This window comes from Lathyrus oleraceus, chromosome 1 (genome assembly GCF_024323335.1).
Source record: "Lathyrus oleraceus cultivar Zhongwan6 chromosome 1, CAAS_Psat_ZW6_1.0, whole genome shotgun sequence".
NCBI classification, from domain to species: domain Eukaryota; kingdom Viridiplantae; phylum Streptophyta; class Magnoliopsida; order Fabales; family Fabaceae; genus Lathyrus; species Lathyrus oleraceus.
This window is the reverse complement of record NC_066579.1, coordinates 280,301,428-280,373,516: the sequence shown is the minus strand read 5'-3', so window position 1 is coordinate 280,373,516 and position 72,089 is coordinate 280,301,428. Positions and strand designations below refer to the sequence as shown.

Sequence of the window (72,089 nt, the reverse complement as noted above, 5' to 3'; positions counted from 1 at the left end):
AGTGCGTTGGAGTGAAAAGCACATCTGGCGTTGACATCATAACCTCTAGGCAAATTATTAGGATCGATTGGTGGGGCCAGAGTTCTCAACGTAACCAGATTCATGTTAATCAGCTTGGGAAGTAATACTGAATAAGCCATTGGGATTGGCTCGATGACCCGGTCCGTCTGCCTTGGACGTTGTTGTTAATTGTTGTTCCTGGGTTGTTGTTGCGGATGATATTGCGGTTGAGGAACAGGTGTTAGAATAGTGACGGCAGCCACTTGATCTTGATAATAATTAGGGCGTCCTCTACCCCTGCCTCTGCTGGAATACACAACGCTTGCCTCGCCTTCTTTTCTTTGCTGACCGTTACCAGCAAACGGTCTCTTGGGACCTAATAAGTTCGAAGCACTATTGTCTTGAATTCGGCCCATCTTCAACAGACTCTCGATTCTTTCTCCAGCAATTACTATCTCTGCAAAGCTGATTGACGGGCAAGCAGCCAATCTCTCAATATAATTGCCTTGAAGAGTGTTCATGAACATGTCCGCCATCTCCCTTTCAGACATTGGGGGTTGGACGGATGCAACAATCTGTCTGCAATGCTGAGCATACTCTCTAAAGGTTTCCTTGGCAGTCTGAGACATACCTTGCAACAAGGTCCGATTTGGAGCCATGTCCAAGTTGTATTGATATTGCTTGACAAAAGCCTCTGCCAAGTCTTTCTAGCTCTTGATGGTAGTACGAGACAAATGAGAATACCATTCACGAGAAGCTCCAGTTAGACTGTCTTCAAAATAGTACATCCACAGCTTTTCATCTTCCGTGTGAGCTCCCAACCTTCCCAGATAAGATTGGAGATGAGTGCGTGGGCAAGAAGCCCCGTTGTATTTCTCAAAAGTAGGGGGTTTGAACGTGTGAGGAATCCTTACTCCCTGAACCAGACCAAGATTTGTGACATCAAAGCCTAAGGAATTTTGAGACTCCAAAGATTTGAGCTTCTCAGCAAGCTCATCCATACGGCGAGTGGTCTCGTGGGCCTTATCGTGCAAATAAAATTGATCATACTAATAATCTTCAGTAACGGGGCGCCCGTTAATCCGAATTCCTTGATTCACATTATACCTTCCGCCAATACCATTTCCAACATTCCCTGTGTTGCCAACATTACCCGGGTTTCCATCAGCATTTGCGTTACCCGCGTTACCAGTGTTCACAGGGTTATCAGCGTTCCCAGTGTTACCAGGGTTCCCAGGGTTACCAGGGTTCCCCTCAACACTTGGTATTTCCACCTCTGGATCGGGTCTCGGTTGCTCAACCAATTCCCTAGCCTTCTGCCATACCAGTCATCAATGTCATGAACTAATCCATCCTTTCACGCATATCAGCCAGCTCTTTCTGTACTTGGTCCATCGCTAGCTATGGACGATTTTCCTTTGTCGGGTACCTGTGGACTCGCTTGGGACCAATAACTGCCTGATACAGGGAACAAACATTAGACACTACGGTGACACCTGCAAAACAGACAAGGGTTAATATGCATGGTATGCGATGCACTGCTTGTTCAGTTTTAAGGCACCCCCGTTTTGAAAGGGAATACCCTGCAAATGAATAAGCATGAGATGTTGGATGCAAATATGCAGATGATGTTATGCAATGCAAAGGCATGTCAATCAGAATTGACGGATCCGCTTGAACATCTGTCAGGTTGCACTGCCTGGAGAGAAATTCACTGAGGAATATAATACAAGACCAAAACTCTGCTCCAGAAAACCGGGTTGGTTGGAGGTTAAGGTTTCCTGAATTTAGCCCGCCCCTCACTAGGAGGTTCTAAGAACAGAAGTTCGTCAGCTTCAGCCCTTCAGTCGCGAATAATACGTTTACCACTGAAGGTTTGGTATTATTACGGGACAAAAGACCTCCATTGAGTCCCCTCAACAGGACATCCTAATAGCAAGTTCCCAGTCTCGGGATCCTCGGATTGAGCAGCGAGAATGCGCCCACCAGAGCTAACATAATCACGTCTCGGAGGAGAGGCCTCGACTGAGTTCTCAGGAAATGGTCACCAGAGTCGACAATTTCTAGAGGAACATCCTGCCGTTACGGAACACCCGTAACACATAATATATCCAGAAGAAACCTCGTCTGGGTGTGGTTCTTCACGAACGACTTAACGTAGCAACACGCCACGCAAGCCTCATGATTATCCACTCTAAAACCTTTGTGTACACTCAAGCCTGGGTAATGGGCTTATCTCTCATAGAACACCCCATCCCAACAAACAAACAAACATATCCAACAGATACAACAGATGCATGCAAGCAGGGAAGCAAATAAATTTACAAAAGCATGAACACCCAATAAACAAGAAATTCACAAAATCTAGGAGGGACTCGCTTAGGGAAGATGGACCAGCAAGAGGTCAACAGCAGAGTCGCCAGCTATCGCAGCCTGAAAAAATACAGTGTGCGAAAAAACAACCGGCGAAAGAAAATGACAGAAGAGTCGCCACCGTGCAGTATTCATCCCAAAGGAGGGAAAGGAAACGCTCGAAGTAAACCTGAAAAAGGAAAGGACAAGACGGGGTCTCGCAACCAAATCTCGGGTTCGGGAGTCGATTATGTGAAGGGAAGGTATTAACACCCCTACGCATCCGTAGTACTCTACGGGATCCACTTTTGTAGTTCTTGTCTAAAGGGTGTGAGTTTATCTTGTGCTGTTTACCAAAAAAAAAAGGGTTAAATGAAAATGACTCGCGCGGATGTCGCATCCACTGCATACGTATCTCATCTGAATATGAGAATCAGAGTCTTCGTGGCTCGGCTGACCTATGGGTTGGGGGGATGTGTGCTCGCTAAGACATCGCGTCTTATGCCTACGTATCTCATCTGGAATGAGAATCAGAGCAAGCCGTAGTTCGGCTAACTACGGGGTTATGGAGTGGGTTTTGGACGAACGACGTCACTACGCAATCTACCGGATGCTCGACCTTTGGAGACTTACTCGCTTGTAGTAGAAGGAGTAAACGTGTTGCTTTGGGTTTTAGGGTTTGGGATGCTCAAGGGCAAAAAGGCAGTCCTTGACGAAGGAACCGCGCTACCTGCAGGGATACGAACACATACAAAACAAACATGTATAAAGTAAATGTGCCAACAAGGGGCTCAGAAGTAAATAAACAAAAGAAAACAAATGCCTCCTATCGAGGTCTTCCAACTAAGAAAGCGATAAAATGCGGAAAAGAGGTAAAAGTACCACACGGATGAAGATCCGAAGTAACAACAATTAAAGGAGTAAGAAACCCAGGGATCTCCCAAGCTAATGCCATCAAAGAAAGGTGAGTCAGTACAGGTAATCGGAATGAACCTCCAGGGGGTATCCCACAAATAAAGTGGGAAAACCACGCAAACCCTCTCTGCAAGAGTCTGTGAGCCCTCACAAAAACTCAACAAAAGGGTTAGTGAAACACGATAAGCATTTTTTTCATGGATAATAGTATGGTTTCAGAAACCTCAAACCCTGTGGCATACATTTCAGAAATCATGTGATTAAACATTCAAGGCATTGGTTTCACCCATTCATGCATAATTAAACCCGTGGGCAAAAACATAATGAAATTCATCCATCATACCTCATACATTCAGATGATCCAAATTAAGAGCATAAAATTATGGGAATGAGGCAAACCTGATGGGAGAGACCGGTTGAAATCAAATGGCACGGCTGGGTTTGCAAGGCAATATTAGGGTTTGCTTGAGATGAAAGTGTGTGAGTCAGATTGAATTTTTCAGAGCTGCCTGGGGGTTGCTCTTTGTCCAGGGTTTTGTTTCAAGGAAACCTCAGAGTATTTTGCTTCTCTTCTTTTTTCTGTCTGATCTCCCTCTTTTATAACCTGATTTTCATGGCTTTGTGGGCTCAAATGAGAGAGGTCCAAGTCCAAGTTTTTTCTATTATATTTTATTTTTTTATTATTATTTTTTTTTATTTTTTTATTATTATTTTTTTTTTTATTTTTTTTAATAAAGTTTCTTGGATGTAGTTCTGATTGACATGATGAAATGCAATATGAAATGCTAAATGAATGCATGAATGAGGACGGCAAATTTTGGGGTGTTACAGTGGTGTTGAGAATGTCCCAAGCATCTTTGGCCACTTCACAGTTGTTTACCAACCTGAAAATATTCTTGTGTACCCCATTGAATATTGCATTCAATGCTTTAGAGTTTCCAAGAGCTAGATCATCTTCCTCCTTGGACCATTGTTCTTCAGGCTTCTTCTCAGTAGTGGCTTCTCCTTCTTTAGTAATGACAGGATGCACCCATCCTGTTAACACAACTTTCCAAGCCTTGTTATCAAGAGATTCTAGAAAGGCTACCATTCGAGGTTTCCAATAGTCATAGTTTGAACCATCCAGGATTGGTGGTCTATGAACAGATCCTCCATCTCTCTCCTTTGTACCAGAAAGTATTGTCCCTAGATCTCACCCAGATCCAGAGCAGGATGCCTGCTCTGATACCAATTGAAATTCTGGTATCAGATATGAGATGTCGAAGGTAATGTCACGACACTAATATCTGAGTAATGCAAACAGAATAAAGATAGAGAATAGTAATGCAAGATACACAAGCAATTGTTAACCCAGTTCGGACCAACTCACCTACATCTGGGGGCTACCAAGCCAGGAAGGAAATTCACTAAAATAGAATCAGTTCAAAGACTCTCCGTACACTTCAACAAGTTACAATCTTTCTCACCTAATCTTTACCCGTGCAATTTCTACCTAAGCACTCTTAGATATGAGAACCCACTCACTTCCCTACAATCACACCTGTGATCTTAAACAACAATCCCTTGAGAAAAGAAAACACTTTTCAATAACACACTCTTGATTTTACATCATAGTTTCAATCAAGAAGACACACTCTTGATCTTGCTTCATAGCTTTGCTCAAGAAGACACACACTTGATCTTGCTTCATAACTTTGATCAAGTAGACACACACTCTTGCTTAACAGCTTTTGAGTGACAAATTACAACCACAAATCAGTCCAATTCAATATTCAAAAGATGACTTGAATGGCTTACAAGTCTTATAACTAAACAGACACAAACCCTAGCTCTCTCTCTATATTTCGCTCAGTATTGGTTGTGTTGTAAAACTGGTTTTCTAAGTCCCTTTTTATAGAAGCTTTCAGTTGGGCTTGGACATCTTGAAAACCCTAAATCTATTTTCCAATTAAATCTTTTTATAACAACTGGTTAGATCTCCTTGGAAAATAAGTAAATCAGGTTGTAATCCATGATTGAATGCGCCAGCTAATAAGATCTTCAATCATACATAGTTTGCCATTAATTGTGCAATCATAAAACATGAGACATTCATACTGAATGTTCTGTGTACAGGTGTCATGACATCGGGTCTGACATCCTGGAAAAATCCTGCATAATCCAATAATTCCTTTTATAACTTCCAGCAGGTACAACCATATCAGATGCCATGACCTTGTGTATGTCATCTGAAACAATCCTGCATGAACATGTCTTTCATTTAAGCTCCAGCAGGTTCATCCAATATCAGAAACCATGGTTTTGTATGTGGCATTCTGAAACAATACTGTATGAACATGTTCTTGAACTCCAGCAGGTACATAGGACATCTTATGTTAAGACATCACACATAACATCTTGTGAACACTCTTTGTTTTACCAAAATTGCTGCCAACACTTAGAATCAACATGTTGAATTTTCAATCAACTAGCCTTAGGACTTTGAGATATCATAGGCCAAATGAGATGAATGCATAAAGAATGGGAATGAGATGAAGAGGGAGGGGAATGGATCAAAACACAAATTGGTCAAAGGAGGACTTTTACCAAATTAATATCATCCATTCATTTTGGAGATGGAATGTACATTCCATCAATCCCCTAAATCCAATGATATTAACTTGAAAAAGTCAAATCAACCTTGACCAAGGCCCAACAATAAGAGTCAAACTCAAACAAGTCATCACAAATGCTCAACAGAATGATTTGGCATTTATTCAAATTTAAAATACTAAAATAATGCATTTAAATCAAATATGGTTTATCAAATTCCTAAAACCTCATTAAAACACCAAAGAAATAGCCATGAGATTTATCATATGTCAAATAAGGTCAAAGTACCTTGGAGAAAAAATTTCAGAATATTTGAAGACTTAAAAGTATTTTTAAACAATTAAAAATAATCACAAAATCAATTAAATCATGAAAAATAATAATAATGATCCAAAAAATAATTTTAATTCAAAATATGAAAGAGGAAATTAATTGAAAATTTTTGGTGAAACTCTCATATTTTTTGGATCAATATTAAAATTAATATGAATTAATGAAAATAAAAGGATTAAAATAAAAAATCAGAAAATAGCAAAAAACGTGGACAACTTGATCTGCCTCATTAATTGAGGTGGCAGATCAAGTGGTGGACAACACGCGTTCCATGGTACACGCTAGTCAACTCATCCATACGCCTGGTATTCACAATGAGCGCTCCAGATTAAAACGTTTTAAAACAAATCAATGGCTCTGAACACTTCTAGCTCATCGTCGGAGTCCAAAGGCCGGTCATCTTCTCTGATGACCCTGGTCGGACTGGTTCGATCATCACCACATCAAAAATTACAAAAGAGGACATGATGTGAAAGATAAAATAGCGTAGATCACGAATATCACCTCAATTTTAACTAATTCCACATAAATAGAAAGATATGTGGAGTTGAATTTTGAGGTGCATCAACTGAGTTGCTTTGATTTGACCTCTAAGCAATTCAATCTTCTTGCCTACGTTGGTAGGACTTCAGACAACCAAAGATCCAAGAGATATAAGTAGAATCGAGTGAGAATCGAAGAGATGAAGTTTTCTGAAAATTACCTTCAATGCTATGCAGTTCTTGATGTTGCTTGCTCCAAACACGATCTGATCACACTTGAGAAGCTAGCAGGATGTGATTAGAGAGGTTGCAAGGCTTTGGATCCTGGAGTTCTTGAATCTCCAAGAGTTGAGATTCAAACTCAAATTTCAAATTGAAATTTCTCAAGTTTTCCTTTAGAATGAGAGGGTTTCAATGGGGGGCAAAGCTGGCGCACAAAGTCTTATTCAAATGAGCTCAGAGGCCTTCTATTTATAGCCAAAGGGAATGATATTTGCACACTTCAAAAATCTGTCCAAAATTGGAAATGTGGATGGCACGAGTGCATGGGCATGTACAGGCCCATGATGTAATTCATTAAGGTCCAAAATGATTCCAATTGAAGCCTGAATGAAGCTTGAATGGCAAGGCAATGAGAACTGAAGTTTGTGCAATTCATTCATTCCAATGATGCAACCCTGTTAAAGCCATGTGCCGACCTTGCAATCTTTGTCCAAAATGCATGAGCTTGGGTTCTTTGTAAAGCTTGGATCAAGGGGAACAAATTTGAAGTGGAAGTTTGGAAATTTCAACATGTTGAAATTTTTTCTAAGTGTCAAGCTATATATCTCTATATTGCACCTTGCTTAACTTTTTATGTAAGCTTCAAATGAGAAATGTGTCTTCATCAAAGTTGTAGCTCTTTAAACGACCTTCAAAATGGTCACCAATATCTTGTTATTTGGACTTAGAATGATAGAGTTATGCATTTTTGAAGTTTGGAAAAATCACTTGTTCAATGGTATAGGTCAAAAATGACCTATAATGTAACCTCATATCACATGCTCATAAAAGGTGAATTAGCTCTCACTCCAAACATAAAAGTTGAAGTAGACATCTTGAATTTGATTGTGCAACTTGGAAATCTTTCATCTCATAAACAATGAGCAAGGTATGGCCTTGGGAAGTTGACTTTCAAATTAGGGTTTAGACAAAATGACCTATAATGTTTCAACATAGAAAATGATTTTCGTAGAAAAACTAGCTTTCGGTCTCAACATCAAAGTTGTTTGGAATGTCACTTAGAGTAGCATATGGTGAAAATTGTAGGAGATAGGGTCTAGGGAGACCCAATTTTGATCAGATGAATTCATCTGGCCAACCACCATCAACCAACTTGCTAACCTTCAATTATTTTGACTTTTTTGGCTCATGGTAGATCATATATCCATATGATGATGAATTTTGAAGTGTCCCTTGAGAAATTTGATCAATTGGTGAGATAGATTGTTGGAGAAGTTACTCAAGATACCCGGTCAAACTAGGGTTTCCAAGGTAAATCACCTTCAAACTCTTGAAGAAAACTTGATCAATATAACATGTAGGAATCAATGGAACTCATATCTGATGCTTATAACCATTCTTGGAATAATTCATGGTTGTGCTCTTTGTCATGAGGGTCTCAAACCCCAGATGTGAACTTGATAGATCAATGGAGATCATGCCTTACCTACAAAGGAGTTAGGCAAATGTAAAGATATATTTTTGGTATTTTGGTTAGTAAAATGATGATATACAAGTATGATACAATCACATAGTGCTTGGTGATATCTCCCAAAACAAACCCAATGAAAGAGGGGTAAGGAGGATGCCAAGGTATGATCCCAATGCTAATGCATATGATGAAATTGCATGAGGGATCTTAGGGTAAAAATTGGGGTCTTACAGGTAGCAAGCCATTACAATTAATACCAACACAGGATTAGGACTATCCAGCAAAACCATGAACTATCAAATGTAGCATTACGAATGCATTAACATAACTTATTAGTAACTGGACAAACTAAGCTAGGGTTAACTGTTTCATCTAAAAGAATGGATCAAACTATTAATCAAACCTTTGCAAGTTAGTTCCCTTTAGCTAACTGCTATGGCTTTTCAGCATGAGAACATTGACAATCCCAAACTCTTTGTAATAGGGTCATGGTAGGGAATATCATAACAGAGACTATGCAAGACATCCACCATGTGACTACCTCATGTTGCAACCTACGGATATGACCCTGATGCATAACATAACCCATCACCATGCAGAATTGATAACAGATATCATAGGAAAGGCAAAATAACATCAAAGCATAACATGAGAACATCCACATAGTAATTCACTAATCCATGCATGTGACATTAACAACAACTCTGTCACATGAAGCATAAGACATTCTCGGTATCCCAAGTGATAAGCCAGAAGTTTGTTTCCAGTACTCAGACTGAAGTTTGTTCATGACTTATCCTTTATTATTCCCAACAGGGGTCGTTGGCCCACACGCCGCCTCAATTATCATTTTCCCAATTTCTGCCGATGCTGACAGGCATGCAGTTTTTCGGTATTCAGACCGAAGTGGCATTCTGGTCAGTTTCCGGTATTTAGACCGAAGTGGCGTTCAGGCCAGTTTTCCGATGTTCAGATCGAAGAAGTTTCCGACGTTCAGGTCGACACAACTTGTGGCATTCAGGCCAGTTTCCAGTATTCATACCGAAGTGGCATTCAGGCCAGTTTTTCGATGTTCAGATCGAAGAAGTTTCTGACGTTTAGGTCGATGCAACTTGTAGCATTCAGGCCAGTTTCCGGTATCCAGACCGAAGTGGCATTCAGGCCAGTTTCCCGATGTTCAGATCGAATAAGTTTCTGATGTTCAGGTCGACGCAACTTGTGGCATTCAGGCCAGTTTCTGGTATTCAAACCGAAGTGGCATTCAGACCAGTTTTCCGATGTTCATATCGAAGAAGTTCCCGATGTTCAGGTCGATGCAACTTGTGGCATTCAAGCCAGTTTTCCGATATTCAGACCGAAGTGGCGCTCAGGCCAGTTTCCCGGTGTTCAGACCGATGTTTGATAATCCAGTATCTTCCGATGCTCAGATCGAAGTCATCTCCAGTATTCATATTGATGAGCGGCATTCAGGCCATGGTTATTTCTGTGTTACCAATTATTTTGGTATTCAGGCTAGCATTCTTTTTTCGGTGTTCAGACCGACCTTCACCATACCATACGGATTCTTTGTTGATGCTCAGATCAATTTCCCACTACTTGTCGATCCTGACAAGCATTATTACTTTATTTTTCACTTTCCTACTTCAGTGTAAATTTTCGGGCTTTTATCGTATTCAATCCCTTGATACCTCGAAAGTGCGAAAGTCGTTGCTATCTTCCTTTTGGGTTTCTAGTTAATTGAATAGGGGCAGCTGTAATACCCCAAAATTTTCCCTACATTTTTTCTGGAAGCATCGGATTATGTTTCACACTTCATTAACATCGTACTAGGTCATACTCATTGCATACTGCATTAGTGATTGGGAAATCAGGTTTTGATTGATCACTCCTAAACAGAAGGAGCCCACACAAAGCAAGATTGAGAATTGGACTTCATTCTTTAATTATACAAGTCTCAAGGGTCTCAAGGGGCTCCAGATATCTTATTATGGTCCTCAATTCATCATTGAAGGATTCAGAGCTATCAGAGTGTTCATCTAGATTTAATCAGGAAATTAGGGTTTCATGGCTACTTACAACAGGCATTGTTTGGTTGGAAGTAGAGGAACTCATCCATATCATAATTGGAGAGGCATCTTGGCCTAGGAAGATTCACAATTATCTCAGAAAGATTCATTGGCAAGCAGTGCAATCAGTTCCCGATCAATTTTACCCTAAAATTAGGGATTGGTATAAAATCAGTTTATTTCTGATTCTTTGGGTGAAACTCTTTTCTATGGCCCTCCATATGTCCACAAGGGTCTACATACAAAAAATCATATTTTTATTTGAGCCAGAAGTGCTTCAATTTATCACTGGAATCAAGAATCAGACAGTTTGGGAAAAGTCAACTGTGGGGCCAGAAAAGTCAACTCCTGACCTTTTGAGAGTGGAATCTCAAAATTCATGCCTAGGGGAGCCTACATTTGAAATTTGATCAAGGTTGGATCATGGATTCATCATTTAATTAGGAATTGGACAAGTTACTTAATTTGGAAATGGTTGACTTTCCATTTTGGGCAAGTTTTTAATGATTTTTGCACTCACTTTAGGCCCATTTTCCGTCAAGATAAAAGCTCCATTTGAAACTTTCTCCAACATGAAAGTTGTTCCTCTTGTTCCAAGCTTTCTATAAATATAAAGCTTGCTCCATTTGGATCAAAATTGAGAAAGTTATGCTTAGTCAAAGTGGGGCATATTTTTTAGGACACTTAGAAAAATTTCTAAGTCTTGAAATCTTCAAGTTTTGTCAAAACTTCTTGGCCAGTTTTCTTGCACTTCAAGGCACCAATTGAAAATATTTCCTTCACAACAATTATACCTTTTCATGTCCTCTTTCACCTCCCTTTGGAGTCATCTCATTTGGATCCATGGTTTGAGAGATACATTCACTTAAAGTTGGCACCATGACTTGAATTTTCTAGGCAGATTTTATGCCAAACTTGCCCAACCAATCTTGCAATGGTGTGACATGACTTTGAGGCCATTTTTCATCTTCTTCCATTCACTATTTCCACTCATGCTCAACATGAAACATGCCAAGATCCATGATATCTTGCTAGTGTTTGCATTATCTCATCAATTGGTGGTTTGTTCATCAAGTTATGTTGCCACAAAGTCACCACTTTGAAATGTTTCCTTGCTTGCCAAACCAGACCAAACTATGTTGTATAAACCCAGCCCATGTTTTGTTTCCTCATTTGGCCATGCACCATATTTCATTCACTTAAGAGTTTTGCCCAAAATAAGAAACTCACGTGCCCTTTCCCTTTTCCTATTACACCTCACCAAATTGCCATTAGCTTGCATCCTTGGCTCATGGACAAACAATTGATTTCATAGCCCATTAAGAGATGTTTGACCCACCATATTTAAGCTGAAAAACCTTAAACATGAGAGCAAGCCATTGGAATCTTCGAGAAAGCAAGGAAAGAGTTCATTGAAGTCAGCTTCTATTTCTCAGCAAAGGTCTCTAGTTGAAGCACCAAGGCAGCATCATTTCCTTCTATTCTCTCGCTTAGAGCCATCAAAAGCCCTCACAACTAAATTGCTTGGCTTCAGGATGATGTCATTGCAATCCAACTTCGTTAAGGCTTTCTTTGGAAGAACATTCAGAGAAGAGCCTGTATCAACCAAAACATGGGAAAGCACCGTCCCTTTGCATTCCATTGTGATATGCAAGGCTTTGTTGTAATTCCTGCTCTCAGATGTTAGGTCATAATCGGTGAAACCTAGCACATGGCTAGTGTGTACATTTGAAACTACCGACTCCAGCTGGTTAACAGTTATCTCTGGTGGAACATAGGCCCTATTCAGTACTTTCAACAAGGTTGCACTGTGTGCCTCAGAGCACATCAATAGTGAGAGAATGGAGATCTTTGAGGGTGTCTGATTTAGCTGGTCGACTACCTTGTAGTCATTTTTCTTGATAATCCTCATAAACTCATCCACTTCCTTCTCGAATGCGGTCTTAGGAGGAGCTTCCTCGGTAGTAGCCTCTTCGGTGGATACCTGTTTTCCTTTAGCCTTGGCAGCTTCCTCGGCTTCAGCATTCGTGCGCAATGTTGATGGTGCAAACAGGCGTCCACTGCGAGTGAAGCCACTAATTCCTCCAACATTGTCTACAGCGGAGCTACCAATGTCAATGTCTTCTTCGTTAACTTTCTGCCCCTGGCAGTAGATATCAGCCCCATAGTGCCACGGGATAGCCCTGTCTTTCTCATACGGAACAGGTCCTGGTACCGTGATGGTTACCGGACCAATCAAAGTCGGTTGAGGGTTGTCAGAGTAAATTGGTGCTGGACTTTCTGGGAAATATATTGTCACCGGAGCGGGTCTCTCGGGAACATATATTTCTTCAGGAGTGAAATAAAACGTTACTGTCGACACATCATTCTTCACTGGACGAGTCTGATCGAACTGAAGACAACCTTCATTTATCAGTTGCTGAATACCCTTTCTCAAACTGTCATATCCGTTCTCGGCAGCTTGACAATTTCCGCACTCTTCCCCACAGCTCGGGAAAATCTGTCCTTTTAAAAGTCGGTCTTTAACTACCGATAGCGAAGTCTTCACTTTAGCCACATCGGAAACCAAATTCAATGTTTCCCCACTATCAACAGCATTAATCCTCTGCCCGCCGTGAGTTGGCATCGGGTTTTGGATAACATTAGGCACCGGAGAAAAATTGATGGCCTGGGCATCTCTCAAATCTTGTACCTTTAGCTGGAGAGCCTTGCAATAATCTGTAGTATGGCCAGGTGCGTTGGAGTGAAAAGCACATCTGCCGTTGACATCATAACCTCTAGGCAGATTGTTGGGATTGACCGGTGGGGCCAGAGTTCTCAACGTAACCAGATTCATGTCAATCAGCTTGGGAAGTAATACAGAGTAAGGCATTGGGATTGGCCCAATGACCCGGTCCGCCTGCCTTGGACGTTGTTGATAGTGTCTCTGCTGACCCGGATTACCTCCTTGTTATTGATTGTTGTACCTGGGTTGCTGTTGCGGATGATACTGCGGTTGAGGAACAGGTGTTGGAATAGTGACTGCGGCCACTTGATCTTGATAATAATTAGGGCGTCCTCTGCCCCTGCCTCTGCCGGCATATACAACGCTCGTCTCACCTTCTCTTCTTCGCTGACCGTTACCAGTAAACGGTTTCTTGGGAACTGATGAGTTGGAAGCACTGTTTTCTTGAATTCGGCCCATCTTCAACAGGCTCTCAATCCTTTCTCCAGCATTCACTATCTCTGCAAAGCTGATTGACGGGCAAGCAGCCAATCTCTCGATATAATTGCCTTGAAGAGTGTTCATGAACATGTCCGCCATCTCCCTTTCAGACATAGGGGGTTGGACGGATGCAGCAATCTGTCTCCAACGCTGAGCATATTCTCTAAAGGTTTCTTTGGTAGTGTGAGACATTCCTTGCAACAAGGTCCGATTTGGAGCCATGTCCAAGTTGTATTGATATTGCTTGATAAAAGTCTCTGCCAAGTCTTTCCAGCTCTTTATGGTAGTGCGAGACAAATGAGAATACCATTCACGAGAAGCTCCAGTTAAACTGTCTTCAAAATAGTACATCCACAGTTTTTCATCTTCAGTGTGAGCTCCCAACCTTCCCATATAATATTGGAGATGAGTGCGTGGGCAAGAAGCCCCGTTGTATTTCTCAAAAGTAGGGGGTTTGAACTTGTGAGGGATCCTTACTCCCTGAACCAGACCAAGATTGGTGACATCAAAACCTAAGGAATTTTGAGACTCCAAAGATTTGAGCTTCTCAGCAAGCTCATCCATACGGCGAGTGGTCTCGAGGACCTTGTCGTGCAAAGAAAATTGATCATACTGAGAATCTTCAGTAACGGGGCGCCCGTTAATCTGAATCCCTTGATTCACATTGTACCTTCCGCCAATACCATTCCCAACATTTCCCGTGTTACCAACATTACTCGGGTTTCCATCAACATTTGCGTTACCCGCGTTTCTAGTGTTCACAGGGTTATCAACGTTCCCAGTGTTACTAGGGTTCCCCTCAGCACTTGGTATTCCCACCTCTGGATCGGGCCTCAGTTGCTCAACCAAAACCCTCAGCTTTTCCTGGCCTTCTGTCATACCAGTCATCAATGTCATGAACTGATCTATCCTTTCACGCATATCAGCCAGTTCTTTATGTATCTGGTCCATTGCTAGTCGTGGACGCTTTTCCTTTGTCGGGTACCTGTGAACTCGCTTGGGACCAATAACTGCCTGCAACAGGGAACAAACATTAGACACTGCGGTGACACCTGCAAAACAAACAAGGGTTAGTATGTATGGTATGTGATGCACTGCTTATTCGATTTTAAGGCCCCCCCTTAAAAAGGGAATACCCTGCAAATGAATAAGCATGAGATGTTGGATGCAAAGATGCAGATGATGTTATGCAATGCAATGGCATGTCAATCAGAATTGCTGGATCCGCTTGAACATTTGTCAGGTTGCACTGCCTGGAGAGAAATTAAGAGGATCAAGCAAAGCACACCAAACAAAGGTCATGGGATGGATCATGTTATCCTTAATATCAACCATCCATTTTTGGTGGATTATGGTTTACACCTTATCAACACCCAAGTTTCATTGATATTAAGGATACCTAAATGGATCAACCATGAATCAAGGGTTTGTTGCAAGTCACGAGCATGGAGTTTAGGTTAAGAACCACCCAAAGGGAGTGTACTAAGGTTTAAACCTGCCAAACATGTTCTACAAAAGGTTCCCATAGTCATAATCCCATCTTTCGGATATTATCGGAGGAACGATACTCGTATTCCAAAAATATTCTCAAGAGAGACTCTTATGAGTGTAGTATCGCGTAACAATCGTTTCAAATCTTACACTTATACGATTTTCGCACCACATCCTACGAATAGGCCAAGATGGGTTTGGTAAACTAAGGTCCTTGGCTTCTAAGGTCTATATTGGAAAAAGTAATGTCTAACCACAACTTACTTGTGTGACATTATTGATCCCAACATGACCTCCACCAAGTGAATGGGCTTGGAAATCAACTTGCTAAGGAATAACTCCACACAAGTCAACAAGACTATGCCATTCTCCTATCCTAAGTGCACTCGAGTTCGGGTATAGAACTCATCTCACAAACAGAACCAACAGATACGGCAGTCATATGTACACAATGCAACAAAGCAGGTAAATGCAGAAAGATAAATAATTGTACAAAAGAATAAACACCCAATAAACAAACAACCTACAAAAGCTAGGAGGGACTCGCTTAGGGAAACCGGGTCCCCAGCAGAGTCGCCAGCTGTCGCAACCTGAAAAATGGAATGCGAAAAAAACAACCGGCGAAGAAAGACAGGAGAGTCGCCACCGTGCGTTATTTATCCCAAAGGAGGGAAAGGAAATGCTCGAAGTAAACCTGGAAAAAGGAAAGGATAAGACAGGGTCTCGCAACCAAATCTTTGTAGTTCTTGTCTAAAGGGTGTGGGTTTATCTAATGTGTTATTTACTAAAAAAGAAGGGGTCAAAAGAAAATGACTCGCACGGATGTCGCATCCACTGCATATGTATCTCATATGAATATGAGAATCAGAGTCTTCGTAGCTCGGCTACCTAGGGTTTAAGGGTAATTGTGCTCGCTAAGACATCGCGTCGTATGCCTACGTATCTCATCTGGAATGAGAATCAGAGCAAGCCATAGTTCGGCTAACTACGGGGTTATGGATTGGGTTTTGGATGAACGACGTTACTACGCAATCTACCGGATGCTCGACCTTTGGAGACTTACTCGCCTGTAGTAGAAGGAGATAACGTGTTCTTAGGAGAAGAAAAATCAATGAATTGGTAGGGTTAGGGATGCTCATGCAAAAAGAGTCCTGGACAAAGGAACCTGTAAAAAAAAATAAACACACAAAAACATTGCCTCCTATCAAGGTCTTCCAGCTAGGAAAGCAGTAAAATGCGGGAAAAATATAAAAGTACCATGCGGATAAAGATCTGAAGTAACAGAAATTAGAGGAATGGGAAACCCAAGGATCCTTCCAAGCTAAACATCATCAAAGAAAGTGGGTCAGTACAGGTAATCGGAATGAACCTCCAGGGGGTATCCCACAAATAAAGTGGAATACCAGGCAAACCATCTCTACAAGAGTCATATGAGCCCTCACAAAAACTCAACAAAAGGGTTAGTGAAACACGATAAGCATTTTTTTCATGGATAACAGTTTGGTTTCAGAAACCTCAAACCCTGTGGCATACACTTCAGAAATTAAACGATTAAGCATTCAAGGCATTATTTATACATTCATACATAATTATGAACCCGTGGGCAAAAACCTAATGAAATTCATCCATCATACCTCAAATATTCAGAGTATTCAACTTCAAAGCACAAAGGTAATGGGAATAAGGGCAAACCTGATTGGAGAGCTTGATTGAAATTGAGTTGCACCCGTGAGGTTTACAAAACAATCTTTAGGGTTTATGTGAGGCAGAGGTGATTCTGTGCAGTTGAGTTCCCTTCAGGGTTTGGAGGCTGCTCTGAGTTCTCTGTCAGGTTTCTCTCCAGGTTTTGTCTAGGGTTTTGTTCCAAGGAAACCTCAGAGTGTTTTGCTTCTCTTCCTTTTTCTGTCTGTTCTCCCTCTTTTATAACCTGATTTTCATGGCTTTGTGGGCTCAAATGAGAGAGGTCCAAGTCTGAGATTTTTCTTTTATTTATTTATTTATTTTTTATTTATTTATTCATTTATTTATTTATTTATTTAAAAAAAATTTTTCGTTTTTCGTTTTTTTTTCTTTTTTCTTTTTTTTTTTGCATAACACGTGGGCTTCGCCTAGCGAGCAAGACAGCTCATGAACAAACCTTTTCTCCTTCAAGATTAACGTTTTGACTGACGAATAGACCCCTGTTGGAAGTAACTCAAGTCTTTCCCTTGTGTTGACTAATCATCTAAATAGAACCCACAAAGTGTCCTGGATGATGTTCAAGCTTCTTGGAGCTAATCCCGATTGACATGATGAAATGCAATGTATCTAATGTTAAATGACCTAAAAATGAATGCGTGAATAAGGAGGGCAAATTTTGGGGTGTTACACTCTTGTAGCCCAATGGGCAACTCATTGATATGTACTTGTATTCCGTTTTCTTGATATATGAATAAAAGTGTTTCTTGGCTATTGGCTTCATAAACTGTCTCTCTTTATGCTTTGTATTTACTTATGTTGATAAACAAACTCAAGGATTCCTTGGAAATGTCTTCCGTTACAAAAAATGAATATAACATAAATAAATATGCATATCGATATTTTTTGCATACATGCATGCATTCACACATTTATTTGTCATAAGCCTCCAGAAAATAAAATGCTTACTCTCGCCATCTTTCCAAAGCAAAAACGACGACTCGTCATCATTATTTCACTCGCGCAAACAAAACTAAGATCATGGCTGACTTTGAAGCTGACAACGTTGTTGTCCGTGAATCACTCGCCCAAGTCCAGGGCCGAATGGACCTGTTCCAAGGCAACATGGAGGCCATCTTGGAGCTCCTCTAGACTCCGAGGGCTCCTGCCTCTGCCAACACTACTGATGACAATGCCACCCGTGCTGCTGGGGTGGCCAATCCAGTAGTTATTGTTAGTACTACTATTGAAACCCCTATGGAGATTATAGTGCCAACTGTTAAAAACCGCCAATTGGTTCCTGCAGATATGAATAGGCTTACTGCTGCCTATCCTTGGCGAATGCCCCAGAACTTCGCTGCTCACTTCGCCAATGGAGGAGCCTTCTTCCCTCATCCAAGTCTCACCGCCACTGCTACTGCTGGAAACCCTACCTTCTCGTGGCGCATCCCAACTATTCAGACTCCTCCGGTTGATGCTGCCAACCCTGAGGACAATCAAGGTCAGGTTCCTCATTAAACTCCTGACGTTTAAGGTGAGTACAGAGGCCCGCACCTACATTTTCAGATTCCCGCCCAAGCAGCTCAACTTGCGAGCATAAATCAAGCCGCTCCCTTCAGTTATCCTGGGGAAAGCTTTGTGCCCATGCTGAACTGCGCACCCGCCAATCCTGCACTCCAGTATGTGCAGACAAGGGCACCTCAGGCCCCCAATGCTCAGGCTGGAGGACAATATCCTCACTTGGTGCATGCTTCTCAGACAGTTCCTCTGGGCTTCTCATACCCGCCTCAGATGTTGTTTGCTCCAAACATGCCTACTCAGATAGCTCCTGAAACCTCTCGACCAACCATTCAGGTCACTCCTCCCGTTTCTGATCCGACCAGACCTACGGATTATCAGCTCTTGGATGACAAAATAAGGGCCATCGAGGGTTTCTCAGCCTCTGGTATCGATGCTCGAGACCTCTACTTGGTCCCGAACGTTGTGCTCCCAAAAAAATTCAAGGTGCCAGACCTCCCAAAATACAAAGGCCTTAGCTGTCCTCGCAGTCACGTCACCATGTACTATAGGAAAATGGCGTCGTAGATCGACAATGTCAACCTGTTGATCCATTGCTTCCAGGATAGCCTATCTGGGGCCTCCCTAGATTGATATATGGGTTTGGAACGTACAAAGATCCGGTCATGGATGGACCTATCCAAGGCATTTTTGAAACAATACAAGTATAACCTTGACATGGCTCCGACAAGGCTTCAGCTACAAAATCAAGGGCAAAGACCTAATGAAACCTTCAAAGAGTATGCTCAACATTGGCGCGAAATAGCGTCTAGAGTCCGACCAACACTATCTTATAACAAACTGGTAGATATCTTCATGGGTACATTCCAAGGGATGTACTATGAGATGATTGGGAGTTCGTCCGTACATTTTGCTGATAGGGTAACTATTGGCGAGCGTGTCGAAAACGGGCTGAAATCAGGGAAGATCACAGATACAATCGCTCCACAAACAACGAACAAGAGGTCACATGGGGGCTTCACAAAGAGCCAGTGGATATTATTAACTTGGATTCTGAAACTGATAAAAAGGAAGTAAAGGTTGGGGAATCTCTTGTCAAACATGTACACTCCGAGTTGGTAGAGTTATTACGTGAATATGTTGATGTCTTCGCTTGGTCGTATCAAGATATGTCAGGGTTAGACACTAGCATCGTCGAACATGACTTGCCACTCAAGCCTGAATATCCTCCAGTCAAGCAAAAGCTCAGAAGGACTAGACCCCACATGGAACTCAAGATCAAGGAAGAGGTTAAAAAGCAGCTTGGCGATGGCTTCTTGGCCATTTCTGAGGATCCGCAGTGGGTCGCTAATATCGTTCTAGTTCCGAAGAAAGATGGTAAATTCAGAATGTGTGTAGATTATCGAGACCTCAAAAGAGCGAGTCCAAAGGATGACTTCCCTTTGCCTTATATTGATGTTTTGTTTGATAATACAACTCAGTTTTCCGTCTTTTCTTTTATGGATGGGTTCTTCGGGTATAATCAAATAAAGATGTCGCCAGAAGATATCGAGAAGACAACTTTCATCACACCCTGGGGAACTTACTTCTACAAAGTAATATCGTTCGGCCTGAAGAATGCAGGGGCAACATATCAGCGCGCCATGGTAACCCTCATTCACGACATGATTCATGAAGAGATTGAGGTTTATGTGGATGACATGATTACCAAATCCAAAACTGAAGAAGATCACTTGGTGAACCTGAGGAAATTGTTTATCAGACTCCGAAAGTTTAAACTGCGCCTGAATCCAGCTAAATGTACTTTTGGGGTCCGATCCGATAAACTCTTGGGTTTCATAGTCAGTCAGAAGGGCATTGAGGTTGATCCAAACAAAGTTCGAGCCATCCAAAAAATGCCAGCTCCCCGAACAGAAAAAGAAGTCTGAGGTTTCCTTGGTCGACTCAATTATATCTCCAAATTCATATCACACTTAACGGCTACCTGTGAAGCAATATTCAAACTGCTAGGAAAAAATTAATCGATTGTGTTGAACGACGATTGCCAAGCCACATTCGATAAAGTAAAAAAGTACTTACAAGAACCTCCAATCCTGATACCACTGGTTCCTGGTAGGCCTCTCATTATGTACCTCACAGTACTCGATGAATCTATGGGCTGCGTTTTGGGTTAACATGACGACACGGGCAAGAAGGAACATGATATTTACTATCTCAGCAAGAAATTCACTGAATGTGAGACCAGAGACTCACTTTTAGAGAAAACATGTTGTGCTTTGCTTTGGGTTGCTCGACGCCTGAGACAATATATGATTTGCCATACCACTTTATTGATATCCAAAATGGATCCGATAAAGTATATCTTCGAAAAGCCTGTTATTACTGGTAGAATTGCCCGGTGGAAAATGTTGTTGACCGAGTATGATATTCAGTATGTGGCCCATAAATAAATAAAAGGGAGTGTTCTATCTGACTACCTTTCTCACCTACCTGTCGAAGGTTATCAACCGTTGAGGTTTGAATTTCCAGACGAAGACATTATGTTTATCAGAGACTTCACTATCTCCGGCTTTGAGGCAGGCCCCGAGGAAGGCCCCGAACCAGGATTGCAATGGAAGCTCGTGTTCGACGGAGCTTCCAATGCTCGTGTTCGACGGAGCTTCCAATGCTCGAGGCCATGGCATAGGTGTTGTTATCACTTCTCCAACCAGTTTCCACCTTCCATTTACTGCTAGATTGTATTTTGACTACACCAATAATATGGAAGAATACGAAGCATGTATATACGGTTTGGAGGCGGCCATCAACTTAAGGATCAAGATACTGGAGGTATACGGTGATTCAGCTCTAGTAATCAGTCAGGTAAAGTGTGATTGGGAGACTCGGGATAGCAATCTGATACCTTACAAGGAGCATATCAGAAAACTGGTACCCTACTTTGATGAAATCTCTTTTAACCATATTTATAGGGAAGAGAATCAGTTAGCAGATGCTCTAGCCATGTTGGCATCTATGTTCAAAGTCAAATGGAAGAATGAAGCACCAGTTATCCATATTAACCACATAGATGAACCAGCACATTGTCTAGCAATTGAGGTTGATGTTGATGATAAGCCCTGGTTCTATGACATAAAAACATTTCTGGAAAAACAACAGTATCCCGAGGGTATCTCCATTCCCGATAAGAGGGATTTGAGAAGACTCTCTTCCAAGTTCTTCCTAAACGGTGATGTGTTATACAAGCGAAATTATGATTCTGTACTGCTCAGATGCATGGATAGACACGAAGCTAGTACGATCATAAAATACATACATGAAGGTTGCGAGGGTGTCCATGCGAAGGGTCCTGCTATGGCCAAGAAAATCCTTTGGGTTGGGTATTACTGGACGACAATGGAGGTTAACTGTTACAACTTTGTTAAAAGATGTCACAAATGTCAGATATATGGTGACAAGATCTTTGTGCCACCGACTTCGTTGAATGTTTTGACTTCTCCATGGCCTTTTTCTATGTGGGGTATCGATATGATTGGGATGATAGAAGCTAAAGCTTCCAATGGTTATCGATTCATCCATATCGCCATCGACTACTTTACGAAATGGGTCGAAGTTGCTTCATATGCTAATGTCACTCGACAAGTGGTTTCCCGATTTATCAAGAAAGAGATAATCTTCCGTTATGGGATACCTAGAGAGATCAACACTGACAACGCCAGCAACCTCAACAACAATATGATGAAGGAGTTGTGCGAAGAATTTAAGATCGACCACCACAACTCTTCACCATACCGGCCCAAGATGAACGACACCGTGGAAGCAGCCAATAAGAATATCAAGAGAATCGTCCAGAAAATGGTCAAGACATACAAGGACTGGCATGAGATGTTAGCCTTCCGCACATCTGTAAGACCCCAATTTTGACCCTAAGATCCCTCATGGCATCATAACATTACATTTGCATTGCCTCAAGGATCATAAGCATCTTGGTTCCCTTTGCCTTTGGGTGGGACCTCTTGTGAGTGGTTTGAGATCACCAAGCATGCTTGAATCGTATATCATTTCTTTTCTTATTTTGTTTACTAACCAAAAGCACAAAAATATGTCACTAACATCTTTTGTTTGTAGCTTAAGCAATCACAAGGTCAAGAGCTTCAAGGAGATCCTTTGTGCAGAGATATGGCCAAGAGAAGATGATAACAAGCATGGTAATGATTCCTAAATCTCTCATCCATCAAATATTCCTCCCTAGCATCTCAATTCATCATTTTGACCAAAACAAGTCAAAGGGTTTGAGGTTTGTTCCTAAAGAAACCCTAATTCATCTGTGCATCACAATGCCTTGCTCTTGAAGCAACCTCATCCCATGGTCAAATAATCAAGGGAAGTTCTTTAATTCTTCATTTTTTTGCATATTTGAACTTATTTGAGTATCCTCAATCATCAATTCATCAAGATATGAGTCATGGACTTGAGAAGTTGATCAGTCAATTCATCTGACTATTTTGAAATGCACTGAGACCTAACTTTTTATGTGTTGGTCAAATGGAGATGATTCCAAAGGCAAACATATTCTTAAGGACAATATGAACAACTTTCATGTTCATAAAAAATTTATTTGAAGCTTGGAAGGTCATCTCCCATTCTAATACATCATAGGTCATTTTGACTGAAACCCAAATTTTGGGTCAACTTCCCAAGGACATAACTCATTCATTGTTTATGATTATGAGGTGGGATCAAATGCATTGGAAAGCTTAAGATGTATACTTCATATGTTATGTTGGACAAAATTTCAAAATCTCAAAGTAAATACATGTGATAATGCAAATCATTATAGGTCATTTCGGGACAAATGCATTAAAAGGCAAAAAAGTCCAACTTCAAGTGCCCATAACGCTTTCACCAAAAATCCAAATGATGCAAAATTTAAGTCAATTTTGATTGTATTGAAAAGATCTACAACTTTTATGTAGGAGGTTTTTTCATTTGAGGCTTGCATCATCAAACACAAAAGGGCTTGAACATTGGCCAAATTTAGAAACTTTGCCTTTACATGTTTTGCACCTTGCACTTTAAACTCAAATTTCACCAATTTCCACACTTCAAATGTATTTTTGCCCACCATAACAATTGTTCCTTACATCAAAACCTTTCCAACCATTATTCACATGATCATGTTTGGATTTGGCAATTGGTATTTTCGAAGAGGAGAAGTTTTAGTTCAATTATGCATAACACCTCAATATTCCATGCACAAGCAAATTCAAAGCAAATTACACGTCCATTTCATTCCAGACTGAGCTCAGCTTGCATTTGGATTTGGTTTTAGGCCTTGTGCATGATCATGCAAGCCCATGCAAGGAATGTCCAACTTCATGCACACGGATTGAATCACCCTCTCCTTGCCATTTCCTCTATAAATAGAAGCTCTATTCCATTCAAAAATGATCCCTGATTCAATCTGAAATGCTGCAGAAATCAAAACCTAGCCATCACTAAAGGAATTTCAACATTCTTCTAAAAAATTCAGATCTGAATTTCAACTACCTTGGTTGATTTTCAGACCTATAATTCCTCAGCCTTGCTTCCTCTTCATCACTAGATCTTACTGCAAGCTTTGGTTGTGAAGAATAGTGCTCTCCATACCTACATTTCAAAGGTGGATATCAGAACTTTTTCTCTTCGAAATTCTTTGATCCTTGCTCATTTCTTGAGTTCCTTGGTTTGGCTGAAGTCCTCTCAATAGATGCATCTGATTTGTGCTTTCAATTTTGTAAAAACATGAAGTTCATGATGAACACCATCGAGCTCCCATCTCTGATTTCTTTCTTAATAGAAATCTAGAGTGTAAGTGAGTGGTATAGGAGTGATGTACATCACTTCCTCTTTCGATTGATGCCTAGATCATTCATTTTGGTTTTCTTTTTTCGTTCTGCAAATTTTTGAAGTGGCCGGAGAAGACGGTGGCGCTGGCCACCGTCTGGTCTCCAGATTGGATCTGAGTCATCCATCTCAGTTTCCAGATCTAATCTCATCCACACAATGTTATGACTTCCAATAATGCGCCATGTAATTCAGTTGAGTAAGGACCATGTGATTCTAGTTTCTATTTCTGATTTTTAATATTTTTTATTTTGTCATTTGATATTTTTTGTGAATTCTCTCTTTTCTGGTTATTTTTAATTCATTTTAAATAGTTTTTGATATTCAAAAAATACAAAAATATTTTCCTAACATATTTGAATGATGATGGATCTATGAAAAATATTCTCATTAATTTTTTAATTTATTTGAGATTTTAGTTCAATTAGGTTATTTTTATTCATTTTTAATTGATTAAAAATAGTTGCTGACTTTTAAAAATGCTGAAATTTTTTGTCAAACTTTGTTTGACCTTGTTGAACTTGGGATAAATCACTTGGACCTCTCAAGGTTGATTTGAAGTGATTTTGAAGTTTGACCTTTTCTATTATTTTAATTCAAGTTTATTTTAATATTAAAAAATGCCAAAAAATTATGCTTATTGTTTGATATCCAATCTTCATCTCACTTCTGATTTCTCATTGTTTGACTATGACTTTCAATGTCATTTGGTCAATACATATGGATTGGTACATCTTATTTCATCTTATGCATTTTGATCTTTCCATTTCCTTATCCATTCCTCATCTCCTTCTTCTTATTCTTCTTTTTCTTTGATCAATGAGTTGAAGGTTGATAAGTTAGCATTGATTAGGGAGACTTAATATTCCTTGATTCAAATATAATTCTTCTTGATCAATTGATCAAGTGAATGGCTTTGCATTAAGGATAGGTTGTTTTCTGAATCATGCAAAAGGCTTATCCATTTGCTTTTCCCTTTGCTCACTTGAGCACATGTTTATGTTAATGCTATTTGCCTTTTGCTCACTTGAGCACATAATTGTGTGTATACTATTGTGCTTGTGTTTTGTTTTGTTTGTTGTGGACAAAATGCAAAGAAATGGACAAATGGACTTAGTTTCTAGGACTTTCCCTATGCAAATTGGAGCAAAAGGACCTTAATGATGAAGATGGGTTAGAAGGACCAAACCTCTAAACTCAATCTTGTCCATTCTTGATTTACTTCATGGAACTTTTGATGTGTGTGTTCTTGTGCTAGGGAATCCTATGAGAGCTCAAATTGAAGAACCATTGCCATATTCATCCGAAGTGAAAGATACAAGATTCATTGAGGAACTTTCCAAGAGCTTGATTAATTGTTGATTGCTTGAGTTTATGCTTTGTGTGATTGCTTATTCCAAAGGATGGGAGCTACTTGGATCATCCATATGATCTCAAGAGAGGAACTTCATTGTGGTTTTGTTTCTTTATCCCTCACCTTTTGCTTTGCTTAGGACTTAGCCATTCTTCTTCTTCCCTCCACTCTAACCCAAGCCAAAACTTTTGTGCAAACATTTAACACTTGTTTTCAAACATTAGAAACCTAAGCCTTAGGCTTTTGATTTTCAAACCTTCTTTGCATAACACTTATTTTGAATTGAATCTTTAAGTCAACTTTGACCATTTTGTATATACTCCTAACTGGTAAATATAACCCATTCAAATGTCTTTTTGTGGTTCCAATGGCCACTTTCTTAATCAAATTTTCCATAACCTTTAGCTATTAGGTTTGAGTTATCCTTGAGGTAGATGTAATACTCACCTATATCCTTAGTGATGGACAATAAGTCTTCCATGCTTATTATAGGGTTAACCCCTCACTAGCATGTTGAAGTTATCCTCACATGGTGGATTTGTGGTTTTAGGTTGAGTTTTCTCCCTTGGATAACAAAAGACCTTAAGGCTTTTGGACCAATCAATCCACCAACTCATTTTGAGATTGTTACCCCGAACTACGAGGTTTTGATCCTAATCTTTTTTAAGATGGTACGTAGGCAATGGGTTTATCCATCCAAACACAAAATGTAAATAACTTGTATATTCTCTTCTCCCCTCTTCAATCATGTTTGCACAAACAAATTTTCACAAAAACAACAACCTTACAACAAGTATGAAAAGGGCTCCCTAGGAGTACCTAGGATGTTTTGGGTGCCTAACACCTTCCCATTGCATAACCAACCCCCTTACCCAGATCTCTGACTCTTTTTTACTAGTTTTTGATTCGATAAAACTTTTAGGTTTTTGTTCGCTTTCTAACCATTCCTTTGGATAAATAGAAGTGCGGTGGCGACTCGACTTGTATGATTTACCTTGGATTTAGTCAATATCGCTAATGGTAACGAATACCCCGCTACAGAAAAGTGGCGACTCTGCTGGGGATAAAATCTTTGCCTAGTGGGTTTTGCCTACTTTTCATACTTGTTGTATTGCATTGTATTGTTTTGTGACATATTTTTGTGCAATTTGGGATTACTGTATTGTATGTAATGATTGAATTGCTTGAATATTAATTCCTTATATGCTTGGTGATCTTTGTAAGATGAGTTCTATACCCGGACTCGAGTGCACTTAGGATAGGAGAATGGCGTAGTCTTGTTAACTTGTGTGGAGTTATTCCTTAGCAAGTTGACTTGCAAGTCCATTCACTTGGTGGAGGTCATGTTGGGATCAATAATGTCACACAAGTAAGTTGTGGTTAGACATTACTCTTTCCAATATAGACCTTAGAAGCCAAGGACCTTAGTTTACCAAGCCCATCTTGGCCTATTCTTAGGATGTAGTGCGAAAGTCGTTCAAATGTAAGATTTGATACGATTGTTACGCGATACTACACGCATAAGAGTCTCTCCTGAGAATATTTTTGGAAAACGAGTAGTCGTTTATCCGATAATATCTGAAAGATGGGATGATGACTATGGGAACCTCTTGTAGAACATGTTTGGCAGGTTTAAACCCTAGTACACTCCCTTTGGGTGGTTCTTAACCAAGACTCCATGCTCGTGACTTGCAACAAACCCTTGATTCATGGTTGATCCGTTCATGTATCCTTAATATCAATGTAACTTGGGTGTTGATAAGGTGTAAACCATAATCCACCAAAATGGATGATTGATATTAAGGATAATATGATCCATCCCATGATCTTTGTTTGGTGTGCTTTGCTTGATCCTTGAGTGTGATTGTTGCATTCATGCATTCATGCACTCATTTGCATCCATATCATCAATAATGAAGAAAACTTTCAAGGAACTTAAGGGGTTTATTTGCAAAATTTTCAGACATGGAAAGACAAAGAAAGAATACAAAGAAGTACAGTTTCAGACAACCAGATTTGAAAGAGTTAAGGAATCTGACATCTTATGTACTAGATCCCTTGGGTTTCAAGACTCGTTTTGGGAAGCTTCTTCCTCTTTTGACTACTCAAGTGGACGAAGGATTGATGAGTGTATTGGTGCAGTTTTATGATCCCTTGTACCGTTGCTTCACATTTCCGGATTTCCAGCTTTTGCCCACACTTGAGGAGTATGCCTACCTTGTGGGTATACCTATTCTAGACTAGTTGTCGTTCAGTGGCTTGGAGAGTATTCCTACTTCTCAAGAGATAGCTGACATATTACACATAGACGAATCTCTGGTTAGTGCTCATATGACTACCAAAGGTGGAATTCAAGGTCTCCCTTTTGAGTTCCTAATTACTCAAGCTATTGTGTACGGGAAGGCCATGAGTGAGGATGCCTTTGAGGCCCTATTTGTACTTCTCATCTATGGGTTGGTATTGTTCCCCAACATCGACAAGTTTGTGGATATGAACGCTATTAGGATTTTCTCTACTCTTAATCCCGTTCTGACTCTGTTGGGTGACACTTACTTTTCTTTGCATATGAGGAATGCAAAGGGTGGTGGTGCCATTGTGTGTTGTTTTCCTCTGTTGTATAAGTGGTTTATTTCTCACTTACCACAGACGATCGCCTTCAAGGAGAACAAGGGATGTCTACGGTGGTCCACGAGACTCATGTCTCTCACTAATGATGATATCTCTTGGTATAACCGTGTGTATGATGGTGTGCAGATTACCGACTCTTGTGGTGAATTCTCCAATGTACCTCTTATTGGTACATGTGGTGGGATTAACTACAACCCTGTTTTGGCACGTCGTCAGCTTGGGTTCCCCCTAAAGGATAAACCCAATAACATTCTGTTAGAAGGTGTGTTCTTTCAGGAGGGTAAAGATCCCCAAAACTTGAAGGGCAGAATGGTCCGCGCTTGGCGCAAGATTCATAGGAAAGGAAGGAAGGAGTTTGGTCCTAAGAATTGTGTTGCTATGGAGCCTTACACTGCTTGGGTTAGGAAGAGAGCGTCTGATTATCTCATGCCTTACGAGTATCCAAGACCTACACCTATGGTTATGGCTGGGCCTTCAACCCTCCCTGACCAAGGAGTAGAGGAGTTGAGAGACGAAGACCGATCACGTGCTTGGATCCGTGAAAGAGAGGAGTTGCTTCAGCAGATCAAGGAGAAGGATGCTTTGATAGAGTTCCTCGAACATCAGGTTATTGAATATCCTGATGATGCATGGACTTCTCTACTTCCTCAGTCTTCCAAGTTTTGGAAGAGGAAGTATGATCGACTCGCCAAGGAGAAGGCGGATATGGAGGCAGCCTACAAGAGGGAGGTGAAGAGACTTCGTGCATCTTATCTTCCTGTGTCCAGAGCTTTGGAAGATTGCTTCTAGGGATCCATAAGATGTTTATTTCCCTTCTCTCTTGTATTATATTTGGTTACCAAAACTGTACTTCTTTAGTGTAAAAATGTTTCCAGATATTATTTGATGAGATATTTCCATATGTGAGAAATGTTTAATACTTCCAAACTTTGCAAATAGAACCCTAAAGTTCCTTTGAAATAAAAGAAAAAAAATCACGTGCATAAGCAGGTTTTGTTCCCGGCTTCTTGTCCTGTGGTCTAACTCTGTGTTCTTCATTTATTTTGAAGACAGGCTGACTCACCGGTACTACACCAGAGCCAACATTTCAAGACTGATGGATCATCTAGAACAAGAGAACCGCGAGCTGAAAGAGGAAGTGGCCAGATTAAGTGCCCTGATGGAATCATTCATGGCTTCCTAGAGCCAGTCTTCTCCGACACCTTCAACTCCTCCCCAGAGGACAGTCATCTCTGAGATTGTCTCCTCGACTGTGCCTGCAGCCAGTGCACACTTTGTTCCAACGGCCATGCCAGCCGGATTCCCGTGGGGGATGCCTCCCAATTTCATCCTCGAGGGTCCTGCTCCCACCTTTGCTTCTATGCCGGCATCTAGCCCGGTCCTTGTTGTTCCTCCTCCTGTCATGCATACTTTTCCCAGAGTAGACGACACCATCTATCATTCTGAGCCGTCTGAGGGTCCAGATGTCTATGAGAAGATGGATGCTATGAACGATTAATTTCTTGAACTTTGCAAGGAATTGAAAACTCTCAGAGGAAAGGATCTTTTCGGCAAGTCTGCTGAATGTCAACTCAGACCGAAAATGACCAACTGCTCATCAACTACTTTCAGAACAGTCTGTCCGGTGCCGCTCTGCGTTGGTACATGGGTTTAGACAGTGCGAACATCCGATCCTTCAATGATCTTGGCGAAGCCTTCGTCAATCAATACAAGTACAATATGGATATGGCTCCCGATAGGGATCAATTAAGGGCCATGTCCCAGAAGGACAAGGAAACATTCAAAGAGTACGCCCAAAGGTGGCGAGAGTTAGCAGCACAGATCGTGCCTCCGCTAGAAGAGAAAGAGATGACTAAGATCTTTTTGAAGAACTTAAGTTCTTTTTATTATGAGCGGATGATTGTTAGCGCTCCTTCTGACTTCACCGAGATGGTGAATATGGGGATGCGTCTAGAAGAAGGGGTTAGAGAAGGACGTCTGACCAGAGAAGAAGGCTCTTCTGCCAAACGTTATGGGTCGTTTGCGAAGAAGAAAGATGGTGAGGCACATGCTGTGATTTCCCATGTGAAACCAAGAAGACCCTCTATGAGGAGAAAGACCGTGCGTCCCGCCGGTAACCAGCACCAGGTGGCTCATATAGCACCTATCTTTAGAGACAATCAACAGTACCAGCAACATAACAACAATCAGCAACCACATCCACAATATCAACATCAACAGCACCGTCCACAACAGTAGGCCTACCAGCCTCGAAATAGTAATCAAACCAGCACGAGTTACGAGAGGAAAAGGGTCACCTTGGATCCTATTCCGATGACGTATGCAGAGTTATATCCCTCTTTGATAGAGAGAAAGTTGATTACTCCGCGAGACCCACCGGCTATACCTACCAATCCCCAATGGTGGTATAAGCCCGAATTACACTGTGTTTACCATTCTGGTGCTCCCGGCCACGATGTGGAGAATTGTTACCCTTTGAAGACCAAGGTTCAAGACCTTGTGAGGTGTGGCATTTTGTGTTTCGAGGACGTAGGTCCTAACGTGAAGAAGAAGCCATTGCCCGAGCATGGGAAGTCTGTCAACATGGTCCAGGGCTTCCCTAGCAAGTACAAAGTTAAATATGTCAGTCATATTCAACAATCTCTGGTCGAGATGCATCGTTTGCTATGTGAGTATAGTCATTATGAGCATGACCACGATAGATGCCGAGTCTGTTCTGTCAATCAAAGAGGTTGTCGCCAGGTGCGCAAAGATGTTCAAGAAATGCTGGACGAAGGAGTTATTGAGATCCTTCAAAACAGAAATGTTGACGAAGATGCTGATGAGGTCAACGTAATTTCTCCAGTATTTCGGATCCCCGAGCCTGTTATCATCAAGTATAATGGTAGCAAGCAAAAGGTTTCTCCCACATTAACCATCAAGCCAGCCGAACCAATACCATACTCTTCTGAGAAAGCGGTCCCCTATCGCTACAATGTTATCGCAGTAGAAAATGGGAAAGAGGTGTCCTTGCTATCTTCATCTGTTGTTAACATTGCTGATGTTAGCGGTTTGACCCGTAGCGGTCGTGTATTTTCAGCACCCTCAAAGCCTCAAACTAATGCTGATTATGTTGAACGCTCGATTGGGAATGCTGCGAACACTCCGAATCTGACACTTGTTGTTAAGCCCTCCTCTACATTGATAACTCTTGCTTCTGGTGGCCCAAGCGGCAATATAAAAGAAAACTGCGATGAGATGCTGAAGCGAGTACAATGTTGTAGACCAGCTTCTACAAACGCCATCCAAGATATCTATGCTATCATTGCTTTTGAATTCAGAACCACACCGAGAGGCTCCGTAGAAGGTTTTGGATGTGGCATATGTGGATCACGATGTCACGATAGAAAAATTCGATAGCATTGTTGCAAACATTACTGCTTGTAACAACTTGAGTTTTTATGACTCTGATCTCCCCGAGGAGGGAAGAAACCACAACTTGGCATTACACATATCTATGGGTTGCAAAGACGATGCCATGTCCAATGTGTTGGTGGACATTGGGTCATCATTAAACGTATTGCCAAAATCCACTCTCTCAAAACTATCATATCAAGGGCCTCCCATGAGGCAGAGTGGAGTAGTTGTGAAGGCTTTCGATGGGTCTCGCAGAACTGTGATTGGGGAAGTTGATCTCCCAATCAAGACCGGACCAAGTGATTTCCAGATTACCTTCCAGGTTATGAACATTCACCCATCGTATAGCTGTCTCTTAGGCAGGCCATGGATTCACGAGGCGGGCGCCGTGACATCCACCCTACACCAGAAACTGAAATTTGTGAAGAATAAGAAGCTGGTGGTGGTAGGGGGAGAAAAGGCTCTCCTGGTTAGCCATTTGTCTTCCTTCTCATATATAGATGCTAAGGATGAAGTTGGAACTCCTTTCCAAGTTTTATCCATTGTTGAACCTATTGACAAGATAACTCCATCATTTGCTTCCTACAAAGATGCAAAATTGGCCATTGAGCGTGGTGCAACCGTTGGTTTAAGGAAGATGATTGAGCTAGAAGACTACAAGTCTCGGGCTGGCATAGGTTATTCATCTGGGGTCTTCAACACGCAAGGGCTGTTCAAGAGTGGAGGATTCATCCACACCAGTCAAGGCGAGGAGGCTGCTACCATCTTGGAAGAAGACGAAGAGGATTCCTGCAATAATTGGGTCGCTGTGGATATTCCAACAGTTATCCATAAGTCGAAGTAATGTTCATTGTGTTTAAAAACCCTCCTCCCATGCCAAAAGGAGGAGTGATGACATTGTCGGTGCATAAATACAATGATGTTTTCATTCAATAGATTCATGTTAAATGTTTGTTTTCCAATTATTTTCCCTTTTCGCTTTTTGCATGAAAATTGGTGATCACATAAAACCTAAAAATAGAATAAAACCAATCTTTTCATCTGCATAATGATTTTCCTTGTTTGAATTCTAAAGCTTTTCATATCCAAAATCATTATGCAGGTTGATTAAACCCATTGAACATAATGACCCAACACCATCTCCCAACTTTGAATTCCCTGTATTTGAGGCTGAAGAAGATGATGTTGAAGAGATTCATGACGAGATTACCCATCTACTTGAGCATGAAGAGAAGATCATTCAGCCGCATCTTGAGAGTCTGGAAACAGTCAACTTGGGCTCTGAAGATTGTGTGCGAGAAGTAAAGATTGGGGCACTCCTGGAAGAATCTGTTAAGAAGGGGTTGATTGAATTGCTACGAGAATATATTGACGTCTTCGCCTGGTCATATGAAGACATGCCGGGTCTAGATACAGATATTGTGCAACATTTTCTACCTTTAAAGCCTGAGTGCGTGCCTGTGAAGCAGAAGCTCAGAAGAACTCATCCTGATATGGCAGTGAAGATCATAGAGGAAGTCCAAAAGAAAATTGATGTAGGGTTTCTGGTGACTTCTACATATCCTCAATGGGTGGCCAATATTGTGCCCGTGCCTAAGAAAGACGGAAAAGTCCGAATGTGTGTTGACTATAGGAACTTGAATAAAGCTAGCCCAAAAGATGATTTCCCTCTACCACATATTGATATGTTGGTAGATAATACAGCTAAATTCAATGTCTTCTCGTTTATGGACGGATTTTCCGGATATAATCAGATTAAGATGGCACCTGAGGATATGGAGAAGACAACATTCATCACACCTTAGGGAACATTCTGTTATCGAGTGATGCCCTTCGGTTTGAAGAACGTCGGAGCCACGTATCAACGAGCTATGACCACCTTGTTTCATGATATGATGCACAAGGAAAACGAGGTATACGTTGACGATATGATTGCAAAGTCAAGAACGGAAGTTGAACATGTAGAGCACTTGTTGAAGCTTTTTCAGCGTTTGAGGAAGTATAAGCTCCGTCTGAATCCCAACAAGTGTACATTTGGAGTCTGTTCCAGCAAGTTATTGGGCTTAATTGTTAGCGAAAGAGGTATTGAGGTTGATCCTGCCAAGGTCAAAGCAATACAAGAAATGCCTGCGCCCAAAACTGAGAAGCAAGTCCGAGGTTTTCATGGCCGCTTGAATTATATTTCCAGATTCTTATCCCATATGACTGCCACATGTGCACCGATATTCAAGCTCCTCCGGAAAAAGCAGTCCCATGATTGGACCGAGGATTGCCAGAAGGCTTTCGACAGTATTAAAGAGTATTTGTCTGAGCCTTCGATTCTATCTCCGCCCGTGGAAGGCAGACCTTTGATTATGTATCTGACTGTTCTTGAAGACTCAATGGGTTGTGTCCTTGGTCAGCAAGACGAATCAGGAAAGAGAGAATATGCTATTTACTACTTGAGCAAGAAGTTCATCGATTCTGAGTCTCGATACTCAATGCTTGAAAAAACATGTTGTGCTTTGGCTTCGGCTGCTAAGTGCTTACGCCAGTATATGTTGAATCATACGACTTGGTTGATATCCAGAATGGATCCAATCAAGTATATCTTCGAGAAGCCTGCTTTAACAGGGAGGATTGCTCGTTGGAAAATGTTGTTATCTGAGTATGATATCGAGTATCGAGCTCAGAAGGCTATTAAAGGTAGTATCTTGGCTGACCACTTGGCACATCAGCCGATTGAAGATTATCAGTCAGTTCAGTATGACTTCCCAGATGAGGAGATTCTGTATTTGAAAATGAAAGATTGTGATGAGCCTACACTCGATGAAGGGACAAAGCCTGGTTCCAGATGGAGTATGGTGTTTGATGGCGCTGTAAATCAGTATGGAAATGGTATTGGGGCAGTGATTATTACTCCTCAGGGCACACATATTCCTTTTACAACAAGGCTAACTTTCAAATGCACGAATAATGTGGCTGAGTATGAGGCCTGTATTATGGGATTGGGGCTGCATATATAGTTTTTGTCCGTACGGACTTCATTTTCTCACTTTTTCATTACGTATTTTCTGCGTATTACTGTGGTTAAACTTTGGAATGAAGTCCCCAATAACACTGTGATGCGCTTGGACAAACTAGCTCATGTATTTGCAGTAGAAGAGGTGAAAAATGATAAGCCGTGGTATCATGATATCGAGTGTTTCCTTCAGAACCAAATTTACCTGCCTGGGGCATCTGTGAAAGATAGGAAGACTCTAAGGATATTATCAGGAAGTTTCTACCTCAATGGAAATGTGCTTTATAAGAGAAATTTTGACATGGTGCTGCTCAGATGCGTGGATAGACACGAAGCAGACCTGTTGATGACTGAGGTCCATGATCAATCACCATTTATGCTAGACAGTCCACTATTTAACCGTAAATAAGTCAGGTAAACTGTGTAAATTGAAGCATTTTTAGTTAGATATAAGCTCAATTCTATAATATTAAGTGTGTTGTTACTTATGAGTTTCTTGAGGATATTTTACGCTTTTTGGTATGTTAGCAGGTAAAAAGCTAGTTTGGAAGCTCGGGAAATCAAATGTAAGATGCCAAATCGAGCCCGAGCAAGAAAACGGAAGAAAAAGCCATTTTTTGGAGAACCTGCTGTCCATACGCGTATGGCCTTACATGATACGCGTATGGACCTTCACAGTACGCGTAGCATACGCAAATGACCAGAAGGGTGGAAAATTCAGCCAAAAGACCAGCTTCTGGTGATACGCGTACCAGTCTGGGCAATACGCGTACCAGTCTGGGCAATACGCGTACCAGACTGGGCAATACGCGTATCAGAGGCTGTGTTACGTGTGGTACGCGTTTGGGACCAGCCAATACGCGTATGGGACAGCTCAATACGCGTATGGAGCACAAAATCAGGAAAAATCCAACTGAAGAGCTATTAAGAGGCCAGACCACGATTTTCCGGGGGTTGGACAATTTTTGGAGAGAAAAGACGCGTTTTGAGAGCTGGAGACTCAACGAATATCCAAGGATTCATATGTTCAAGAGTTTTCCGACTATTGAAGATTGATTCCTCACGAAATTCTGTAATGACAACAATATTAATCTTTGTTTTTACTTTTATTATGAGTAGCTAAACCCCCCATTGCTAGGGGGGTGACCCTGATTCTGAATGTGACAGATTTGATGTTTATGAAAGTATTGCTTATTTCTTCTTTTCCATTAATTTGTTCTTATCGCCGTTCTTTGTGCTTTATTCGTCGGACCAACGAATGATGATTAATATGAATAGTGTAAGCTGGACAGCAATTATTCATTGACCTGGATAAGAACTTTGGATAGTAAAAATAACCTAGGACTAGGGATTTTCTATCTGACCGGTAATTCTTGATATGTGAATGCTTGAGTATGAACCTAATTGTTTATGGACATAGTAATTAGGTTACATAATCAAAGGTCTATTACTAAGGACTTAGGAATAGATACCCTTGAGGACCGGAATTAATTTGACAGGAATATTGTCTAAGTCTTCATAAATTATATCTGTTACAGGAAGATTCATTCACCGAACCCTAGCAATCTTCTCTCATTTGTATCTCGTTCAACCTTTTTACTTGTTTTCTTTATTTGAAATTGGTAGGATAATTATTCACCACACAAAAACCAAAGGCTTTTGTCTAATTGAAACAATCTATAAACTCTGTATTGTCAAGCAGTCCTTGAGATCGACAAACAGGGAAATTCCCTTTTATTACTACAGTGAGAAAAATAGTACACTTGCTATTTTCCCATCAAGTTTTTGGCGCCGTTGCCGGGGACTGCCAAAGATAGTAGAGTTTATTAATTTATTTTCAATTAGAATTTTGTTGCTCTGCATCTAAAATTTTATTTATTATTAATTGTATTTTTATTATTATTATAACTAACTTCTGTCTAATCTGTGTATGCGAGGTAATGCCTCAGCTGATTTTCATTTTGACGCAGAACCAGAGAGAACATTGCGCAAAAAGCTCAGAGAAGCTAGAAGAAAGAAACTGGCCAACTCTGACACCGAAGAACCGGTCACACCAGTTTCTGCTCACTCCGAAAAATCTGAGTCAGACACAGATTCACATCCAGACACTGCAAACATGGCTGCAGATCCACCTCCAGCGGAAAGACTTTTAGGTGATTATGGCAGACAGAATAACCCAGCAGTGCGGTTGACCATTGTTAACCAACCTGTTAATGTTGCTCACTTCCAGTTACATCCCTCAACTATCCGCCAGTTAGAAAGCAAACCTTTTGCAGGAAAGATCAATGAGGATGCAAACAAGCATCTGCAGAGGTTTCTGACTATGACTACATCATTAAAAATTGATGGGCATTCTGAAGAGGCAAAGAGATTGGTCATGTTCCCATTCACGTTATCTGAGGACGCTGAGGAATGGTTCTATTCCCTACCCGCAGGAAGCATTACTACTTGGCAACAAATGGAAACAACATTCTTGAATGAGTATTTTCCTGCTTCTGTGTATATCCGTAAGAGGTATGACATTGTGAATTTCAAACAGAAAGACGGAGAGACACTTGGAGATGCATACAAAAGATTCAAGAGATGTTTAGTTGCATGTCCTACACATAATCTGGATGAAACTGAACAAATGCAGAATTTTGTAAACGGGCTGAAAATGAAAACTAAGCAACTCATTGATACAGCTGCTGGTGGCTCATCAAATTTTTCAACAGCAACCGGTATCAAAAAGATCATCGAAGCTATTGCAGCAAATGAGCATTTGGAATTATATGACCGTACTGTGAATCAGCCAGAGGGAAAAATTGACTTGAAATTAGCAAATCAGGTAGTGAAAATGGAGGACCAGGTTGCTGCTGAGGTTGAAAGAAGATTGAAAGCTATGAATTTAGGTACCCAGACGGTTGCTCAAGTGCAACCGGTTCCGACCATGATTTGTGAGATTTTTAGTGGACCACACTTTACTATGCATTGTGTTGCAACCGCAGAACAAGTGCAAGCTATAAATTACTTGAGGCAGAATAATCCCTACTCCAATACTTATAATCCGGGGTGGAAAAATCATCCTAATTTCTCTTGGAAAGATCAGCAGGGTAATATTCAGAACCAAGGACCTCCACAACAACAACCACCGTACCAACAGCAACCTTATCAGCAACAAGTTCCAAAGAAAGCTGATTGGGAGATTGCTATAGAGAAGATGGCTACCCAGAGTATGCAATTTCAGGAAGAAACCAGAAATAATCAGAAGAGCACCAATGCATCCATTAAAAATCTGGAGATTCAATTGGGTCAGATAGCACAACAGATAACAAATTCCCAAACACCAGGCGCATTACCTAGTGCAACAGTGACAAATCCGAGGGAGCACAATAATGTGAGTGCGGTAACAACAAGAAGCGGGAAATCTGTTGAAGATCTTAAGAAGAAGGATGAAGAAGAAGATCAATTGCTTGAAGTGGACCTGGAAATCTTAGAAAACAAGACACCAACTGAGGAAGAAAGTGTGACACTGCCGGTGGTGCAAGAAAAGCTACCTGAACCAAAACCCATCATTAAGCTTCCATTCCCACAAAGAAACAAAAAGAAGAAGCAAGATGAGAAAAATTTTCAGAAATTCATGGAGTTGTTTAGGAAACTAGAAATCAATATTCCATTCTCTGAGGCACTCGAGCAGATGCCTATCTATGCGAAGTTCATGAAAGACATCATCTCCAAGAAGCGCACCACTGACACTGACCCTGTTATATTAACTGAAACTTGTAGTGCTATTTTGCAGGGTATGAAGATTCCAGTAAAGGAGCCAGATAGAGGTTCTGTAACCATCCCGTGTACCATTGGAGATAGGTCTTTTAAAAGGGCGCTGATTGATTTGGGGGCTAGTGTTAGCCTTATGCCTTTGTCTATTTACAGGAAGCTGGGAATTGGAAATGTTCAGGATACCAGAATGACACTTCAATTTGCTGACCACTTAGTGAAGAGACCTTTTGGGGTAGTTGAGGATGTTCTGGTCAAAGTTGATAAATTTGTTTTTCCTGTTGATTTTGTAATTTTGGAAATGCCAGAAGATGAAGAGATACCTCTGATTCTGGGAAGACCTTTCTTAGAAACAGGTAGATGCATGATAGACATTGAAGGAGGTACCTTGACCCTAAAGGTATATGATGAAGAACTCAGAATTGATGTCCGGGAAACTATGAAACATAAAGAGGAGATGTGTACAAACCACTCTGTTGAAGTAATTGATCAAATGGTAACTAGCACAATGCAAAGAAAGTTTCCGGAATTACCATTGGAAAGAGTTCTTAGTCTGTCGGTCAGAGAGATTGAAGAGAATGATGATGAAAAAGAAAAAGAAGTGCTTGCCATGCTGGATACACAACCTCTTTGGATGAAATCCAAACCACGTCGGTGGGAGGATCTGAGATCCTCACCAGAATTAGAAAATGAAAAGGTAACTAAACCAGGTATAAATTTTGAATTAAAACAATTGCCTGTAAATCTTAAATATGTCTTTCTAGGATCTGGAACAAATTATCCTGCTATTATCAGTTCTGAGCTAAATGCCATAGATGAGGAAAAGTTGATACAGGTACTAAAGAAGCATAAAAGTGCTATTGGGTGGACTATTGAGGATTTAAAAGGTATTAGCCCCACAGTATGCATGCATAAGATACTGATGGAGGATAATCAGAAACCAGTAGTGCAACCACAGAGGAGGTTAAACCCAGCAATGAAAGAAGTGGTAAGGAAAGAGGTTGTAAAGTTGTTAGATTCGGGAATGATTTACCCCATTTCTGACAGCTCGTGGGTGAGTCCAGTGCATGTGGTACCCAAGAAAGGAGGAACCACAGTAATTTTAAATGAAAAGAATGAACTGATTCCAACTCGCACAGTGACAGGGTGGCGAGTATGCATCGATTACAGGAGACTGAACACTGCAACAAGAAAGGACCATTTTCCTCTCCCGTTTATTGATCAAATGTTAGAAAGACTTGCAGGTCATGAGTATTATTGCTTTCTGGATGGATATTCGGGATACAACCAAATTGCGGTAGCCCCGGAAGATCAGGAAAAAACTGCATTTACATGTCCTTATGGTATTTTCGCTTACAGACGGATGCCATTTGGGTTGTGCAATGCCCCAGCTACTTTTCAGAGATGTATGACATCTATATTCTCCGACATGCTTGAGAAGTATATGGAGGTGTTTATGGATGATTTCTCTGTGTTTGGTTCTTCTTTTGATAATTGTTTAGCTAACTTGTCTCTTGTTTTGCAAAGATGTCAAGAAACTAACCTTATCCTCAATTGGGAGAAATGTCATTTCATGGTGCAGGAAGGAATTGTGCTAGGACACAAAATTTCCCACAAAGGAATTGAAGTGGATAAAGCCAAGGTGGAGGTGATAGCTAACCTCCCACCTCCTGTGAATGAAAAAGGGATAAGGAGTTTCTTGGGTCATGCAGGTTTTTATCGCAGGTTTATCAGAGACTTCTCAAAAGTCGCAAAACCGTTGACTGATTTGCTAGTCAAAGACAAGCAATTTAATTTTGATAAAAACTGCATGGTAGCTTTCGAAACTTTAAAGAGTATGTTGATCAGTGCACCTGTTGTAATCGCCCCCGATTGGTCCTTGCCTTTCGAAATAATGTGTGATGCAAGTGACCTTGCTGTGGGGGCTGTCCTAGGACAGAGAAAGGACAAATTATTGCATGTGATTTATTATGCTAGTCATGTCCTTAACCCGGCCCAGATGAATTATGCAACTACCGAAAAGGAGTTGTTGGCCGTGGTTTATGCTTTTGACAAATTTAGATCATATTTGCTTGGTTCAAAAGTCATTGTGTATACTGATCATGCTGCTTTAAAGTATTTGTTTGCTAAGCAGGAATCAAAGCCGAGACTTTTGAGATGGATCCTCCTCCTTCAGGAGTTTGATTTGGAAATCAAAGACAAAAAGGGGTGCGAGAATACGGTCGCGGATCACTTATCTCGCATGTCCCCAATCAAAGAAACTGAGGAGGATCATCCTATTCGGGACACATTCGTTGATGAGAAAATACTTGCTGTTCAGGAGATACCATGGTTTGCTGACTATGCGAACTATGTGGTAGGTGGGGTTATACCTGATGACTTTAATTCTCACCAAAAGAAAAGTTTCTTTATGATTGCAGGTTATACCTATGGGAGGATCCATTTCTCTACAAAAAGGGAGTGGATGGTTTGATCAGAAGATGTGTTCCAGAAAGAGAGCAAGCCGATATTCTGAAAGCTTGTCATAATTCAGAGTATGGTGGACATTTCAGTGGAGATAGAACTGCAGCAAAAGTCCTCCAATCAGGTTTGTATTGGCCGTCACTATTCAAGGATGCAAATTCTATAGTCCGAGAATGTGACAGGTGCCAACGAATGGGTAACATTACAAAACGGAATCAGATGCCACAAAACTCCATGCTAGAAGTGGAGCTGTTTGATGTTTGGGGAATTGATTTTATGGGACCCTTTCCGCCATCCTCTGGTAAGAATTACATATTGGTTGCGGTCGATTATGTGTCAAAGTGGGTAGAAGCTGTGGCATCACCAACAAATGATGCTAAAGTGGTGGTGAATTTCTTGAGGCATAACATCTTCTCTAGGTTTGGGGTACCACGGGCTTTAATTAGTGACCAAGGTACGCATTTTATAAATAAACTCTTGGAGAATCTGTTGAAGAAGTATAATGTCAAACATAAGATAGCCACACCATATCACCCCCAGACGAGTGGGCAAGTGGAAGTATCCAACCGTCAAATAAAGCAAATCTTAGAATAGACGGTAAGTGCTTCTCGGAAAGATTGGTCAGTAAAGCTGGATGATGCATTGTGGGCATACAGGACTGCATTTAAAACACCAATAGGTATGTCCCCCTATCAATTAGTTTACGGTAAGGCTTGTCATTTACCACTCGAACTCGAGCACAGAGCTTTCTGGGCCTCCAAATTCCTAAACTGTGATCTTTTTAAAGCTGGTGAATCCCGAATTCTTCAACTTCATGAGTTGGAAGAATTCAGGAATCAAGCTTATGAAAATGCCAAAATTTACAAAGAACAAACAAAAAAATGGCATGATCAAAAGATACAGAAGAGGGAATTTCGGGAGGGACAACTTGTACTGCTATTTAATTCCAGGTTGAAGCTGTTCCAAGGGAAATTGAGGTCAAGATGGTCAGGACCATTCGTCATTAACAAAGTACTTCCTTATGGAGCAATAGAGCTTAAAAATGAGAAGAATGGCGACACCTTCAAAGTCAATGGTCAGAGGTTGAAACCATACAATCCCGGTGAAGGGGGACCGATTGAAACTGTTAAACTCATCTGATGTTGAGGTGTCCCGTCGAGCCATGCGACGTTAAACGAAGCGCTGCTTGGGAGGCAACCCAAGGGAGGTTTGATTGTTAGTGTCATTTTATTTTCGCCGAGTCAGTTTTTTTTAGAAAATCAAAGAAATGAAAACAAAAAGAAAATTTTTGAAAATGAATCTGCCAATACGCGTATGGGTCTTATGATACGCGTATTGGACACCAAAAATGCACGCCTCTGGTGAAACGCGTATGATACGCGTATAGACGAAGCATACGCGTATGATACGCGTAAGGGACCAGACCATACGCGTATTACCCTATGATACGTGATCTGTTACGCAGATCATGTTTTACACTTGTTTCAGCAGCGTATGATACGCGTATGGAAGAGTGATACGCGTAAGGTACGCGTAAGGGAGCCTGATACGCGTATTGGCAGCGTATCATACGCGTATCAGTTTTATGGGGCTGCATATATAGTTTTTGTCCGTACGGACTTCATTTTCTCACTTTTTCATTACGTATTTTCTGCGTATTACTGTGGTTAAACTTTGGAATGAAGTCCCCAATAACACTGTGATGCGCTTGGACAAACTAGCTCATGTATTTGCAGTAGAAGAGGTGAAAAATGATAAGCCGTGGTATCATGATATCGAGTGTTTCCTTCAGAACCAAATTTACCTGCCTGGGGCATCTGTGAAAGATAGGAAGACTCTAAGGATATTATCAGGAAGTTTCTACCTCAATGGAAATGTGCTTTATAAGAGAAATTTTGACATGGTGCTGCTCAGATGCGTGGATAGACACGAAGCAGACCTGTTGATGACTGAGGTCCACGAGGGTTCATTTGGTACTCATTCCAATGGACATGCCATGGCTAGAAAGATGTTAAGAGCAGGCTACTGTTGGCTGACAATGGAGTTTGACTGTTGCAAATATATGAAGAAATGCCATAAGTGTCAGATTTATGCGGATAAGATTCATATTCCTCCGACACTTCTGAATGTGATTTCGTCACCATGGCCCTTCTCCATGTGGGGAATCGACATGATTGGCATGATAGAGCCGAAGGCGTCCAATGGACACAAATTTATTCTCGTATTAATTGATTACTTTACCAAGTGGGTTGAAGCAGCATCATATGCAAATGTGACCAGGCAGGTGGTTGTGAAGTTTATCAAGAATCAACTCATATGCCGATATGGTGTGCCAGACAAGATCATTACTGATAATGGATCTAACTTGAACAACAAGATGATGAAAGAATTGTGTAGTGAGTTCAAGATTGCACACCATAATTCTTCTCCTTACAGACCCAAGATGAATGGAGCTGTTGAAGCTGCTAATAATAATATCAAGAAAATTATCCAAAAGATGGTTGTCACGTACAAAGATTGGCATGAGATGCTGCCATTTGCTTTACACGGATATCGCACATCTGTCCGCACTTCAACAGGGGCAACCCCTTTCTCTCTTGTTTATGGCATGGAGGTTGTACTCCCAGTAGAGGTGGAGATCCCATCAATGAGAGTCTTCATGGAAGCCAAGTTGACTGATGTTGAATGGGTTCAAAGTCGTTATGACTAATTGAACTTGATAGAAGAGAAGAGATTGACTGCCATGTGCCATGGTCAATTGTATCGGCAAAGAATGAAGAAAGCTTTTGATAAGAAGGTCAAGCCTCGTGTGTTCCGAGAAGGTGACCTTGGGCTCAAGAAAGTCTTGTCTTTCGCGCCCGATTCCAGGGGCAAGTGAACTCCAAATTATGAAGGTCCATATGTTGTTAAAAGAGCCTTTTCAGGCGGTGCTTTGATACTGACAACTATGGATGGGGAGGATTTCACTCGTCCTGTGAATTCAGATGCAGTCAAGAAATACTTCGCCTAAAAATAAAAACAGAATAGCTCGCTAAGTTGAAAACCCGAAAGGGCGGCTTAGGCAAAAATGAGCGTCTCGGTGGATTGAAAACTCGAAAGGGCGGTCTAGGCAAAAGTTAGAGACATGAGAAATGAATATATGTATTCCGCTAGATTGAGTACCCCATCCTGGGGCAATCTAGGCAAAAATTAGGGATTTGGCAAGTAAATGCATCCTGACAAGTCTTTGTTCTACAACTGTCATCCGTCAGAGATTCTTGCTCATTCGTCATCAACCGAAGCTTCAAATACATCGGATTCAGAATTGGTGGAGAAATGGTCATTATGTTCAATGTAGCCCTTTTCCAATATATATCACCAATTTCAAACTTGTAAAGATCTATGGAGTCTTGCCATTTGCAGACTATCATTCCATCAAATAAATTTGAGCCTTTTATCCAATTATTTGCACTCTTATTTGCTTCTATTCAACAAACGTTTTGCATGCTTTAATTGAGAAAATATCATTGTTTTGAATAATCGAATTTTTCATAACTTGTTTTTAAATAAAGTGAACATTCACAATGACGAAAGGATACTTAGGAGGTCCTCAGTGCTCTCCCAAGGATGGTATGATCCCTAACAGCGTAAGACATTTGTTCATATTCCTGGCATGATTGTATCTTCTTCCTCCAGAGCCTTTTATGGTTTTTTCTACTGGGTGGAGTGTTTGGTAAGATATTCACCACCTTTCCCCTTCAGCAGGGAAGTGACCTTTCCTCCTCAGCAGATGTGATCTCTTTGTTAAGTACGGTACTTGGTGGTTGATCCCCAGAATCCCTTTACCTCCTCGGATAGATTCCCTAGTGGAGTTGCTTATGCGACAATTTTTTTTAACCGTGCAATAACTCCTGTCCCCAGCTAGAATGACTGATGTTCATCCCCTACAGGGATCTTTGCTTCCTGGTATCTCTTGCCCTCATCAGATTGGATACTCTCCGGTGAACTTGGTTTTCTCTCTAGAGATGTAGTACCGGATGTTTGTGTACTTATTCCTTGGAGCTGTTGGTGTTAGAAATGTTTGTTTGTCAGCATTCATCATACATAAATCACGCATGTGTGCATATAATTTTCAAGCATTCGGATATTCATATTGCATTCTTTGCCATATATCTTTGTTTGTTATTCCCTGCTAGTTGGTAATACATTTCCCAGGCAGATGTCGGCGTCTGATCCCTCAATATAAAGTCAGCCCATTAAGCAGAAAGTGTTTATCTTTCTTTCCATATTCCCCACCGAGTTATATCCTCGTGGACGACGGTTGTTTTTGCTTCCTCCCAACACATATTCTGGGATGGGATTCCCTATTGAGTTATATCCTTACTAGGACGAGTCTTGATTCAGTTGGCCTCTTTAGTTTGATCCTAAATTGGCTTCTTATGATCTGTTTCCTGTGCTTCCCCGTGGTATAAATGAATAATTGCTCAGTAATTAGTAATCATTCATCTTATCCTCGGCAGAGTCTGTGGTTTTCTACCCTTATACCCGTAGTTGTAAACCCTATTTTTCCCCTTGCAGAGTGAACCTTTTGTTCGTCCTAATCGATGACGGTTACTCTTCCGTGGTTTTCTACCCAGTATCAGGTAGATGTAATCCCCTCCTTGAAGGTTATCATTATCCAACAATCGGTGTTGATATTCCCTCATTCTCTTGGATAATTGCTCTGATTAGGCAGTTCATCCCCAGCAAGTCATCTTTCATATACCGGTTGCCGGTAATGTTTGTTGCTCCTCCCTGAATGGTCATCATTATATACCTAGTTTCGGTATCCCGATGCCTTTCTCTCTCGATCGATTCATCCTTTATTAACCGAGTAACTGGTTGTGGATAATCTCCCATGCGAGTATATTATCTACGTTCTGACGGTAATAGATAATATATCTCATGCACTCTTTGGTCGAAGCCTTTTGTTCTTCCTCAACCGAGTAAGATTCGTATCCCTGTTTTGGGAATCGAATGCCCATCCCATAATCGAGTTTGTTTTTTGCCCTCTTTTGGATGATGAGTGTTTTGGGAATATTCCCTAATTCACGTTTTGGTTGGTCACCGATTATATGCCCAGTAACCGGCATCCATGGTGTTCCCTCCTTCTGCTCCCTATTATGACCTTTGTCCCCTGTGGAGTAATTTGTTCCTGAGTGGAGATATACCTTTTTAGGTCTTCCTCGGATGATTTGGTTGATTGATATCTCTCACCCTTATACCGATCTTAGATATTCATTCTCCCGGAGCATGTTTTTCCCTCACCCTTATACCGGTGGAATCACATGATCTCTTTTTTGAGCTTATTACCCAGTAACCGGTAATACCTCATTTGTTTTCCTCAGCTGAGTCCCTAGTGGACATCCTCCACCTGAGTCCGGATTTTTATCCGAAGTATCCGTTGTGGATAATTTTTGATGTATTGGCATATTCCCCAATACATGCATCTTCGAGTCAGCTCGAGTCCTTCCATGGATTTATTTCATGGATTCTCTCCGTGTCTCTCAGCAAGTTTCAAGTCGTGACCTGCTCACGCGCTTTCATCCTTTTACTCCCCGGTAGATTCTGTTCCCCATGGAGTGGGTAACTCATAAGGATTATCAATTTCCTTCTGATCTTTTCCTTTGTGGACACAAATCCCCACATAGTTTTACCATTTGCATGCATACATCAGCATCATGAGGTCTCTTAGGGACCAAAATTCGTCTCTTTGTTATTATTGAAGCCCATTCTACCTCGTCGAAAACAAGATTTTAACCTTCACTTCTCCGGCTAGAATGACCTTAAATAGGGGACTCTGTAAGACCCCAATTTTGACCCTAAGATCCCTCATGGCATCATAACATTGCATTTGCATTGCCTCAAGGATCATAAGCATCTTGGTTCCCTTTGCCTTTGGGTGGGACCTCTTGTGAGTGGTTTGAGATCACCAAGCATGCTTGAATTGTATATCATTGCTTTTCTTATTTTGTTTACTAACCAAAAGCACAAAAATATGTCACTAATATCTTTTGTTTGTAGCTTAAGCAATCACAAGGTCAAGAGCTTCGAGGAGATCCTTTGTGCAGAGATATGGCCAAGAGAAGATGATAGCAAGCATGGTAATGGTTCCCAAATCTCTCATCCATCAAATATGCCTCCCTAGCATCTCAATTCATCATTTTGACCAAAACAAGTCAAAGGGTTTGAGGTTTGTTCCCAAAGAAACCCTAATTCATCTGTGCATCACAATGCCTTGCTCTTGAAGCAACCTCAGCCCATGGTCAAATAATCAAGGGAAGTTATTTAATTCTTCCTTTCATGCATATTTGAACTTATTTGAGTGTCCTCAATCATCAATTCATCAAGATATGAGTCATAGACTTGAGAAGTTGATCAGTCAATTCATCTGACTATTTTGAAATGCACTGAGACCTAACGTTTTATGAACAACTTTCATGTTCATCAAAAATTGATGTGAAGCATGGAAGGTCATCTCCCATTCCTATACATTATAGGTCATTTTGACTGAAACCCTAATTTTGGGTCAACTTCCCAAGGACATAACTCATTATTTTTTATGATTTTGAGGTGGGATCAAATGAATTGGAAAGCTTAAGATGTCTACTTAAAATGTTATGTTGGACAAAATTTCAAAATCTCAAAGGAAATACATGTGATAATGCAAAACATTATAGGTCATTTTGGGCCAAATGCATTAAAAGGCAAAAAAGTCCAACTTCAAGTGCCCATAACTCTTTCACCAAAAATCCAAATGATACAAAATGTAAGTCCATTTTTATTTTCATGAAAATATCTACAACTTTGATGTTGGAAGTTTTTTCATTTGAGGCTTGCATCATCAAAACAGAAGGGCTTGAACATTGGTCAAATTTAGAAACTTTGCCTTTACATGTTTTGCACCTTGCACTTTAAACTCAAATTTCACCAATTTCCACACTTCAAATGGATTTTTTCCCACCATAACAATTGTTCCTTCCATCAAAACCTTTCCAACCATTACTCACATGATCATGTTTGGATTTGGCAATTGGTATTTTCGAAGAGGAGAAGTTTTAGTTCAATTATGCATAACACCTCAATATTCCATGCACAAGCAAATTCAAAGCAAATTACACGTCCATTTCATTCCAGACTGAGCTCAGCTTGCATTTGGCTTTGGTTTTAGGCCTTGTTCATGATCATGCAAGCCCATGCAAGGAATGTCCAACTTCATGCACACGGATTGAATCACCCTCTCCTTGCCATTTCCTCTATAAATAGAAGCTCTATTCCATTCAAAAATGATCCCTGATTCAATCTGAAATGCTGCAGAAATCAAAACCTAGCCATCACTAAATGAATTTCAACTTTCTTCTAAAAAATTCTGATCTGAATTTCAACTACCTTGGTTGATTTCCAGACCTATAATTCCGCAGCCTTGCTTCCTCTTCATCACTAGATCTTACTGCAAGCTTTGGTTGTGAAGAATCATGCTATCCATACCTGCATTTCAAAGGTGGATATCAGAACTTTTTCTCTTTGAAACTCTTTGACCCTTGCTTATTTCTTGAGTTCCTTGGTTTGGCTGAAGTCCTCTCAATAGAGGCATCTGATTTGTGCTTTCAATTTTGTAAAATCATGAAGTTCATAATGAACACCATCGAGCTTCCATCTCTAATTTCTCTCTTAATAGAAAGCTAGAGTGTAAGTGAGTGGTATAGGAGTGATGTACATCACTTCCTCTTTCGATTGATGCCTAGATCGTTCATTTTGGTTTCCTTTTTTTGTTCTGCAAATTTTTGAAGTGGCCGGAGGTTGGCCGGAGAAGACGGTGGCGCTGGCCACCGTCTGGTCTCCAGATTGGATCTGAGCCGTCCATCTCAGTTTCCAGATCTAATCTCATCCACACAATGTTATGACTTCCAATAATGCGCCATGTGATTCAGTTGACTAAGGACCTTGGTGGAAGCGCGCTCTGAGGCCGTGTGATGTGCCAGCTCAATTAATGAGCCATCATCCAACGCTTCTCCTTTTTTCAAATTTTTAATTTCTGATTCCTATTTTCTTTATTTCTTTTAATTCCCTTTTATTTCAAAAATCAATATCTTCTTCATTTTTAATCCAAAAAATATGAGACCAACTGCATTATTCTCCAAATAATTTCTAGTTTCTATTTCTGATTTTTAATATTTTTTATTTTGTCATTCGATATTTTTTGTGAATTTTCTCTTTTCTGGTTATTTTTAATTCATTTTAAATAGTTTTTGATATTCAAAAAATACAAAAATATTTTCCTAACATATTTGAATGATGATGGATCTATGAAAAATATTCTCATCAATTTTTTAATTTATTTGAGATTTATTTGAGATTTTAGTTCAATTAGGTTATTTTTATTCATTTTTAATTGATTAAAAATAGTTTCTGACTTTTAAAAATGCTGAAATTTTTTATCAAACTTTGTTTGACCTTGTTGAACTTGGGATAAATCACTTGGACCTCTCAAGGTTGATTTGAAGTAATTTTGAAGTTTGACCTTTTCTATTATTTTAATTCAAGTTTATTTTAATATTAAAAAATGCCAAAAAATTATGCTTATTGTTTGATCTCCAATCTTCATCTCACTTTTGATTTCTCATTGTTTGGCTATGACTTTCAATGTCATTTGGTCAATACATATGGATTGGTACATCTTATTTCATCTTATGCATTTTGCTCTTTCCATTTCCTTATCCATTCCTCATCTCCTTCTTCTTATTCTTCTTTTTCTTTGATCAATGAGTTGAAGGTTGATAAGTTAGCATTGATTAGGGAGACTTAATCTTCCTTGATTCAAATATAGTTCTTCTTGATCAATTGATCAAGTGAATGGCTTTGCATTAAGGATAGGTTGTTTTCTAAATCATGCAAAAGGCTTATCCATTTGCTTTTCCCTTTGCTCACTTGAGCACATGTTTATGTTAATGCTATTTGCCTTTTGCTCACTTGAGCACATAATTGTGTATATACTATTGTGCTTGTGTTTTGTTTTGTTTGTTGTGGACAAAATGCAAAGAAATGAACAAATGGACTTAGTTTCTAGGACTTTCCCTATGCAAATTGGAGCAAAAGGACCTTAATGATGAAGATGGGTTAGAAGGACCAAACCTCTAAACTCACTCTTGTCCATTCTTGATTTACTTCATGTGACTTTTGATGTGTGTGTTCTTGTGCTAGGGAATCCTATGAGAGCTCAAATTGAAGAACCATTGCTGTAGATGTGTTGATTGGCTGCATTGTATGGTAAAACACTAGCTGGATTCTAATGTCTTGACTGATGTCATGACATGCTGTGGAGATGTTTGTTTGACTGCATTGTATGTTAGAATACCTAGCTGTACTCTGATGTCTTGGCTGATGTCATGAAATTCTGAGTAGTGTACTGCAGGATTAGCTAATACAGGATTCATTGAATGTCAAACTTTATGTTATGACATTCATCCCTGTCAGCAGATATTGAGGAATAGAACAGGTGGTGTTCTACTATAACTCAGTATTTGTTATCAGTCTGCTTATCAAGGAAATAACAGACCTGGCATAAGGCCTACTGTCGGAATGTCAAACTGGATATTATGACATTCATCATTGACAGCATATACTGAACAATAAGCAGATTGGTTTTCTGCTACATTTCAGTATGCAACTCAGTCTGCTTATCAAGAGGATAACAGACCTGATGTAAGGCTCTATGTGTGAATGTCAAATTGGATGCTTTGACATTTATTAATGTACGCTGATACTGAAGTATGGACAGATTGGTTCTGTACAGTACATCAAATTGTACAGTCTGTTTTCAGGAAAAACAGACTTAGCATATGGTTAATGATTTGGAAGTCAAACTGAAGGTTGTGACATTCATTCCTGACAGCATATGCTATATTGTAGGTTGTTTAGTTTTTCTGCTTCAGCATTTTTCTCAGGCTAAAATCCAGGAAACCAACAACCAAGCTACAATTAAGGAACCTAACAAATAGCCTATTTGTTAGCACACTAATATGTGGAAATTAGTTAGAATCCTATGTGGCATTATTTGTGGACGTCTTGAGATATTTTAGGAACTAAATATGGAGATATTTTAGGAACTAAAAGATTGAAGACCTTGTTTGTAGCAGAAAGTTTCTGCTGACTTTGTAACAGCAAAGAATAAGTTTGCTGCGATTTCTGAAGGCCCAAATCCAGTTGGGTGATTAGGTTATAAATAGCTTATTGTAACCTAGTTTTTGTAAGCCTCCTAGAATGAAAATTTAGGGGTGTGTGTGAGGTAAACCTCCCAATCTGTGGGGAAGGTTACCATGTGTTTCTCAGTGTTCAAAGCTGAGAGTATTTATAACTCAAAGCCTGTAGGCAAGAGTGATTTTGTTCTTGAATGAAGCTGTGAAGCAAGTTCAAGTTGTTTAACATTACATTGTAATTGTAGTGATAGGAATGGAAACTGGAGGTTCTATCTAGGAGATCCTAGGTATAGATTGCATTGGATAGGGATTAAGTGAAGAGTTGTAAACGGGGGAGTTTAACTCTGAATTAATACTGCTGATAGTGGATCTTCTTCCTGGCTTGGTATGCCCCCAGACGTAGGTGAGTTGCACCGAACTGGGTTAACAATTGCTTGTGTTTTTACCTTCTGCATACTATATTTTGTCTGTTATAACTCAGTCTGGTTTTAGTCTGTTTATGAAGGGAATAACAAACATGACACATAGCCTGCAGTCTGAATGTCAAACAGAATGTTATGACATTCATCATTGACTGTTGATATTGATGGACTGGTTGATCTGTTACAGTTCACTCATCCGTAATGTTGGGACAGGTGATGTTCAAACCAATGTTGAGACATCATGCTGATAACTGGGCAGGATAAATAAACATAAGGGCTATGTTTGATCTCTACTGTGTGTTTGCACTAGATGGACAGAACTGGATGTTCTTCTTTCCTGTGTGTGCATTAGCAGATGTTGTAACATCTGTGAATGTGTGCATATGAGTACTGGATCATAATTTATATAACTGTCTTGCTGTATTTGCAAAAATGTTAGATCAGATGTCATGATATGGAGTAGAACATCTGAACTCTGACTACACCAGAATTTCAATTGCCATATTCATCCGAAGTGAAAGATACAAGATTCATTGAGGAACTTTCCAAGAGCTTGATTAATTGTTGATAGCTTGAGTTTATGCTTTGTGTGATTGCTTATTCCAAAGGATGAGAGCTACTTGGATCATACATATGATCTCAAGAGAGGAACTCCATTGTGGTTTTGTTTCTTTATCCCTCACCTTTTGCTTTGCTTAGGACTTAGCCATTCTTCTTCTTCCCTCCACTCTAACCCAAGCCAAACATTTTGTGCAAACATTTAACACTTGTTTTCAAACATTAGAAACCTAAGCCTTAGGCTTTTGATTTTCAAACCTTCTTTGCATAACACTACTTTTGAATTGAATCTTTAAGTCAACTTTGACCATTTTGTATATACTCCTAACTGGTAAATATAACCTATTCAAATGTCTTTTTGTGGTTCCAATGGCCACTTTCTTAATCAAATTTTACATAACCTTTAGCTATTAGGTTTGAGTTATCCTTCAGGTAGATGTAATACTCACATATATCCTTAGTGATGGACAATGAGTCTTCCATGCTTATTATAGGGTTAACCCCTCACTAGCATGTTGAAGCTATCCTCACATGGTGGATTTGTGGTTTTAGGTTGAGTTTTCTCCCTTGGATAACAAAAGACCTTAAGGCTTTTGGATCAATCAATCCACCAACTCATTTTGAGATTGTTACCCCGAACTACGAGGTTTTGATCCTAATCTTTTTTAAGATGGTACGTAGGCAATGGGTTTATCCATCCAAACACAAAATGTAAATAACTTGTATATTCTCTTCTCCCCTCTTCAATCATGTTTGCACAAACAAATTTTCACAAAAACAACAACCTTACAACAAGTATGAAAAGGGCTCCCTAGGAGTACCTAGGATGTTTTGGGTGCCTAACACCTTCCCATTGCATAACCAACCCCCTTACCCAGATCTCTGACTCTCTTTTACTAGTTTTTGATTCGATAAAACTTTTAGGTTTTTGTTCGCTTTCTAACCATTCCTTTGGATAAATAGAAGTGCGGTGGCGACTCGACTTGTATGATTTACCTTGGATTTAGTCAATATCTCTAATGGTAACGAATACCCCGCTACAACATCCATTGGGGCAACTCCATACTCATTGAGGCTGACCTCGATGAAGCTGAATGGATTCAATCACGGTATGACCAACTGAATCTGATAGAAGAAAAACATTTTATGGTCGTCTGTCATGGTTAGTTGTACCAAAGACGTCTCAAACGAGCTTTTGACGAGAAAGTTCTTCCTCGTGAGTACCGCGGAGGGGAACTCGTGCTCAAAAGGTATTTTTCTATTCACTCAGACCCGTGAGGCAAATGGACTCCCAACTATGAGGGACCTTTAGTCATCAAGAAGGCCTTCTCAGGTGGCTTTCTAATCCTCACCATAATGGATGGGGAAGACTTGCCATCGCCAGTGAATGCAGAAATAGTCAAAAAAAAATATTATGCCTAAAAAGAAATGATAAAATCCCGCTAGATCAATCTTCGCAAGGTTGATCTAGACAAAAATGGCTATCCTGATGGACCAAAAAACAAATTGTTCATGCAAAAGTTAGGGAACAAATATAAGGCTCGCTAGGTCGAAAACCCGAAAGGGAGACTTAGGAAAAAAGGAGCATCCCGGTGGAGGAAAAGAATAAGAAATGTTCAGGAAAAAGTTAGGGATAAAGGCATTGACTATGATCCTCGAGCCCATTATGCTACAAGCTAGATATCAGATGGTCAAGGACCAATCCAATCATCGTCAGCTGAAGCAGGGTCTCGAAATTCAGATTCTACAGTAGACTAAGGCCAATATTGTACTCAATGGAGGAAAATATATACAAAATATTTCCCATTGCCATTTCATTTATATTTTTCAATTTTTGTGATATCCTTATCAAGTGTGTCTGCATCTTTGTACACACCATACGTATAGTTTCACATCAATAAAATGCAGTTCATTCAATCAAATATTGTTCTTCTTCTTCTGTGTTTTGTATGCGAAATAACTGATTTATATTATTCGTATAATGCCTTAAAATTTTGAGGAACAGTAAAAGTTACACTAAAGGGAAACACTATGCATTACTGTGAAATCCCGATAAACTTGAAAGATGATTGACGGCCAAAGAAATGGTTTTGCTTGAACACCTGTGACATTCAATTGGCTTGGCTTCCAGGTTGGTTTCAGTGTCTCGGTGTCCCTCAGCGGGTAGACGATTCCTTGACAACAGTGTTGGCAATACCTGGATTCCACAGTGATCACCTCCCAATCTTCAATGACGAGTCAGAGTTCCCATCATAATAAAGACTCATATCCCCACAAATGACAGACAGATAAACAAACAAGCAAACATGCATCATAAAATAAAAGCATACATCATGCACTGCATATATCATACTCTCCACCATGATATCACACGTAAACATCGAAAGTTAGTGATGGCTCCAACTACCTGTTCAAGCAAATTTTTGGATACGTCGGTATTTAATCCTCTTCCACCTCTAATACCTGAAAAGCTTCCGCAATTCCTGTATTCAGGTTCAAGAAGATTAAATAGGGGCAGCTGTTGTACCCCAAAATTTGCCCTCCCTTTTTCCTAGTTTTTCATCCAACCACTTGACATGGGAATCATTTGCATACATTCATAATTCATTCATATGCATCATTCCTCCATTAGTAGGTCACCATAGATTCAAAACTTTTGGCTTTTGAAGCTAGGGTTTGTGTGGGGATCAATATTCAAAAGCATGGTTTGACTATTTCATCAAGCATAGAGGATGTGAAACCCTAATTGTTTTGTGGTGGAGGTATGGATTCAACAAGATATGAAGATGGGGTCCTATGGAGCTTCTCTGGATTTTGTCTTGGCCATCAAAACCCTAATGAATGCTCATACCTTGGAAGACTTATTATTGAAGCAGCTAGCTTGATTCTAAAGGACTTGATCAAGGAAGGAATGTTCTTGATGGACTATGTGGCTTGACTCTCCATCTGGTGACATCCAAAGCCCCAATTTCATCCACCTTTCACCCATTGGAGGATTGTGCCCACTTTGATCCTCATCCAACCATCTTGGCTCAAACCTAGGTGGCACAATTCCCATACTTAACTCCATTTATGTCATTCTATCTGGTCACCTCAAATACTTGGCCCACCTTTGGTTGGCTTGTATTTTAGGTCATTGGTCTTGAATTTGATCTGTGGCTTGTTGTTGGTGCATTTGTGGCTTTATCTATCCAAAACACTAAAACCTATTATACCAAAATCCAAATGGTGGTCAAATCTATTGATTCATGTTCAAACCTTAGTCTCATTTCATCAAGTCATAGTCTTGTTATTGATCCAGGTAATTTGATCATTCCATGTTATAAGTCATGTCATGTCCATTTCAAAATCAAGCATAAATGTACCAGGAGAAAACCATTTTCAAACCATTTTCATTTCTTTAAATCCATTATAAACCATCACATAGATCATTACATGAAAAATTACAAGTCTTGGCAACTTTTGACCAAATGTTGACCTTGGTCAACAATTGACTTTTTGGTCAACTTTGACCAAAGTCAACCCAAATTCCTAAAACCCTAAATCTCATCCATTACCATGTCCATTACATACAAAAAAAGCCAAAAAAACACATGTTGACCAAGTGTTGACTTTGGTCAACGGTTGACCTTTTGGTCAACTTTGACCAAAGTCAACTCAAGACCTTTTCTATTCCAAACCCATGAAACTTCCCATCCTAGTCTAATCTTCCAAAGCCATGAAAATGTTGGACTTGCATCTTGCACTTGTTTGTTACAAATCCATGGGGAATGTGGCAATACACTTCCTGTGTTTTTCCATGCACACATGTGTCGCAACCTGCGAAAAAACATCCGGCGAAAAAAGAAAAAATGACAGAAGACTCGCCACCGTGCGTTATTTATCCCAAAGGAGGAAAAGGAAACGCTCGAAGTAAACCTGGAGAAAGGAAAGGAAAAGACAAGGTCTCGCAACCAAATCTTGGGTTCGGGAGTCGATTATGCGAAGGGAAGGTATTAGCACCCCTACGCATCCGTAGTACTCTACGGGATCCACTCTTGTTGTTCTTGTTTAAAGGGTGTGTGTTTATCTAAGGTACTATTTACTAAAAGAAGGTCAAAAGAAAATGACTCGCACGGATGTCGCATCCACTGCATACGCATCTCATCTGGAATGAGAATCAGAGTCTTCGTAGCTCAGCTACCTATGGGCGAAAGAAAAGTGTGCTCGCTAAGACGTCGCGTCTTATGCTTACGTATCTCATCTGGAATGAGAATCAGAGCAAAACGTAGTTCAGCTAACAACAGGAACAAGGGTCTCGATTGCAACTAGGGCAAGAGAAAGGGAAGGTCTCGATCGCAACGAGGGCGAGAGAAAAGAATCGCAACAAGGGCGAAAACAAACAAGGATTAGTTGTTAGTCGTTAGTCAAAAACTCGGCAAGACATCGCATCTTGTGCCTACGTATCTCATCTGAACATGAGAATCAGAGTTGTCGTAGTTCGGCTAACTAGGGGTTAAGGATTGCCATCTGAACATGGACTTACAAAGGAGGACACCAGTTGTGTCAAGGGAAAGTGAGCAATGTGTTCGCGTCCTAGCAGCAGGTGTCGCAACTCGCTGAATCGAGTCTTAGGCAGTTACCTCTTTGCAATAGAACAGACTGACATGCCACAGGATCGGAGACGCACGAAAGGTCTAAAAAAATGGGGAAGCTCTGCCCTAGAGTTGTCATGCAATGTGGACCTATGTGTTAGGATTTACAAACGGGAATATCTACCTAATGTTAGCATGCAAAGAATAAGGGAATTCTACCTATGTTATCATACAAAAGAATGAGGGAATACTACCTATGTTATCATACAAAAGAATAAGGGAATTCTACCTATGTTATCATACAAAGGGTTCTACCTAATGGGTGCTACCTAAACGAAACAAGAGTCGACGAATGGAGCAAGAAGAGGAGTGGGGTAAAGGGTAGATGGCGATGCATGAAGCAATCGACTTACAGGTAGATGGCGATGCCTGAAGCAATCGACTTACAAGAGAAATGATGATGCATGAAGCAATCGACTTACAAAAGGGTGGATGAATACGTGTTGGTTCTGTTAAGTTTTGAAAATGAATACTCGACGTTGGATCGAGGTTTTTATCTTGTTTTGAAATGGTTATCGGATGTTCATTTTAATTCTTGTATTAACAGATGAATAAAGAATGAAAGAATAAACATTATACACTTCATGGGTACATTTGTTATGAATGGGGGTTGTTCATGGCAGTCAAACAATAATAATATATGCCTCATACACCATACAAGTAGGCAACAATTAATCAGATAGATAAGATAAGTAAACAAGTATATAATCAAATCAAATAATCAAAGACTGAAATGAATGGAGCATTAAACAATGCATGAGAAGTATAGACATGTTAAGCAATCAAACAATAGAAGCATGGATGAAAGAAACAAGTGTAAAAAATATCAGATGAATCAGACAGATGCAACTATGCACACAAAGGATAAATGAATAATTTAATCGGGAAATGATGCAAGGATCAAATAAAATCAAGATGAGAGACCTCTAATACATGGCATATGAGATGAACAAGGGAGGATCAAAAGATCTCTTCAATTGCCCTAAGCAATCCCTTAGTCAAACATCAATCATAGAAAAGTCAACTATAAATTCAAGTCAACTTAAAAAATATGGAATAAATAGTAAATTAATCAAAAAAATTATGAAAAATTAAACTAAGTAAGGTGGGAATTAGTGTAAAACTTAATTGAAATAAAACAGAAGTCAGATGAAAAGTCAACCAAACAAACTAAGTCAAAAATAAATCCAAAATAAATTGAAAATGGGAAATAAAATTCCAAGAAAAGGTCAGGTTGACCATGAGACATTGGTAAACTCTCATCCCAAAAATCAGAAGTTAAAAATGATTCTAAGTCATGAAAAAAAAAAAAAAACAAGTGTGTCAAAATGAACCATTTAGAATAAACAATTAAAATGAAATATTAACATTAAATAAATATGAAAATAAAAATTAAAATAAATTAAATAATACATTAAGGAATATAAAAAATATTTTTTTGGATATTTATGAAATAAGATTATTTTTAAAACAATTAAAACCTAAACAGAAAATGAAATGAATTAAAAAGTGAAAATAAAAATAAAGTGTGAATGGGCCATGAATGGAGGTGTGGATAGTGCATGAGGGAAAGCCCAGTCCAGCGAAATATTCCAGCTTGACAAGGAAATAAAATGGATATTTTAATAAGTTATGTGAACATGTGCATCGATTGGGAAAGGCTGGAGTAAGTCACAAGAAGACAAAATGAAGCTGGACGGACGAGATCTAAAGTCGTGCGCGTAATCTGAGGGCCTTGAGAGCGACACGTGGTCGTCTCTTTCATGCAATGGAACCCTAACCCCATGCAGCTGGGAAACACGTGAAAACGCAGTATGTTTCGTTCATTTTCCAACCAACATTGCTCATGCTACGGTGCTCCAAATGAGATGAAGTAAAAACCAAAGTTCTAGTACTAAATGAGTAGAACGCAATGGTGTCTTGTTTCATTAAAAATAATGGCCTTAGCATAGAGAAAAGTGAACAACAAGGGAGGTACACGCATACGGATATGACAGAAATTTCACAACACAAACTTAATCTTGGTAGCAATGCCTCATGGTGAGGGCTTCAGCAACAAACATAGCATATTGTTAAACATCATAAAGTAAGCATGGCATGGCATGGTAACATGATAAGCATGGTGAACAAGAATGGAATGAACATGGAAAATATGATGAGCAACCATAGCATGAGCATGGAAGAGAGTAATAAAATGTTTACCTAGTGGATGCAAGGTCCACTGCCTCTTGATGTTGGAGAAGATGGAAGGAAATGAGGTGTTCTTGGTGCTTCAATGCTTGTGAAATGGAAGAGGAAAGAAGTGGATCTTTTGCTCCTTGCTTGCTTGCTTTTTCTTAGGTCGAAAATAGTGGCAGCCTCCACTTCAGATTAGGGTTTAGAAGCTTTAAATATGTTGGATTAAAGTGTTCTAAATGGGCTTAAATGTATGGTTTGGATTCATGAGCAAAAAGTGCAAAAAGTGAGGTGGTATTAGGAAATCTAATTGTGGCAAAACTTAAGTTAGTGGACATGAAAGTGCATGGCCAAATGAGGTAAAGAGTGTGTTGGTTGGTTTGTTTTGCAGCTTTATTGGTTGTCTTGGTCTGGCAAGAAAACAATCCAACATGGTGACTTTGAGACCTTGTATCTTGATGAGTATGTAACCAAATGGCAAGCAATGCAAACAGTAGGAAGAGGGCATGGAGCTTAACATTTTTCATGTTGAAAACAAGTTGAAATGATGAGTGGAAAGAGGTTAAAAATGGCCATAAAGTGCAGGTTTCATCATGCCAACAGGTTGGGCCAGTTTGGCCTAAATGCTGCCTAAAAATTCAGTTCATGATGCCAACTTTGGATGAGTGCATCTCCCAAACCAATGATCCAAATGGGATGATTAAAAAAAGGTGTGAAAGAGGACATAGAAAGGTACAATTTTCATGAAGAAAGTATTTTCAAAAGATGCCTTGACGTGCAAGAAAACTGGCCCATAAGTCTTGACAAATCTTGAAGATTTTGGACTTAGAAAATTTTCATGTTGGAGACAAACTTTATAGTCCCACTTTGACCAAGCATAACTTTCTCAATTCTAATCCAAATGAAACAAACTTTATATATCTAGAAAGCTTGGAACAAGAGGAACAAATTTCATGTTGGAGACATTTTCAAATGGAGTTTTCATCTTGATGGAAAATGGGCTTAAAGTGGGTGCAATAATCATGAAAACTTGCCCTAAATGGAAAGTCAACTATTTCCAAATTTAGTAACTTTTCAAACTCCTGATTAAATGATTAATCCATGATCCAACCTTGATCAAATTTCACATGTAGGCTCCCTTGGGCATGAATTTTGAGATTCCACTTTCAAAATGTCAAGAGTTGACTTTTCTGACCCCACAATTGACTTTTCCCAAACTGTCTGATTCCCGATTCCATTGATCAATTGAAGCACCCCTGGCTCAAATGAAGAGCTGATTTTTTATATGTAGACCCTTGTGGACATATGGAGGGCCATGGAAAAGAGTTTTACCCAAGGAATCAGAAATAAACCAATTTTATACCAAACCCTAATTTAGGGGAAAAATGATCAAGAACTGATTGCACTGATTGCCAATGGATCTTTCTGAGATAATTATGGATCTTCTTAGGCCAAGATGCCTCTATAATCATGACATGAATGAACTCCTTCACTTCCAATCAAACCTTGCCTGTTGCAGATAGCCATGAAACCCTGATTTATGATTAAATCCAGATGCACACTTTGAGAGCTTTGAATCTTCCACTAATGAACTGGGGACCATAATAAGACATATGAAACCCCTTGAGACTTGTATATTTGGAGAATGAAGTTCAATTCTCAGTATTGCTTTGTGTGGGCTCCTTCTATTAAGGAGTGGTCAATCAAACCCTGATTTCCAAGTCACTAATGCAGTATGCAATGAGTATGACCTAGTATGATGCTAATGAAATGTAAGACACAATCCCATGCTTCCAAGAAAAATGAAGGGTAAATTTTATTGTATTACAACATGGCCTGCAAAACCAAGTTAAAACCAAGAACACGGCCAGAGTAGAAGCATGGAAGAACAAGGCATTGATAACCACATCATGCCATAACCAAGCATGAACTTGCAACCTACAAACAAGGCAATTGCAGTTCAACAACTTGAAACAATAATAACCTGCAGTGAACCATACCTAAACCTGCAGCAGACCCCACCCTGACCAAGCCACCACATGGGACTTCAACCTGCAACGTCCACAACCTTTCTAGATTCATAAGTCATGATTGCAGCCATGCCAAACATGTAGTATACCCAAACATACCACGTTACACCTAGTGGAACCAGACCTGACTATGTGAACTTGTATCAACATGGGCCTAGATTCCTGCAAAAACCACACTACCTGCAGTACACTATGGCCATCCTGCAGTATGCATCCAAATGCCTAAACCTAACAGCATTTCACAAGCCAGTGTTGTACACAATAACAACCTGCAGCTCATATGCATTTTAACCAACTCAACAACCTTATCACAACCAGGAAGGAACCTTCAAAATCAGTTACGCTCTTGGCATCATGGTCCAAATGAGTGCATAGCTGAATCTAAAAAAATCCTATATCCATTAACACCCAACAAAATTGAAAATTACAAATGAAGTAAAACTTACCACAAGTCCACATGGTTTCAATTCAAACACCACCTGCAATGACCAGTCATGAGCATTCACTTGGCACTCCCTACTCCCATAATTGCCCTGCAGCAATGATACCATAACAGTATAACAAATGAGCTAAACACACAACACACAAACATTCACATGCCAACCAATACAATGCCAACATACACTTACTTCACAAACCAATAAATGGCTAAAAGAATATGACTCACTTCAATTCACATCAACCGTTCCAAGCATTCATCAAATATCAGCTAGGATGTCTAACCAAATTGGGGAAAGAATGGCAACAGAGGAATGAGACCAAGCAAGCACCAACTCAAAGCAATCTCAAACCTGCTGTAAGTTAAGGTCAGACTTGCAGGATTCTTGTGCATCACAAGCCAAACCATGGCCAGACTGCACCATTGGAAGGTTGACCTCATATCTAACTTGCCATGATGCACCTGACACCTAGCAGTTGGCTCCATCACCTGGGCTTAGTGAATTTCCTGCTATGAAAATTTATAGTAGGAGAGAAACTATGGTCAATACTTGGAACCTCTACTTCAAAAGGTAGCAAGCCATTGCAACTAATACCAAAACAGGATTAGGACTATCCTACAAAACTATGATTTGTCACCTGTAGCATTAGGAATGCATTAACATAACTTATTAGTAACTGGACAAACTAAGCCTGGGTTAACTGTTGCATCTAAAAGAATGGATAAAACTATTAATCAAGCCATTGCAAGTTAGTTCCCTTTAGCTAACTGCTATGGCTTTTCAGCTTGAGAACATTGAGAATCCCAAACTCTTTGTAACAGGGTCATGGTAGGGAATATCATAATAGAGACTATGCAAGACATCCACCATGTGACTACCTCATGTTGCCGCCTACGGATATGACCCTGATGCATAACACAAACCCATCACCATGTAGAATTTATAACAGATATGACAGGAAAGGAAAAATAACATCAAAGCATAACATCAGAACATCCACATAGTAATTCACTAATCCATGCACATGACATTGACAAAAACATTGTTTATATTCCATGGCAAGTAAGAGCAATGATGAAATAATGCAAGTTTTCATGGCCAATACATAACATACTTTCATTAAGTGTTAAACTAAGTGGATCATTTCCATTGACAATAAAAAAACCCTAATAGTAGAAAATAACATCAAGTAATGATAACTATTGGCAAAACATAACATTGCTTACAAGTCACTAACAATTGGCAGTAGAGGGAAAAACCTATTCCACAGGTCATCATTCCAACCACTAAGACAAATCCACTTAATTAATAACCTGCATTAGCCAGTCAACATGAGCAAAAACTTGGTCATTCACTCATTCACCAACTAACATAACTAACTAACTGAGGCAAGGATAACTAACTGAGTTAACTACTAACTCAGTGGGCCAATGATAACCAACTCCAAGCCTCATCTAATACCACCCAAACCTGTTTCCAAGCCTAACAAAATCCAAACCTCACCCCTATTTAAACAGGTTCATCACCATTATTCTATCATTTTTTTGCATCACCTTCAAACTCACTCTTTGAAATTTCTCCCTGACCATTCAATCACTCAAAGCTCTTTTTCTAAGTCATTGAAGCTTCACATTAAAGCTTCAAATTGCTTGAGCTAGACCTTATCATTCACTGTTCATGACTCCAAGTTTCCAGAAGGAGAAGAAGAAGAAGAAGAAGAAAGGAAGAAGAGAAGAAGACAAATCGTGAAGAAGAAATCAGAAACTCACCTGACAATTTTCCGGTCTCCTTCTCCGGTAAGTCAATCTCTAATCTTTGTTGTTTCATGTTTTTAGGTCACCAGAGTGTAGAATTTAGGGAGAGGAATTCAAGCCCCAAGGTCTTAGACGCCAATTCACCTTAATTCAAACTTAATTTGCGCAAAATGATTTAGGGTTCTTCAACGAATTCCCTCGATTCAGCTTATCCAGCAACTAGCGCAGCCTTGCGTGTCTGATGGTGATCTCTGACTTAGTTTAGGACACCACCGTTGCCGGTGGAAGCCGCCGTCACGGTGGTCTACGGCGGTTGGCCGGTGAACTGAGACGGGAGAGAGAGGAAGTAGCGTGTGCATTGGAATATGGTTCATATTGTTTTTTGACTTGCCTGAAGTCAACACTGAGGTTTAGATTTACCCCTTCATGGGCCTGGTGTCATCTAGGCCTATTAAACTCTGTTTCACACACTTCCATTTTACATACAACCCCCCTTTGAACTTTGAAGCATATGATAGTGGGCTTGGTGCAAAGCCCACACTCTGTTTCATTTTCCACTCCGTTTTTTTGGGCGTACCCCCCTATGACCAATAATCTAGTCTTGGGCTTGATTTAAGCCCACATAATAAATTCAGCCTCTCACTCATTTCCTTGATTCACACCTCCTGGCCCATTTTTTTTTAGTGATTTCCAATTCTGTAATTAGTTTAATTAACTAGGTTAGGTTAATTAGATTTTTTTTGGGAATAGGAAATTAAAATCATGATTTTAGAACATTAGGTTAATATGATTTTAATTAGATCAAAACTAGGTTTAATTAGAAATAATTAGATCTTTGATTAAATTTAGGATATAGTGCAACTTCCACACAATAGGTTAAGATCAATCTTTAGGATTTAATCAATTTTAGGCCATGGTTATAATTTGATTTGTGATGATATTTGGACATATTTTGTAAATGACCATTTTACCCTTTAGAGGTAATTTTAGGTATTTTATCCATTTAGTAACATGATCCCTTAGGACTAGAACTTGAAATTAGGTTTGAATAAATTCCTAACAATTGTATGCTCCCTTAGTGTTTGTACATAGAATTTTTGATCAAGACTTTGATTAATATGCACATATTCCCCTAGGATTTTAACTTAGAATTCTTAATCAACTTTGATCAACCAATGCATGATCCCTTAGGGTAGTTTCTAACAATTGCTAACTTCTAGATTAGGATAAACCTATTTCCCTAAACCAAAATCAAACCCATGATTAAATTGATCAAAAGAAAATTTGATTAATTAAATTCTTTGAACTTGTATAATCCCACAGTCGAAATTGAGTGACCAAAAAACCCTTGTTCACTTAATAAGACTTTTCTTCTAAGTTGTGGAGTTCGAAGCCTCAATTCAAGATCTTCAATCAAGGCATCCTCAGTCATACCAAGCAGCGGATTATACAAGCACATCAAAGGTGGCATCTTCAAAAGCTAGTCAAATCAAGGTTAGAATTGTGTGGCGCGAGCCTTAATCAATAGAGAAGGAGTGGGACTGGAGTATTCTGACCCCCATTCTGAGTATCTTTGGGTATGGAACGTATGACCCAACGCACATCATATTCACCTCTATCCATAGACTTTAGCATAATTCTAACCATACGATTGACAAGTCCCTCTCTCTCTCTTCACAAAGCATCATGCAACAAGCAAGGACTACATCAATAACTTAACAATCATGAATCAAGTTGTACGATACGAGCCTTAAGCAATATAGAATGAGTGGGACTAGAGTATTCCTACCCCCATTCTGAGTATCTTTGGGTATGGGACGTATGACCCAACGCTCATTGTATTCACCTCTATTCATAGACTTTAGTGCGATTCGAATCAAACGATTGATATCTCTTCATCAACACATGAAAAAACCACAAAGATTCCCCTCTCTCCACTTAAAAGTTAAGATGGGAGTTAAATGACATGAGCCTTAAGTAGTAAAGAAGGAATGAGACTAGAGCTTTCCTACACTCATTCTGGATATCTTTGCGTGCAAGACGTTTGGCTCGTTGCTTATCGTATCCACCTTTACTCATAGACTTTAGTGTGATTCTTATCAAGGAACTATCAAGTATATTCTAATCATATCAATTCAATCATTCAATCATACTCTTTTGCCTTCAATCATCCTTACTTTCTGCCCTAGTGGGCTGAACTACGAAAGCTCTGATTTCCTCATTGCATAATAAGGGTATGTAGGCAGGAGAATTCAGTTTCTTCGTGAGCTATCTTATTTATCATCCTACCTTCTCTATCCGATGAATCCTTCTTCATCCATTCAATCTATACCATCTTTTGAGATCAATCATACTTCTCGTTGGACTCCTTGTTTATCCTTTTTGGAAGTCTTAACGACAGTCCACCTCATCAATCGAGAGTTGTTTGGGCTACAACCTTAAACACTTAATCCAATCTTTCTTTTTGGCTTTACCTTATAGTGGTGTCCTTCTAGTCCATGTATTGGTAAATGCCTACCTTGCTCTCTGATTCAGAGTCTATCTCCTTCTTGGATCGAAGATACTATTCTTCGTTGATCACGAACTATTTGCTTCCCCAGCAAGTGATACTATTCTTTGTTGAAGATTGAGAAAACCAATAAAGAGGGGTTTGAACTGTTTTAATAGATAATAAAAACTTTTGAAAACAAAACACACGCGAAAATAAAAGCTATCAACATATAATTTTTATCCTGGTTCACTTGAAATTCAAAGCTACTCCAGTCCATCCGGCCAAGGTTATTTTGCCTTCAATAAGAACTTAATCCACTAATCTTGAAGGATTACAACAAATGAGCGTCTAAGAGGATAAAGATCTCTTATCCGTCTCAAGTTTACAGACTTCACATGTCACTTGAGGAATATTCAGTAGTTAAGGACAATTACAGTTATATGCTTTAGTGCTTCTAGGTAAGCAGAAATTACACAATATAAGAACACAAGAAATGTTCACACTTTAGAGCAGCAACTCGTGTGAAAGGAGAATGAGTAAGAGATATGAGATTAGTTTCAGTATTCTCGTGTGTTTTTTTTATCTTTGTGAAGATGATTCATCCTATATATAGGGGTTTGATGAAGAGACCGTTGGATGAAAGGATCTTGGCAATGATGGATGAATAATGTCATTAATCTCTGTGTTCTTTCCATAGCAGTTTGGGGAGCTTTAACTTTCTTCCAAAATTAGATTCTTGCCATAAGTGGAAGACTTCATAGGTAAGTCTTTATTGATAGTTTCTGAATCAGAGTGTTTAGAAATCAGAGTTTCTGTTCTATTGTGCATCTTTAGATAGTTGCTGACAACTTATTGACTTCAGAGGTTCTTGATGTCTTCCCGATTGATTACATCAGAGTGTAAAAGCTTCATACCCTAGAGTGCGCTCTTCCGCTTCAGAGCCTCTGATATCTCTTTCTTCGTTGAGCTTTGTACGTTTCCTTTGTTTAGAGTCAGAGCTTATGCTTGAGTGCCTTCTAAGTGGTCATTCTGAACTTGTGCCTGTATCTGATATATATATATATATAATATATATATATATATATATATATATATATATATATATATATATTATATATATATATTATATATATATATATATATAATATATATATATATATATATATATATATATATATATATATATATATATTATATATATATATATATCTGACCTCTTTTTGATTAGAGTCCTACGCACTTAGATAAATTATGTTAGGGTACCAATTTGTTTCATCCTTTGTTATCATCAAAATCTAGAGATGAATTTGTAGACACTGAATTTTATTCTTACAATCTCCCCCTTTTTGATGATGACAACAGAAATTCAGAGTGATGATGGAATAATGATACTATCAGCAAGAATTAAAAAATATCTCAGAGTCAGATGAGTGACACTTCCCCTGAGATAGATCATAATAGGTGTTTCAGAAGTTCTTACCAGATTTTCTTTGTGTAGCAGCTAGTTTTTACCTTAGATGTTATCCTGCATAGCTTTAGAATTTTCATAAGAGATTAATGTGCGCAGTGAAGCAAGAGGATTAGATATATTTTCATTAGAGCTGTTTTTATTCTCCCCATTTTTGTCAGACTCAAAAATACTTAGCACATAAAGAGTAGTCAAAAGAAACAATTTTCATATATGAGAAAAGGAGATACAGATAAGAAGTAATTCAAAATAGAGAGAGCATATAATACATAACAGAAAAATAAGGAGAGCAACAAGCAAAGCCTAAGTGCCTAAGGGTTCGGAGACGGAGGCATCCTTTGGAGAAGCTGAGTTAGCAGGTTCTGAATGTTGTTTTTGACGGAGTCCTGTTGATCTAGTCTTGCTCTCACTATATGTTGCTCCTTCTACAGCTCTTCCATAGTCTTTAGGACAAGAGGAGAGAAATCAGAGTGAGATTACTCCCTCTGAGTTAGAGCATCATTAATTGCCTTTGCAGCTTCTTCTGCAGCTATGCATGTTGCTTCTTCAGCATTAGCTTTTGCTTTTGCTTCATCTTTAGCAGTAGCAGCCTCAACAACAGCCTTCTCAGCAGCTTCTCTATCCATTTTCTCTTCTTCCAGATGAGCCTTCTCTTCTACTTCTCTTCTGGCCTTCTCTTCTGCCTCTCTGACCAGATGTGCCTGCAGCCTTTCTCCGGCTTTTCTGATGAAGTCGTTGCGGACTTGTTCAGAGAGGCCTTTCAGCTTAAAAGCCTCAGAGATCATCCATCTGATCACTCTATTCCAATGAATCCTCACTGCAGAGGGATCGTCACTTATACCAGAATTTTCAGAGAGAGATCTGATCTTCTCCATTGAAGACTCAACAAATAAAGTAATTACTTCTTCCAAGGTGGGGAAGGTAGGTTCTGGTTCAGGAGTGGGATATGGAGATACTAGTGGTGTGTGGGTATTTTCATTGGGAGGTTCAAAGGTAGGGATGATAGGGTTTTCAAATGGTGTTTCGATGGGGGTTTCAGATGGTGGTGTTTTTGGTTGTTCGGATGGTGGTGTTGTTGGTTGCTCAGGTGGTGGAGGAATGTTGGCTTCTGGTTCAGATTGTTCTTGTGTGGAAAGGGAACAAGCCTGAAGCTGAGCCAAGGTGGGAGATTCGGGGTCAGAAGGTTTTGACTCAGAGGAGATGGTGTAGTAAGGTGGGAATGAGGGTCTTGAAGAGGGTGGTGATATTGGTTCATTGAACATTTCTGCTTCAGAGATGGATAAGGTTGTGGTGGTGAGGTTAAATTTTTGAAGAGGGGGAGATGAGATGTTAGAGGATGGTTTTTCAAAGGGTCTGGTAATGGAGAGTGAGGGTTCAGATTGTGTGTGGATGGGTTAGGTTTGGGGAATGGAAGAAGCAAGTTGCTTTAAATGTACAGAGGGAGAGTGAAGAGGCAGAGACTTACTTGGAGATTTGATCAGAGGGTCAGGAGGTCTTGATACAGAGGGTTCCCCCAACTTTGCTTTCTTGGCCTTCTTTGAACTCTCAAAGGGCTCCCGTTGTCTCTTCATGAAATTTGGTGGATGCTCAGGCAGCCAATCCATAGAGAATTCTGAGATGTTTACACCTTGGTTGGCCAGATCATGCAGATAGTGTGCAACAACCTCTTGATGATCAATTTTTGAGAAGAGGTAGAGGTTGTTGGGAATTTTCCTCCGATCTTTTAGTGCTTCCCAAAAGGTGTCCAACAAAGGCTTCACCCGAATCTGCTCAATCACCCCCATGCTCTTCAGATTGCATGCATTCAGAGGCCTCCCAGTGTCGACAGTGCCATCCTTCATCAGATTATGGTGAATTAGGTGATCCACCAACCCGCTCTTTATCACAACATTAGAAACCAGCCTTCCCAGAGTGATGTAGGTTATGGGCTTCATGTTGTTCCCGGTGTCTCTTACAGAGTCCCTCAGGTACTTGAACAACAACGCTGGCAAATTCAGCTTGAGCCCTTTGTGGAGGCAATAGAGTATGCACTTCTGATCAGTGTTGATGTAGTCAGAAGAGTTAAAGGTTGGGCGGTGATGAATAGTTCGCTGAATGACCTTCAGCCAGACTCTGAGGTTCTGGTGAAGTTCCTTGTTCTTGGAAGAATTACCCTCAACATTCTATTTTAAGATCGTTGGGGAAATTTCCTGGGACATATACTTTTCCGTAGGGTTTATGTTGTAAATTCGTCTTCCCCCTGTCTTCTCCATGTTCAAAAAGGAGGCAATACACTTCTCTATGATGACGATCTTCACCCCCAGAACATAGGACACGATGTAGTGATCATCTGAGTCTGCAAAGCACCAGAATTCTTTTACCAGATATATGTAGACAGGACCATAGAGCCTTTGGAAATAGTTTTCCCCCCCTTTCTTTCTGAGTTCTTCAGTGAGGTTTATTCCATTCCTTTTCATATTTTCAAAATCCACCAAGGATTCACACAAAACTTCAAGCTTGTCAAACGGAGTGGCAAGATGAATGTGGGGTACACGATCCAAGATGTGGGGTTCTTTGTATATGGGGGTGGAGACAATGCCAGTTGTTGCAGTGGTTTGTTGAGAAGAACTTGGAGGTTGTTCCGTTGATTCCATCTGTTGAGAATAGTTGTACACAAATTGTTGTTGGGAATCCATGAAGAATATGAAGTTGTTGAAGGTTGAAGAACTTTGAGGATTCTTGAGAAGGAGAGAGGTTTGTGTAGGATGTGACTGAAAAGTGTGAAAATTATAAGTACAAATAAGAAACGTGTAAAACGATAGCATTAGATAGGAGGTGAATTGTTAAAATAAATGATGGCATAGAAAAAGAGTTGACACGCTTAGGGGAGACATTGATTACAGTTAATGATGGAAGTCTAATCCACACATCAACATACTGATTGAGGAGATCTCAAGGGTTTGTCTCTTGATTTCTGCTAGACGGTTGTCTAGAAGATCCAAGGTCAGAAGCAAGATAACCCACGTGTTGATCTATATGATCTTCAGGAATACCAAGGGATTGGATCCTGAGGATTTCTGATTCAGATGATTTCTAATTGGTAGAAATATCAGAGTCAGATCCAGATACCAGATGTTATTTTCAGAGCCTTATTTGGCTATTTCAGATAAGCATGTTTGATTCATTATGGGCAGTTTTCAATTTTCAGGTTTTTCAGAATGAATGAGAATCTATCTTCAGCGAGGGGTTTTATGAAGATATCAGCATATTGATGGTCTGTATCTATAAAATTTAAAAATATTACCCCTTTCTGAACATAGTCTCTGATAAAATGATGTTTTATTTCTATGTGCTTAGCTCTGGAATGCAGAATAGGGTTCTTACTTAAACAAATGGCAGCAGTATTATCACAGAAGATAGGGATGTTACTCTCATATATCTGAAGATGTTCTAGTTCATTTTTCATCCAGAGCATCTGAGTAATGTATAATGAAGCTGATATATATTTTGCTTCTTCGGTAGAAAGAGAAATGGTTGATTGTGTTTTGCTGGCCCAAGATTTAAGATTGTTTCCCAAGAACTAACAGTTTCCAGATGTGCTTTTACGTTCCATTTTGTCCCCTGCATAATCTGCATTGCAATATCCAGAGAGCCTATACTCTGATGTTTTCTCATACATCAGGCCAAGGTTAGGTGTTCCTTTCAGATACCTTAGGATTCTTTTAGCTACTGTTAAATGGATTCCCTTGGATTTGATTGGAATCTGGCACAAAGACATACACTAAAAATAATGTCAAGTCGAGTAGTCGTCAGATAGAGAAGAGAGCCTACCATACCACGTTAGAGCTTCTAGCAAACCTTTTGACTTACTTCTTCTTTATCCAGAAGACAGATTGGATGCATGGGTGTCTTTGTAGGTTTGCATTCTGACATTTCAAATTTCTTCAGAATATCTTTTATGTATTTACTTTGATATACATATGTAGCTTTTGAAGCTTGATTGATTTGAATTCCCAGAAAGAATTTTAGTTCTTCATCAAACTCATTTCAAATTCTGGCTACATTAGCTCAGAGAATTCTTGACAAACAGAGGGGTTAGCTGAACCAAAACTTATATCATCAACGTATATCTGACATACCATGAGATCATTTCTAATTTTTTTACAGAAAAGTGTAGAGTCAACCTTTCCTCTAATAAAGTCATGTTCCAGAAAAAAGTTGCTTAGTCTTTCATACCAAGCTCTAAGAGCTTGTTTTAGACCATACAAGTATTTTTTCAGTTTAAAGACATGTTATGGACATTTAGAGTTTTCAAAACCTGAAGGTTGATGAACATACACTTCTTCTGAGATATAACCATTAAGAAATGTGCTCTTGACATCCATCTGATATAATTTGATGGAGTGATTTATAGAGAATGATATAATTAAACGAATGGATTCTAACCTGGCGAATGGAGCAAAGGTTTTTTTGTAGTCAATGCCTTCTTGTTGACTGTAACCTTGTGCCACCAATCGTTCTTTGTTTCTGACTACTTCTTCTTTTTCATTTAGTTTCTTTCTGAATACCCATCTTGTTCCATTAATATGAATTCCTTTTGTCTTCGGGACAAGATCCTAGACGTCATTCTTTGAAAATTGATCAAGTTCTTCTTTCATTTCCAGAATCCAGTCATTGTCTTGAAGTGCCTCATCACAGGAAGTAAGCTCAATTAGAGATACTAATCTTCGAGGAGTTTCTTCAAATACTTTGAATGTAGACCTTGTTCTGATAGGTTCATCCTTGTTTCCTAGAATCAAATCTTCAAAGATGTTTGGACGATTTCTTGATCTTTTCTGGATAGTTGATGATAATCTACAAGTTTTTCAACTAGCTTTGACTTTTCAGAGTCAAGCTTATCATCAAATCTGACATGTATTGATTCTTCCACAATTTTGGTTTTTGTGTTATATACTTTGTAGCCTTTAGAGCGTTCTAAGTATCCTAACATAATACCTTTTTGTGCTTTTGAATCAAACTTGTTCAGATGTTCTTTAGTGTGAAGAATAAAACAGGAGCATCCAAAAGGATAGAAGTAGGAAATGTTGGGTTTTCTTCCCTTACACAGTTCATAAGGAGT

At 39.7% G+C, this 72,089-nt stretch overlaps 1 pseudogene; it reads left to right on the top strand.

Annotated features, from left to right (window-relative positions):
* Positions 1-18,063: 18,063 nt before the first annotated feature.
* Positions 18,064-41,399, top strand: LOC127103316 (uncharacterized; annotated as a pseudogene).
* The last annotated feature ends 30,690 nt before the right edge of the window (positions 41,400-72,089 follow it).